Source organism: Oncorhynchus masou, chromosome 6 (genome assembly GCF_036934945.1).
Source record: "Oncorhynchus masou masou isolate Uvic2021 chromosome 6, UVic_Omas_1.1, whole genome shotgun sequence".
Classification (NCBI taxonomy): domain Eukaryota; kingdom Metazoa; phylum Chordata; class Actinopteri; order Salmoniformes; family Salmonidae; genus Oncorhynchus; species Oncorhynchus masou.
In genome coordinates, this window is record NC_088217.1 from 64,087,990 (window position 1) to 64,160,078 (window position 72,089).

General features: G+C 43.5%; 2 protein-coding genes across 5 annotated transcripts; one reads left to right on the forward strand and one right to left on the reverse strand.

The window, feature by feature from the left end:
- The first annotated feature begins 3,105 nt into the window (after window positions 1–3,105).
- On the forward strand, window positions 3,106–4,101 carry LOC135541175 (neurogenic differentiation factor 1-like). Its single transcript, XM_064967286.1, has one exon. The coding sequence runs from the start codon at window positions 3,106–3,108 to the stop codon at window positions 4,099–4,101; it is 996 nt and encodes a 331-aa protein (XP_064823358.1).
- Window positions 4,102–7,414: 3,313 nt separating this feature from the next.
- LOC135542431 (integrin alpha-4-like) lies at window positions 7,415–41,418 on the reverse strand. Of its 4 annotated transcripts, XM_064969366.1 has the most exons (29): window positions 41,327–41,403; window positions 41,086–41,173; window positions 40,828–40,943; window positions 39,539–39,642; window positions 39,161–39,290; window positions 38,873–38,940; window positions 38,645–38,771; window positions 38,216–38,367; window positions 37,541–37,603; window positions 35,362–35,499; window positions 35,009–35,117; window positions 26,951–27,045; window positions 26,367–26,457; window positions 26,111–26,156; window positions 25,785–25,939; window positions 25,322–25,482; window positions 24,050–24,202; window positions 23,071–23,147; window positions 22,467–22,617; window positions 22,110–22,208; window positions 21,843–21,919; window positions 21,438–21,527; window positions 21,252–21,333; window positions 20,962–21,069; window positions 14,682–15,014; window positions 14,355–14,480; window positions 14,169–14,264; window positions 11,492–11,611; window positions 7,415–11,023 (listed from the first exon to the last, which is right to left on the reverse strand). In XM_064969366.1, exons 1-29 carry the CDS (start codon window positions 41,367–41,369, stop codon window positions 10,961–10,963), a joined length of 3,261 nt encoding a protein of 1,086 aa, XP_064825438.1. In that variant the 5' UTR covers window positions 41,370–41,403; the 3' UTR covers window positions 7,415–10,960. The 4 variants fall into 4 exon arrangements, with proteins under 4 accessions (XP_064825438.1, XP_064825439.1, XP_064825437.1 ...); XM_064969367.1 differs by having other exon boundaries at window positions 38,282–38,367; window positions 41,086–41,416; XM_064969365.1 differs by having other exon boundaries at window positions 41,086–41,416.
- Window positions 41,419–72,089: the final 30,671 nt, after the last annotated feature.

Below are 72,089 nucleotides of genomic sequence, written 5' to 3' on the forward strand. Positions count from 1 at the left end.
AGGTGTACCTGTGGATGTATTTCAAGGCCTACCTTCAATCTCAGTGCCTCTTTGCTGGACATCTTGGGAAAATCAAAAGAAAATCAGCCAAGACCTCCAAAAAAATTGTAGACCTCCACAAGTCTGGATCATCCTTGGGTGCAATTTCCAAAAATTTGAAGGTACCACGTTCATCTGTACAAACAATAGTACACAAGTTTAAACACCATGGGACCACATACCACTCAGGAAGGAGACACTTTCTGTCTCCTAGAGATGAACTTACTTTGGTGCAAAAAGTGCAAATCAATCCCACAACAACAGCAAAGGACCTTGTGAAGATGCTGGAGGAAACCAGGTACAAAAGTATATATGTCCACACTATATCGACAGCAAGGAAGAAGCCACTGCTCCAAAACCGCCATAAAAACTCCCCATGTTTTGCAACTACACATGGGGACAAAAATCATACTTTTTGGAGAAATTTCCTTTGGTCTGATGAAACAAAAATAGAACTGTTTGGCCATAATGTTACATTTGGTGGAAAAAGGGGGGCGCTTGCAAGCCAAAGAACACCATCCCAACCTTGAAGCACGAGGGTGGCAGCATCATGTTGTGGGGGTGCTTTGCTGCAGGAGGGACTGGTGCACTTCACAAAATAGATAGCTCATGAGGAAGGAGAATCCCATATAGATTGGGGGCACCATAAGCCACTTTGGGGTCATCCTGTGGTCATCTGCCTCTGGTGTTGTTTCCCAGATGCCAGGATTAGGAACACTGATGCCTTTGTTATGTTCCTACAGGCTCTCTCTAGCTGGTGCAGTCTTTGAATGTAGTTTCAAAGAACGGCTCAAGCGCATTCATTAGCTACCGAGCCAGACAGCTAACGTTAGCTAGCTAACAGTACACTAACTTGAAATGATCCCATATTTTTATTTTAAAAAAGGTTTACGTTCAAACGGCTCTCAAACGAAGTAGTGACCCACGACACACGCCTAATTTCCTGAAACAGGTCACATATACAGTATATGTAGATGACACAGTCCTGTTCTATTCAGTTTATACCACCAGAGAGTGTGAGGAGTCAGTCTCAAAAGGCATCAAGAGGGTAGCAGCTTGGTTTGCTGACAACAAGCTCTCCTTACACCCTCAGAAGACCATGGCAATGCTGTTTGGCAACCCACAAAAGCTGAGATACACAGGCACAAGTATCACAATAACAGACGGACAAAACACTTATGAAGAAGTAAACACCATAACGTACCTGGGGATGTAGTTGGGCCTACACCTAACACTGGACTGAACACGCCAGCCTGGTCACAGGGAAACTACTGTCTGGCTTGACACTCTAAAAACGGCAAGGGACTTCATCTCGAAGGACATTATCCTGACCATTTAGCACCCATGATAAAACTCACCTGGACTACTGTGCCACAGTGTGGCATTCCACCCTACATCATTGCAATAAGACCGGTCTTAACCGGTTACAGCCTATCATCAACAGGGTTGCTCGTATCATGACCAGGCATTCACGGAGGTAAAACGGGTTCCTCTTAATTCTTACCAATTGATACCAATACAGATGAGAGGGGGTGTAACCGAATTGACAGTGTTATATATACAGACAGTGTTATATTCTCCCATCATGTCACATTTTTACACACAGCTCTAAGACCATTCTGACCAAGTTAGTGAAGCGGGAAACACTGCTATATTGTTATTGCGTGTGCGGCTCGAGTGCCCAACCCTCGTTGAGAAGGACTATTGGCTCAGACCTGGCATCTACCGTCTCTCAAGCCACCAGCCAAGGCACGCACGGTTAGAATTGAAAACCCCAATTAAATCCATGTTTAGAGTTGTCTGACCCACTGGCCTACCTCTCTGCGCATTTAGGCCTCAAACTTTCTTGTGAAGGGCACTTTTTAGGGCTACAAGCTTTTTCCCATAGCCTAGAATAGGCTACAGGTGTTGATGAAAATTTAAAGGTATTCTACTACCTGAAATGTCTAATAAAAATAATAGGCCTATATCAATTGCTTAGGCTTTTGGGCTAATCCAACCATCAAATCCAACATTTTCCCAAAATAAATGCACACTGTCACACTAAACGTAACTGTAGGCCTATGACCAACCTAATCTCTCTGCCAAACAAAATGTAGGCCTTTTGTGCTGGCTGAAATGGGTTAAGGTGCATGTGAGGAAGCTTCTTTCATGGCATACACCTGCTAATTGGAAGAGTTCATATATCGGGTGCGGGTGTAAACAGGTCCGTGCAGTCTGACTGGTGACAGATGGTTGTTTTCTTTTCAGCCACGATAGCGGAGGCTCCCAGAGGTCCAGTGAATCTAAATTGGAAACGTCACGTGAAGCTTGAGGCCTTTTGCCCGCGACATGGCATGTGTCGGAGAAAGGGGCGGGCTTTGATCCCACCGTTGTCCATGCATGGATTTTATAAAGTGCATCCATTGGTGCACTATACCATCAGTCAGCCTCAGCATCAATACTATAAAACTGCAGCATCTGAGGTTTGCAGACAGATTGAATCAGGACTTTTCAAAGGTTATGGAACTCTTATAACAACATACTCTGCATTAAAAGGTAATTATTTATAGTTTCAATTAAGAATGTCTCTAGTCTTAACTTTTTCTTGTCTGTAGACTGCTATTTGTGTTGGGTTCAAACATTACTCTGCTGGTGGTTTTTGATGTTGTAACTGGAATTGTATTGCCTATATTCTTCACTTAATAGTACATCGTACTGAGAAGTGGTTATAGGGCTATTCAACATGTGGGTGTTTAGGTAAACTTGTCATATATAGGCCTATTTATGAAAACAATTGTAAAGGCACTTCATTAAGCACAGGGGTGATGTATAAGGATGATAATGATGTAAACTACCAGTGCCTCATTCAGCCTACTATGCCTCATAACATGATTCATTGCCTGCATGGCTATTTGACAGGTATTAATAGTTTAATCTGTCTAAACTCAGATCATTCAGTTACACAATCATACATGGGCGTTAGGATTTCACAGTGCCACACACATTTACCGCGGGTGTCTTTGTATCAGCAGTTTTGAACTGTAGAAGTAACTCTCCTCCTCTGCCCCAACAGAGGACAGCACCATGCCAGTGTCACAGCAGTATGTTTCCAAAAGGACTGAGGGATGCCGCACCACTCAGAACATGGAAACAGTAAATGGTGTGCACAAAACCATGAGTAAGGACGGCGACAATGACGACGAGGATGGATTCAACAGAATGGAAGAGCTTAACGACAATGAGGAGCAGGGGGAAGAAGGAGGGTCGGGGGAAGAAGAGAGCCTTGACGATAGCCCAAAGAGGATTGGGACCAAGATAAAGAAAATGACAAAAACCCGACAGAGGTTTAAGGTCCGGCGCATGAAGGCCAACGCGCGAGAGAGAAACCGTATGCACGGGCTCAATGACGCGCTTGAGAGTTTGCGTAAAGTTGTACCTTGCTACTCGAATACTCAGAAACTCTCCAAAATAGATACATTGAGGTTGGCAAAAAATTACATATGGGCTCTCTCTGAGACCTTGCAATCGGAGGAAAGTCCAGATTTGATGTTGTTCGTGCAGGCTCTATGCCATGGACTGTCCCAGCCCACCACCAATCTAGTGGCAGGATGTTTGCAGCTCAACCCCAGGACGTTTTTACCGGAGCAGGTCCAGGACATCCCGTCTCAGGTGCACCAAACATCGACTGCGTCCTTCTCTTTGCACCCCTCCTACCCTTACCCTAGCCCGCCATATGGTACAATGGACAGCTCCCATATCCACCACTCCAAGCCCCACACTGTCGACAATGCGCTTGAGCCGTTCTTTGAAACTACATTCACAGACTGTACCAGCACCAGCCCCCGGTTCGAGGGACCCATAAGTCCACCGTTGAGCGTGAATGGGAACTTTTCCTACAAGCACGAGTCAACGACAGAGTTCGACAAGAACTATGCCCTTTCGATACAATATGCAACTCAAGGTTTGGCGGGAGTACAATGTCTTCATCCTTTTTATGCAAGCTCATCAAAGCACTTTGATATTCTCAAGGACAACATGATGTCGTTTGAGACTCATCACGAGAGGAAGCTGAACGCTTAGCTCAATGCCATATTGCCAGAAAACATGAAACACCTGAAAAGTCTAACATTTTGTTTGATTACACATGGACAGTGAATGCACTTGTAAATTATGTATGTATTTAATGTATCCGTTACTAATGTTAGTATGACATACAATTATACTGTTTCATTCTTCTCTGCGAACTTCTTGATAGAAAGATCAAATGAGTCTGTATTGCCCAACCCAATCGTATACCAAGACCAATAGTTTGCATTCATCAAATAATTGTTACAACAAACAATAATGGAAATAAAAAAAAATCTATATGAATGACTTTGTTTGTGTATTTCGTTTCTGTATTTCACAACCAATTACTTATCCCTCTTTGTAATGATTGTGCTATCAATGAATGCTATTAATTAGGCTAATCGCTATTTTACCCAAGCATTAACCTGCTAACAAGAACATTGTATGTGCTGTCCAGTGCTTAAATTAGAACATCGAATATTGTAGGCTAACTAACGATAATGCACATCCAGCTTTGTACTGGTACAAAATTAGCAAACATAGACTAACTGCACTGACTGCACTGTTCAAAGGAAAAAAGATGTCAAGTCATCATCATGTCCTTCTCCTTTCAATGAGTCAATACTCTAGCTGCTCTGTAGTTGTTGGATTCTCATACATATTATGATTAGTCAATAATACAGTTATTTCATTTGTCATTAGCCACTGATGTTTGCCTATCAATTTCTCGTAGTCAAAACACAACAGGATACTGAACACAAAAAGACGCAACATGTGGCCTTCCGCCACCATTCAAGCTTCAGACAGTGTCAGTAGACATCATATCATGGATTCAAATATAAATATATTTTTTTACAAATACTTTAGCTGCGCTTGATTGAGCATGCCAGGCATAATGGAATCAATGCAATAGTGCCAAATCCCCACCCATCTGGCAATCCAGGCAGGTTCAATTATAACAAAGTATTTTAAATAAAGCAAATACTATTTGAACCCAAATTATTAGTACTATTAAAGTACTACTCAGCCTAAAACAATCAGCACAAACTGCTGCCAAACGTTTGGTATTGTAGATATGGAGTAGAGCAGTGGCCTAAGGGCACACTACTCTACAATGTCTTGTAAAAAGTGTTATGAAATGTAATGTCATCTAATATATTAAATTGTATATAACTGCCTTAATGTTGCTGGACCCCATGTAGCAGCACATTTGGATTCTTAATAAATACAAATATTACACACTACTATACAGTATAGTAATATATAGTACACCATATGAGTATACTATAAACTCTGCAGCCTTATGTTATGAATGTGTGAATACTATTAGACCTGAACCGAGGACAAATAGATTGATACAGCTATTTTCTGAGATCATTGAGTCCTTCATCCACCTCTGCATTAGAAATGACACTCTTCAGTCTCCATGGTTAATAAGGTGACATCCTTGTTGTCCACATTATTTCCACAACACACAAGGTAGTAGCCTATCCTGTGCTTTTGATTTGAAATGATCAGGTACCTCATAAAAAAATATAAAATTCACACCACATACAGTATATACACATTACAATGTAAACATGAACAGTGACAACCTATTTATGCGTTGGTTCACCTTCACGATACAAAGCCAAGCTTGACAAGGCTAGCTAAGTATTAAGGACCAACAGATTTAGGTGTCATGGGATTAAATGAGGAGAAGACTCTTGACCGGAAAACAACTTCAAGACTATTAACTTCAAAACTAAGTTGTTGTGCGTAAAGAGGGCAACACCATCATGTGAATGAGATCCTGCCCTTATTACTGCAACCCCCACACCCATTAGACAGACTGCTGTAACTATTATACACCGAGAAAGTTACATAATATCTGAATGTTTAAGCAATATCGTATAATGTTATCTTATATTGAATACTATGATAATGTGGAAAGAAAGAGGGATCGAACAAGGAATGCCAGAGTGGAGAGGGCTGCATGACTCCAGTGATACAAACTCTGTCACGACCCCTACATGAAAATGTAATATTTCCAAAATATTCTGTCAATGTTTTCCCAAAAAATATGTCTGCCAATAAAAATGTTTGAGTAAATGTTCCACTCCATGACTTATTACCTGACTATAACAAAATTAACCCTCAACAGGCTGGTAGAGCATGTTTTGACAGTGGATTTAAAAGTGGATATGAAACTAAATTTAACTTGGTCATCTCTCCAAGCTCTCTTTTCAAATACATGTCAAATAAATACAGCCCATCTGTGTGTGTGTGTGTGTGTGTGCATGTTGCCAGTTAGTGTGTCTCTCAGTGATCTACTTTAGGGTCAGCTCTAAAGATTGGATTAACCACTTCTGAGAATGAAGCTATGCTCGGGTGGGGTGCGTTCATGGGTGCTCATTTAACCCCGATTAAGGAGGGTAATCCTGGGGCTTGGAAAAAGTCACTGCATCAGATGGTCAAGGTACATAAAGGCACCAAACAGGAGCAGTGTGCCCAGAATCCCAGTTACGTTCTAGGGATTTACTTTCCAGTCCAAATTTAGCCCGTGATGTCAGTTAAGATTGTCAGACTAATACAGATTAGCCTATTTGAGACAAGCATGTTATGTCTTCCTTGAGTATTCAGACCAGTGAGGACACCCTTGTTTGTTAACTGACCTACAATGTATGCACATACAAAGTAAACAAAAAGTGTTGGCATGGACCAAGCCGATCTATGCGTTCAGACTTCAATTCACTGACCTCAGATACTGTAGATGACATACGGTGGATACATTTAAAAAGAATTGTCCACATTTCCATCCTTCCTAGTCATAAACTGTTCTCTCTGCTACCGCATGGCAAGGGGTACCAGAGCACCAAGTCTATGACCAAAAGGCTTCTTAACAGCTTCTACCCCCAAAGCATAAGACGGCGGAACAAAAGTGCCACCTGGCACTATTTACATTAACCTCCCCCCTCCCCCTTCTCACTTTGTTTTTACACTGCTGCTACTTGCTGTTTATAATCTATGCATAGTTACTTTAAAAATTAGCTCAACTAACCTGTACATTGACTCGGTACTGGTGCTTCCTGTATATAGCCTCATTATTGTTGTGTAATTTCCTTTTAGATTTTTTTGATAACAAATTTTAAAAAAGTGAGATTTTTTTAATTTTTTTTTACTCAACTCTATTTCTTGAACTGCATTGTTGGTTAAGTCCTTGTAAGTAAGCATTTCACGGTAAGGTCTACACCTGTTGTATTCTGTGCATGTGACAAATAACATTTCATTTGAAATAACATCAGTGTCACAGCTGTTGAAGGAAGTGGACCAAGGTGCAGCGTGGTGTCCATACATTTTCTCTTTATTTGGAAAAAAGAAGCAGAACAAGAAAAAAAACATGAAGCTAAAGGCTAAGGCTAAACAAAAGTCAACTTCCCAAAAAGACAGGTGGAAAAAAAGGGCTACCTATGTATGGTTCTCAATCAGAGACAACGCTAGACAGCTGTCCCTGATTGAGAACCCTACCCAGCCAAAACATAGATATACAAATAATAGAATATAGAATACCCACCCCAACTCACACCCTGACCAAACCAAAATAAAGACATAAACAGGATCTCTAAGGTCAGGGCGTGACAATCAGACTTTGGAAATACAAACACACTGCTTGGACATTTCAGTAAGAAGATATTTAATGATCAACATTCATAATGGATGGCAATGAAAATGTTTCTTAAATGAAATGATTGATTATAGTACAGATGACACCTGCAGTATGTGGGTTAATTTTGGGTCAAGTATGGTACTGGTGAGGCATGTATGGTGTTAACCAATGCCACCATATGGCGCCTTGAAGAGTTGCAAATGCATTCAAACCAGTGGTTTCTAGAATAAGCACTTTCCTTACTTGAAATCGGTTCAACTTCAGGTAATTGGTAACATCCTAAAGACAAGTACCATTTAGTGGAAGTGACAAACAGAAGTTGTGCATTTCTAAAATAACTGAGGGTGTCAACCTGTCTTTTTAAAAGTTAAGAAAATAAAACAAGCCACATTTCAGTGCAATAGAGTGCTGAGGTGTGCCGGTGTCATTTTGTAGTACACAAAGCTAAGAAGTGATTTGCTGCCATTTGCCCTCATCCATTTTCCCACAAGATAGCTTTTTTATAGCGATAAAAAGGTCTCTGTAAGACTTAGGCCAACGAATTGCAATACGTTCTTTTTAACCAAATAATATCTTTAAGAGGTTTTTTTATCTTTAAGAGGTTTTTAGTCTTTCTTTTTAGTCAAACATTGATTGACGTCACCTTCTCAGAACAATAGCTAGTCAGTACACCTACATGCTACACAGACTTTATTGTAGCTATCTAAAATAATCACTGTGAAAACATGGGTGAAATTTGATTAGAACCAGGCAGTCAGACTCGGCCTACAAAATGACAACACCTTGTCTCCCTGTACAGGAATAACTAATAATTTACAGCATGGTACAATTTTTTTTTTTTTTTACAAAAACAATACTGCAATTTAGATGGCATGTAGTCTATTGAAATTTAGAATCACATTTGAGACATTTCAAAAACTTGAGTTGCATAGAAAACATAATTGCCTTTCAAAAGCTGAGCATTTTTCTAGTTCCTATATCAAATTTAGTTTGCTTTTGTTCATGTAGGTTAATCTCAAGATGTCTCGTCAAATATAAAGTGCATTTTGTAATTTCCCTCTGAATTCCTATAAATCCACATAAAAAAACATTATTTTAAGTGTGTCTATTTGCCAGTTTCTCATACGACTTCATTATTATTATAATATTTAACGAGGCAAGTCAGCTAAGAACACATTCTTATTTACAGTGACGGCCTACCAGGGAACAGTGGGTTAATGGCAGATTTTTACCTTGTAGGTTTGGGGATTCAATCCTGCAACCTTTCAGCTACTTGCGCACCGCTCTAACCACTAGGCTACCTGCCACCCCCAATACAGTGGCTTGTGAAAGTATTCACCCCGCTTAGCATTTTTCCCATTCTGTTGCCTTACACCCTGGAATTAAAATCGATTTTTCGGGGATTTGTATCATTTCATTTACACAATTCCTATAAATCCACATAAAAAAAATATTTTAAGTGTGTCAATATGCCTACCACTTTGAAGATGCAAAATATGTGTTTATTTTTAAACAAACAAGAAATAAGACAAAAAAAAACTGAAAACTTGAGCATGCATAACTATTCACATCCCATATTCATGGTACCATTTCAAAAGAAACACTTTGAAGTTTGTGGAAATGTGAAAGGAATGTAGGAGAAGATACAGAGAAATGCCATAATGCATCATTCCAGCCCAGGTGCAAATTAGATTATGGCCACGAGATGGCAGCAGTGAATGTGCAACGTTTTAGACTGGTCCAATGAACCATTGTATTTCTGTTCAAAATTGTGTGTCAAGACTGCCCAAAAGTACCTAATTTATTTATAACCTCATGTTAAAAACTGTGCACTCTCCCCAAACAATAGCATGGTATTCTTTCACTGTAATAGCTACTGTAATTGGACAGTGCAGCTAGATTAACAAGAATCTACGCTTTCTGCCAAGATCAGATATGTCTATGATCTGGGAAAGTTTTGTGTTACTTACAACCTCATGCTTATCGCATTAGCTCAACCGTCCCATGGAAGGGACACTGATCCCGACAAAGTTAATGGTGCTCGGTGGGATGTTCAAAGATTCCGATTTTTTTATAACCCAACCCTGATCTGTACTTCTCCACAAATGTGTCCCTGACCTGTTTGGCGAGCTCCTTGGTATTCATAGTGCAGCTTGCTTGGTGGTGCCCCTTGCTTAGTGGTGTTGCAGACTCTGGGGCCTTTCAGAACAGGTGTGTATGTACTGAGATCATGTGACACTTAGATTGCACACAGGTGGACTTTTTTAACTAATTATGTGACTTCTGAAGGTAATTGGTTGCACCAGATCTTATTTAGGGGCTTCATAACAAAGTGGGTGAATACATAGAGTGGGGAGAACAAGTATTTGATACACTGCTGATTTTGCAGGTTTTCCTACTTACAAAGCATGTAGAGGTCTGTAATTTTTTATCATAGGTACACTTCAACTGTGAGAGACTTAACCTAAAACAAAAATCCAGAAAATCACATTGTATGATTAAGTCATTAATTTGCATTTAAACAAAAACATTTTTAAACAAGTTATTAAAAAAATGTCACTTCACCAATTTGGACTACTTTGTGTATGTCCATTACATGAAATCCAAATAAAAATCCATTAAAATTACAGGATGTAATGGGACAAAATAGTAACAACGCCAAGGGGGTGAATACCTTTGCAAGACACTGTACAGTGGGTCAATCAATCCTCAGTCACTGATTAAAGGGGAAGTTCATTATTTTAAAACTTAAAGGTCACAAACAGTCAAAATCATGTTTTTCATCAGATTGGATGATATTTGGATGAAACCAGATCATAGTACGATGACTAAAGACTGAAAAATTACTGTTGCTGGTACATCAATAACGTTTGACCATAAGGTTACTGGCTTCATCCAAAAGCTAAGGCTTTGTGTGACACCACATAAAGCCGGTCATTTTTATACACCAATGGTAATATCTTATACTCTTACCTAATTTAAATATGTACTGCCTTGTAGCCATCATTGCATAAGGCGTGTTCGCAGAAGGGTGTGGTTTACATAGCTAGCTAGCTAGTTAGTCTACTGGTGCCAAAATGTGACTGCAGGGTGTCAGAAAATATAATTAATTTTAGATGATTAGACTACTTTCAGGTTGAGGAACCATCTAACATTATGTTGTACTGAATTTCCCCTTTAACTTTGACATTGTGTCATATATTTGATATGAATCAATGTCAGTCCTCAGCAGTCCCAGCTGAGCCTTTGTATATTCTCCATCTTGTATTCACGCTTAAAGAAGCCACTCTGTGAACAAAGTCCTTGATTTAGTACACAATTAAAACAGACATGCACAGTTCTAATTATTAACAATTAACACTTGTTGAATGTTACTTAGTTTCAATATACTGATATTTTTTAATTTAAATGTTACCTTTATTTAACTAGGCAAGTCAGTTAAGAACAAATTCTTATTTACAATGACGGCCTAGGAACATTTATGTTGTATAGTCTTAAAGACCGTAGATGAAAAGCAGCAGTCGCTTAGTCTAACATAATACACATTCACAAGATGCTTAGCAATTACATAAAGAACCAGTAAGACCCAGAAAATGAACCAGTAAGAACCAGGAAATGTACCAGTAAGAACCAGGAAATGTACCAGTTAGAACCAGTAATTAACCAGTAAGAAGCAATAAATGAACCAGTAAGAACCAGGAAATTAACCAGTAAGAACCAGGAAATCAACTAGTTACTAAGAACTAGGATATGTACCTTCCACATGCAGATGACCAGCAAGGCAAGGATGAAGAGGCCTAGTAAGAGACTGGCCACGATGATGGACAGCTCAATGACTCGTTTCAGTTTGTGGCTATGATGGGCCTCCAGGACAACCTGGAGAACATTGATCCAATTATGTAAGTGATAAACAACAATGCCGTGGATGTTATTCCTAGTGTTCCATGAAATTAGTGCTTTTTGAAATTAGTGTCTATTTTAAGTAGAAATGTAAGTTAAATGTACAGTGCCTTGCAAAGGTATTCACCCCCTTGACATTTTTCCTATTTTGTTCCATTACAACCTGCACTTTAAATTGATTTTAATTTGGATTTCAAGTAATGGACATACAGAAAACAGTCCAAAGTGGTTAAGTGAAATGAAAAAAATTACTTGTTTCAAAAAAGTTAAAAAAAGTCAATGGAAAAGTGGTGCTATGAAGCTCTAAATAAGATCTGGTGCAACCAATTACCTTCAGAAGACACATGATTTCTTTAAAAAAAAGTCCACCTGTGTGCAATCTCAGTGTCACATGCTCTGATAAAATGCTATGATAAATGCTATGATGATAAAACACTATGTCTGGCACAAACCCAACACCACTCATCACCCCGAGAATACCATCCCCGATGTTTTTCATCGGCTGGGACTGGGAAACTCGTTTGAATTGAAGGAATGATGGATGGGGCTAAATACAGGGAAATTCTTGAGATAAACCTGTTTCAGTTTGAGATGGGGACGGAGGTTCACCTTCCAGCAGGACAATGACCCTAAGCATACTGCTAAAGCAACACTTGAGTGGTTTAAGGGGAAACATTGAAATGTTTTGAAATGGCCTAGTCAAAGCCCAGACCTCAATCCAATTGAGAATCTGTGGTATGTGTCACGCCCTGACCTTAGAGAGACATTTTATTTCTCTATTTGGTCTATGTTGTGTTTTCTATGTTTCATTATTTCTATGTTTTGGCCGGGTATGGTTCTCAATTAGGGACAGCTATCTATCGTTGTCTCTGATTGTGAATCATACTTAGGTAGCCCTTTTTCCCTCCTTTCAGTGTGGGTAGTTGACTTTTGTTAGTGGCGCTATAGCACAGTAAGCTCCAAGGTGTTTTCTTCGTTTGTTGGCAACATTTTAAATTAAAGGCAAATGTATGCTCACCACGCTGCACTTTGGTCTACTTCTTTCAACGGACGTGACAGTATGACTTAAAGATTGCTGTACACCAGCGGAACCCATCCAACTTGAAGGAGCTAGATGTGCCAAGCTTATAGAAACATACGCCAAGAGATTTGCCGCTGTAATTTCTGCAAAAGGTGTTTCTACAAGGTATTGACTTGGGGGGGAGAGGGGTGAATAGTTATGCACACTCAAGTTTTCTGTTTTTTTGTCTTATTTCTTGTTTGTTTCGCAATAAAAAATATTTTCATCTTCAGTGGTAGACATGTTCAGTAAATCAAATGGTACAAACCCCCCAAAAATGTATTTTAATTCCAGGGTGTAAGGCAACAAAATAGGAACAATGCAAAGGGGGGTGAATACTTTCGCAATCCACTGTATATTGAATTAAAATACTGTAATATTCAATAATGTGCCCTTTAATATAGACCACATGGAGAGTTCAATTAATCAGATTTTTTAATATGAGGAAAGAATTGCTAGTGGCAAAATTAAGTATTCTGACATGTCCCTCTGAGCACCCTCTGTGACTTCCAGGCAGATTGGAACACAATTAATCCCAACATTTCTCCAAATTGTCACCATCATTGTAAAGCCTTAGATATTGTGTTGCTGTCATGTCTTGTTATGTCTGTTCCTGTCCTTTCTCTTCACTCTCTCTCTCTGCTGGTCTTTTTAAGTTACCTTCTCTGTCTCTCATTCTTCAGCTGTTCTACATCTCCTCTAACTAGCTCATTCACTCTTTCACACCTGTTCTCTCTTCCCCCTCTGATTAGGTCTCTATTTCTTTCTCTGTTCCTGCTACTTTCAGTGTCTGATTCTTGTTTGTGTTTTTTGATGCCAGAAGCAAGCTGTCGTCTCGTTTGCTTCCACCTTGTCCTGTCCTGTCGAAGTCTGCCTGGCAGGTGCATCCTGCACTATACTAACGTTCTTTTTGTTCCGCTGACAACGTTGGAAGAGGATTTATGCCATTCCTGTTTTTCATTAAAGAACTCTGTTTTCTGTTAAAACCGCTTTTGGGTCTTCACTCAAGTTCATAACAGTTGCTTTAATAAAGTTAGGGTTAGGGTTAGGGTTAGAAGAAGAAGATTATTATTATTAATTTCATGTGATTAGTGATTAATTTTAAGGTAAAAAAAACAACCTGTCCCTCATTTTAACCTCTTGAGATTGGAAAACATGTTAAACATGTGCTCTTTATGACAGAATGCTAAAATCAGGTGAAGTCACACATTTCAAAAGGCACCAAATTGGTAGAACGTCCAAAATACCTTGAAGATAACAGGCTAATGTATGTACAGTATTGTACTGTACCAACCCTAGCCTAGCGAAGCTTCCGATCTCCTGCAATTGGGTTTACCCTATTGGAGCAGTGGTTAGCAAGTTTGCCTATGGTCTGGGAGACCTGGGTTTGACACCCACAAGGGACATTTCACAGTTGCCATTTACTCAGTAGCGTTGGGGATTCTCATGAAAATGATGAAGTGTTTGACTTACCACTGTGATGTGGTCTTCTTTTAAGAACCAAATAAATGGGTCCTTCTTGGGTGATATGACAGCAGTGGTCTCTAACAGCATGACACTATGTCTTCCCTTGGAGAGAGAACACGGGGAAATGTCACCACAATACTTATTCATTTATGTAAAAACCTATACAATTAGTATACACTGCACAGTCCTTACCGGTGAGATGTCTAAAACTCCCGAATTCATTTCGACCTCCATTTCAATGGTGACATCTTTCCCAATGTCCATGTCTCCAAGATCACACACCGCGTACAGACACAGAGCATCCTCTTTCATACAATACTGGACAAAAAGACAATGTCCTTACAATTGTTCATAGTTTTGCTCATCAATGGCCCAGCTCTGATTTGAAATATGTACACAGATAAATCTACATTTGTCCCATTGACATGAATAGATGTTTTCAACATACTCTATGTTTGAGTTTCAGCATTCTGGTCACAAAGTGGCTTCCAAGCAAAGCATTGTAACAAACGTACTTACCATATGTCTTCTACTGCTTTTCGAGAAGAAGAAGAAGAATTCATTCAAGGGATTGGAGTCAGGCAGATCACACTCATCCTCAATAACAGTGGTCCAGTTTCTCACATTGGCCCAATATGATATACTAGTCCAATTGGTGTCAGTGGTACTGGAAATATTAGTCCAATAAGGGTGTGTGGTGCTGGACCTATTCGTCAAATAGCTGTCAGTGGTAGTTGTCACATTTAACCAAACACTGTCAATGGTACTGGCTCTCTGGCTTCCATACATGTTGCCATGTGTACTGCTGGTCCCATCAGTGGAGTTTCGAATGTAACACCACCCAGAAGATGACTGTATGTGAGAGACAAAGTAATGTGAACACCAGGATAAGTCAATTCTATACATAAGAGACATGGATCATGTTCATTAGGATAAAGCAGGGGTCTTTAACCTTTCTTGCACAGGGACCCCCACCTAGGCAAATCAGCAACATAGGGACCCCCATCATCTGTTAGCAAAACAAATTCCTCACATCTTTTCTTATCATCAGGTGAATGATACTGGCAAGGAGAAGTAATCGACATTTAAAAATGAATTGATTTGGTAGACAGTTTTTCATTATTATGACCTCCCTACACAGTGCCGCCCCGCTCATTAGGCAGAATTAGGCAACTGCCTATGGTGGCAGATTGACTAGGGTGGCATTTTCTGAGTTACACTGGCCAAAACGCACCAACAACAACACAGTAAACATCACATAATTCTGTCCCAAAAATATTTCTCAACCACTGGCATATGAGCTTTTTAGGCGAGCGCTGATGTTGTCCTGTGATAAATAGTGCCCACTGTACTAAGCAGGTGCTTGCGGAAGTGGATTGCGAAAGTTTTCACCCCCTTGGCATTTTTCCTATTTTGTTGCCCTACAACCTGGAATTGAATTTTTTAATTTTTTTTTTTTGGGGGGGGGGGGATTGTATCATTTGGGTTGTTTCATTTGATTTACACAACATCCATACCACTTTGAAAATGTAAAATATATTTGATTGTGAAGCAAATAGGGAATAAGACAAAAAAAATGAAAAATTGAGCATGCATAACTATTCACCCCCCCAAAGTCAATACTTTGTAGAGCCCCTTTTGCAGCAATTACAGCTGCAAGTCTCTTGGGGTATGTTTCTATAAGCTTGGCACATCTAGCCACTGGGATTTTTCCCCATTCTTCAAGGCAAAACTGCTCCAGCTCCTTCAAGTTGGATGGGTTCCGCTGGTGTACAGCAATCTTTAAGTCATTGACGTCTGGGCTTTGACTAGGCCATTCCAAGACATTTAAATGTTCCCCTTAAACCACTCAAGTGTTGCTTTATCAGTATGCTTGGGGTCATTGTCCTGCTGGAAGGTGAACCTCCATCCCAGTCTCAAATCTCTGGAAGAATTTCCCTGTATATAGCACCATGATTATTCCTTCAATTCTGACCAGTTTCCCAGTCCCTGACGATGGAAAACATCCCACAGCATGATGCTGCCACCACCATGCTTCACTGTGGGGATGCTATTCTTGGGGTGATGAGAGGTGTTGTGTTTGTGCCAGACATTGTGCTTTCCTTGATGTCCAAAAAGCTCAATTTGAGTCTCATCAGACCAGACTACCTTCTTCCATATGTTTGGGGAGTCACCCTTTGGCAAACACCAGACATGTTTGCTTATTTTTATCTTTAAGCAAAGTCTTTTTTCACTCCACTCTTTTGTAGAGCCCAGCTCTGTGTAGTGTACGGCTTAAAGTGGTCCTATGGACAGATACTCCAATCTGTGAAGCTTCACAGCTTCTTTAGGGTTATCTTTTGTCTCTTTGTTGCCTCTCTGATTAATTCCCTCCTTGCCTGGTCTGTGAGGTTTGGTGAGCGGCCCTCTCTTGGCAGGTATGTTGTGATGCCATATTCTTTCCATTTTTTTAATAATGGATTTAATGGTGCTCAGTGGGATGTTCAAAGTTTCAGATATATTTTTTTAACCTAACCCTGATCTGAACTTTTCCACAAATTTGTCCCTGAACTGTTTGGAGAGCTCCTTGGTATTCATGGTGCCACTTGCTTGGTGGTGCCCCTTGCTTAGTTGTGTTGCAGACTCTGGGGACTTTAAGAACAGGTGCATATATACTGAGATCATGTGACACTTAGATTGCACACAGGTGGACTTTATTTAAATGACTTCTGAAGATAATTGGTTGCACCAGATCTTATTTAGGGGCTTCATAGCAAAGGGGTGAATACATATGCACACACCACTTTTCCATTTAAATGTTTTTTTAAACAAGTTTTTTTTTCATTTCACTTAACCAATTTGGACTTTTTTGTGTTTGTTGTGATGTTTTCTTCAGTGGGATGTGAGTTTTTATTAGTCAGTGTGGCAAAGTAATGTTATTGATCTGTCAGTTTCCCTAGATAATTCCATACTTTACACTGACAAAGTAATAAACAGCTCTAATATTTCAGGCTTCACTGTCATGGTGCACAGTTGAGGTCTGCGCCAGACCGATTTCTTTATCCTGCTCCTTTCTGCACCTGCAGTTTTTCATACCACACCCTGCCCGCACCAGCTTGCTTTCTGTAAGACTCCCGCCCGCTTCCGCAAGAACTGGTCTCAAACCCAACTGCATTCCAGTAGTGTTATTTTAGGCTTATGTGACACACACAGCTCACTTGCCAGCCATGGTCCCGGGCAATATGAAATGTGCAAAAATAACATTACCTGAGATTCTCTCAGAGCCTAATATGAGGGCCATCTTTGTTACTGGGCTCGATCAGCCAATATGCTAGATGTAGTTTGAAGAGAGCAGAGTTGGAGAGACTTTCACTTTCTCTTGAGATATGTTTATAGCCTACCTTTTAGGAGTGGGAAGATTTTCAGACAGAGAAATATGGGTGATCAATATTTAGGAATTTCTAGGCAATGTAGTAAACTATAGCCTAATCATAGGCCTATTTAGGAAGTACATTTCATTGGAAAGATAACTGCCCCGTGCTTCTCTGCCCACACATAGGCTAAAGCTTACTCTGTTTAATTGAGACCACACGAGCACCTGGCTACTGAACTTGAAGCACCCAGAATGATGACAGCAACACTTGACAGCTACGTTTTGAATAGGCCTTTAGGATATAGCCTACCTTTAATTCCCACCCACTTCTAAAACCAAAGTGGCCCCCTGACTTTAGGAAAATAAAATGTGAACACAAATCATGTGGCCGATATAGCATATGATAGAAAGATTATGTGGCCTTTTCTGTAGCCTACAGGCTGGATTTAAAATGTATGACAATGTAATGAGATGGAAACTTTTCACATCATGCGGGTTTTTTCATGAAATAGCCTAACCTATATAGTGCCCAATCTAATAAATAATGCACTGACATGTCAACAAACAACTTATCGTAAAAAAAGGACAGGTCAATGAAAAATTGACAATCAGGCTACTCACAACTACTGTTCAGGAGTTTCATCCCTTGGTCAAAAATGACATGATCAGTGGTTTCAAGTTTGTAACCGTCAATGTTTCACGAATTGATCATAGACAAAACGAAAATACTTCTGCATTTCCCGCTGTGTAAACACATTGCAAATAGGCTCTGGATAACTCCGCCGGATATAGTTGGGTAGCTGATATTCAGAGCTTAAATAGCCAAATTGATTAGTTACAGGAATCAGGACTAATAAAGCCAATGCAATGGCCTGTTTTACAAATGGTTGGCCTACCACATGGATCGGCGTTCATAAAATTCCATTGTGCTCTGACATGGAAGGCTGCACCCCAATAAGCACGGACCAACGCCGACGTCTTTTGGACATCATTTTGTCCAGACTGGTCGTCTCTTTTCAGTGTGTTTTACAAACGGTAAACCTACCACATAGATGGGCATTCCTAAAATTACATTTCAGGCAACACTGTAGGCTATATGCCAGTAAGCACGGACCGATGCTGATGCCTTTTTGGATGTCTTTCTTTGGTCCTGTCTGGACTGGATGTCTTTTATTTTTCTGCTGTCCGGACCGACCTTGAGTTCGAAGTCCACGGATATTTGGTCCAGTCCAGACCAAATCTGAACCAATCATAGACTTCTATGTTTGGTTCAGATTTTGTCTAGTCTGGACCAGCCTTGATTTGGCCTAAACATAAATATCTATGAATGAGGTATTTTCAACTGTCCTTCAAAACTAAAAAATTGACCTGATTTCAACTTCTGGAAAAAAAAGCATTTTCACCTTTCATTCAGAACTTAAATCGAACATCTGGAAAATCGAACATCTGGAAATTCGAACACCTGAAACACCATTATAGCCACATCCATCTGATAGGGAGCCTATCACACAAGTTCAGTATTTACTGAAGTAATCCAATGCAAGGTTATTTATGTAAAAAGAAAACTAGGTTGGGTAGAAGTTATTATTTTACAGCATGATACAATATTTGTATTATACTGTATCTTATGAATGACAGACCATATGACGTCCCGGAGCTACAAGGGGGCTAAAGGGGGCTTAGCCCCCTCAGTTCAAACTTTATCCCCCTCAGTTTTAGTTTTTATGTCCCAATATGAAAATTCTTCAAAAAAGTTCAAATGATTGTGACAGTTTGGCGCCCAAAAATCTGTATCTCTCAGCTGCATTGTGTCAGCACCATGGACAGGGGCCACTGTTGTGTGTATGTAGGCAGCCTGGTCTCATAGACTCGACGTAAATCTTACAAGAAGATTTCAAGGAGAATGGAATGATCGATTACTCATGAAGATTCAAAGAGTTGCAACTCTTTTGAAAATGTAAGATTGAAAGAATCCACCTGGTTGTTTAAAAAAAAATCAAAATCTTGCTTTAGTGTGTGGGGCCTGTCGATGGTGCAGACAGAGCAATAATATTTTGTGCCTTTGAACCTGTCATTTCCTGGTCAAAAGCATATTTTTGTACGTGTATTGTTGTATAGTGTGATATATGAGGAATTCAATATAATTCCAATGCAAGAACCCAATAGCTACATCTTGGTATGTTCCATCATTCTATTATGGATTTCTTGGTAGCCTATTGATTGTCATTGCTGTAAATGGAACTGTACGTATTGGACACATTTATGGTAGGCTGAAATCACTTAATGGATTACATGGGTCAAATTTGATTCACAAAAGTGTATTGTGCCATATCACAACGTGTTGCTGAATTTTTTATTTATTTTTTATTTTACCTTAATTTTACTAGGCAAGCCAGTTAAGAACAAATTCTTATTTTCAATGACGGCCTAGGAACAGTGGGTTAACTGCCTGTTCAGGGGCAGAATGACAGAACGACAAAAAAAACCCACTGTTCCTAGGCCATCATTGAAAATAAGAATTTGTTCTTAACTGACTTGCCTAGTAAAATAAAAATAATTCAGCAACACGTTGTGATATGGCACAATACATTTTTGTGAATCAAATTTGACCCATGTACTCCATTAAGTGATTTCAGCCTACCATAAACCTACCATAGCCTATGTTGTCAGCTCGGGGTTTTGAACTTGCAACCTTCCGGTTACTAGTCCAACGCTCGAACCACTAGGCTACCCTGCCTCCCCAACTCTTGAGCGAACTGCATGCTTTTCAATGTTTGAAGCGAGCCTGCATAGGCCTATTTATTTGGCAATAAAGCTGTGCATGGCTGCATCATAACGTAGTAGTCTGTAGGCTATGTTTTGAGTATTTGGATCTCCATTCGAGCCTCAATATAGATTGTGTCATGCCTTCATCGATCAGATATTTTGTTTACTAGGCCTACTTGGTACCTCGGTTGTATTCTGTTCACATTCGCAGTCGTGCCTGTATTCTAAGCCAAACTGCTATTCAGTGTTTTTGTTTGTATGCATGAATAACTAGGCTACTACCTTCAGCATTTAGTTTGCATTATTTTGGTAAGACAGCTGTGTGTATGGCTGCATTCACATAGGCTGTTTGCAATAGGGTAATTGCTCATCTAAATAGCATTGCTGAAGGGTCTGTCCATTGTGCGGATCCAGCGCAGCAGAGATATTGAACAGATTTGAAAAGCACGGAGTCTCTGCATTTTAACGTTATGTTTATTAAGGCATAACGTTTTTAGATAAACAGAATTCAATATAATTCCAATGCAAGAACCCCCAAAAATGTTGCCGCCTGGGCAATTTCAACTTCCCCCTTAGTCGCTTTATCCTGGCGCCAGGTCTTCCATATGACTGTCTTCATCTGTGCAATTATGTTCTGATTCAGTGTTCCCATAACATTAACTGAGAAACGCAAGCACATACCTGTATGTCCAAAATGTTGAGCAGTCTGTATGGATACGGTGCTAAAGCTTTGGGGATATCAATTTCCACTCTTGTGCCGTGAGATATGCTTGGACCAACATTGACAGCCTGAGTGCGATATTAAAAGATAGATGTCTAGGTATGAATAATAATACCATAAAGCGCCCAAAACTTTACATTAGAACCCTAGCCAGAATTCATGGCAATTACATTTTTCTAACAATCCTGTTAACAAACGGAATTCTCACCTGGCTGTGCTGTTATTATAGAAACACATTTAACAACAATACCTTGAAAGTGTATTTGAACCTCTCAGCGGAGCAGTGTGGCTCCTCAAAGTCCCCAAACACAAACTCTGTTTGGGATACAAAACTACAGCCAAAGGGATACAGACAATTACAAATGCATTGATAAATCAGTGTTTATAAAGTAGTATGCTAGAATATTGTACATAATAGAGTGATACCATGTCTTACCCGTGGATGTTTAGATTCACTCCATATCTCAACAGCAGAGTCAGATTAACAATATTGTCATGGAGAAGATCTTCATTTTCTAAATTCTCCCTGTATAGAGAGAGACATGTTCAGGTGTAATGTTTTAGGAGGGACTGAGTTATTCAATATAAATTATATAAATTATATATATATATATGTATGTATACAATGAGTGTACAAAACATTAAGAACACCTGCTCTTTGGAACTCAATATACAGAAGGTGTTACTTATGTTTTGTACACCAAAAGAAGTAAATAACACAACAACAAAAAATGGTTTAAGATTCAAAACAGCCACCTTTGTTGATTTTTTTCATTATCAAGCGGGAACGCAAGTGAAAACAGGACAGTGTCAAAAAAGAAAATAGACAGTAAATGTTTACCGGGTTGCATTGATTATAATGTTCAGGTCACCAGGTTCACTGTCAGCACTGACATCCAGCAGAAAGCTGATATTAACCTTAGAGGGGAAGATATAGAAACAATAATGTCATTTTTGAAAATCACTGTTTTTAGAATGTTTATACATTTGATGATGTCACCGGGCAGAATTTTTTAACTGTACATTTTTTTTTTGAAATGCGCTGTTTTCACATATGTTAACACAGATAATGAAAGTGAAGTGGAGGAGTTGCCCTTTAAGTATATACTTTGGCTAAGGTGTTGAAAAACAAATTTCCCACGCTGCAATCTAGCCCGACACTTGTCTTCTCTTCCTCAGCAATTTTACAGCTCACGTATTTTTCCTCCTGCAACCACATGTGCAACATCCGGTTAGACCCATTCAGTTTGCAATATGCCCCAAGTGCATGAGTCAAGAGCTGTTTGTGTCATCATCATCATCATTTTGCTCTGTACTGAAAGGGAGCTTAAAAACTTGACTGCTGACATACACAATTTTAGGGTTTGTATCAATAGTGTACTAATGAACAAAATACTAAGTTTGACAGTAGATAAAACATCTGTGGTAGGTGTAAGGTTGTGTTAGCAACTAGCCATGCTCCTACAGCGTCCAACACTTTGATGAAGTAGAGATTGCTGGGGTATCTCAGGTGAAGCATGGGGAGGAAGGCAGCGTCGCCAGCATTGGACAGCGTAACATTCAGTAGAATGGTCTTCCCCTCCCCCAGGGCAACGTATGGCATGTCTCTATGTGTCCTGAGAAGGAGTGAGAGAGAGAGAAAGAGAGAGTTATAAAGTGAGATAAAAAAATAAATATAGTCAAAGTTGTTACAAGTAGACCTCAAGAGTCCAGCTGTGGTTTTGTCTGAATGAGTAACAGTTACTAGCACATACAGTAAAGAGCCATCAAGACATGTAGAGTGTGACAAACCTCATGGCTCTGATTGAAAGATGCAAGGCAGAGATGGGAGAAGAGGAAAGGAGAGTGATACACACGCACACACCCACATATATAACATATATAACATAATATATAACCTACTACCATTTTCATGCACTCATTATCAATAGGTAGCCCACATTTCCCTGTATTCACAGCATGAAATGACTTACAATCTTGGTCTTCAGATTTAATTCACAGAGTGAAATGAAACAAGTAAATTCAAGAGTAAAGATTAAGATAGATGATCTGAGGGAGAAGGAGTTCACCTCGGTAACAGCAGCTGTGCAGACACTTGCAGATTGGTGGAACAGTTGGCCCTGGCACAGTACCTGGTGAATACAGTCTGTGGGAGGCTGTTACCTTTAGTGAGTTAATTACCTACTTCCTTTTCAGGTGCAAAGCACAATGCAAGAAACACTACTAAAAATTCCAGAAATGTACATGTTATAAATGTGTTTAAAATAAAATAATCACACAATTTTTGTGAGGAGTGCCTTTTTAGTTCCTATATACATTTACAGTCTATTGGCAAGTCAGTTAAGAATAAATTCTTATTTACATTGATGGTCTACTGGAGAACAGTGGGTTAACTACCTTGTTCAGGGGCAGAACAACAGATTTTTACCTTGTCAGCTCAGGATTTGATCCAGCAACCGTTAGATCACTGGCCCAACACTCTAACCACTAGGCTACCTGCCACCCTAATGTTCCACATACTATGGAACATGTTAGAATTGCCAATGGAATATGTTAATCTTGTGTGAAATTTCCTGTAGAGAAACCTGAAAACCCACCCAAATATGCTGTACCAGTGCCATATCATGTCCATCTTGGAACTATCAGGATACTAAACGATAAACCATGCATTAACTACACACCGCACTGTACAATAATATAGCATACCACTGGATGGCCCTGTTCGAATATTTAGAAAATGCATTCCTCCTCCCATCCTTTAAGTATAGTCCTTATCTAAATTGACCCATTGTCAAGTCTCGCTCTCCTTACCTACTGTTGTAACCAGGACAACATTTTCACAGGAAAACCCATTTCCCTTTCAAACCAATGGAGAAAACTACTCAATTCACCCACAATCTTTGACAATGGGTCAATTGGGTGACAATCCTGCTTTCCCCTATCCAATCGCATCTTATCTTCGATTATGTCAAGGAAACAGAATTGAGGAATGGTGGATTTAAAAGTTTTTGAACAGGGCCCCAGTCTTTGATCTCCACCTCAACCTACCTTGTTGGTCAGCAAGTTGCTGTACTCCTCTCCCCTCTGGAGCATAGGCCTGAGAGGGGGAAAGCTCTTGGAGTTACCCCTCACCACATTGTGCTCTCCCAGCTCATACTGCAGCTCAAAGTGGATGGGGGTGAAGATGTCCCGAATGTCTCTCTGGAAAGGGGAAGAAGGGGAAGGAAGAAGACTGTACTGTACTGTAGCAAAATGCACCACTATTTTCAGGTGGATTGCAGTTAAGTAATGGGTAAACTGCTTATTCTCTTTGGCATACTATGGAGCAACATTTTTTCTCATGTAAAAAATTACAGATGCCTAAAATACTATAAAACTAACTTGAAACATTTATTTAACATTGTAATAATGTGACATACATGGATGCACACAATACAAATGTGAGTTACAGTATTTGGAACTTGCATCAAATAATATGCCTTCCCTTCTATTTGAAATTGTATTGATATTATTTGACACGTACATACTATGGGTGAAAGTTCATTGCACATGGTTTCACTGTGCTGGTTCAAATTTTGGTTTTCAAGAAGGAAGCTGTGGTATGTTCAAGACCTGAGTATCATGACCCCTCCGATGCACAGAGACCACCAGAAGCCTATTTTAGGAGAACCTGTTTTGTTCTCGTTTAGCATCAGCCTTTCAACATCCTTAACATACTATATGTTATACACCACATGTTGTCAACATCACCTCCAATTCTACAGACACACCACACACACACACACACACACACACACACACACACACACACACACACACACACACACACACACACACACACACACACACACACACACACACACACACACACACACACACACACACACACACACACACACACATTCTGACTAGCAGATGTAGGCCTACTTCACTTAAAATAAAATACTTTCACACATACTTGATATCAATAGCTTGCATCTTTGACAAAATCACATCTACTGAAGTAGAACATCAATAGATAAAACAGGTTCTATCTATCTTAGCCTATGCGCTCTGACATTGCTCATCCATATATGTATATATTCTTATTCCATTCCTTTACTTAGATTTGTGTGTATTAGGTATTTGTTTTGGAATTATTAGATATTACCTGTTAGATATTGCTGCAACGTCGGAACTAGAAGCACAAGCATTTTGACCAATACAATTTGATTTGATTTGAGAACCTCTCTGGGGCAGAGATCACCTGACTACCCCTATCCATCTAACTCTCTCCCCCCATTCCCTGCCCTTGTCCCCTCCATCCTCCAGTCCCCTCACCCTCAGAAAGGCCAGGTGGGTAACACAGGTCATGTGGCCATGCCTGGTCTTGATGCTGCCTGCTGTGGCATTTGATAACTCTGTGCCATTGGTGTTGAAGAAGAATCTGGACTGGAGACCCTCTATGTGCTTGACATCAGCCGTCAGGTTGTACAGTATTTCTGCATGTGGGACACAGATATGGGATAATCCTTTCAGAGCACCACTGAGAGTTCAATAACAGTTACATTACCTAGATATGTGGTATAAAATATTTTTACAATTGTTTTTAAGAAATGCTAAACAAACAATAAGCTACAAAACCAATAAACCACATTTGTATGACAGAGATATTCTAAACCAATAGAAAAAAGTGCCATGTAGCATTGTTTGAACAACATGGCACAAATAAGCTATGGAAATGTTAAGGCTAATGTGTGGTGTGGTGTGGTGTGTTAGGGTGGAGTGGGGTGTGGTGGCTAACCGACGAGCCCAGAGACACGTTTCGCGTGCAACTGGAAGCACACAGAGGTTTTGAGGCAAACGGCAGGCTGGCCGTTCTCTGTACACAGGGCATGGGTGCGGTTCACACTAGGAGGAAGAAGTATCGTCGCCTCCACCACAACAACCGCCCGTGTCCTACCACCCGAAGACGGAAAGACATAACACAAACACACATACGCACACGCACACAAAATGCAGACATGCACACACACACACAATATGAAGGTGAATCTAAAAAAAATATTATATTCTTCAGACTCTCAGGTCCAGATTGTTTAACTGTGTCTTCTGTCTCTGTTACTGTACCTCAGAACAACAGCAGAGTCGGACAGAAAGGCTCCCACGGCCACATCTGTGGACAGATATTGGGAAAGGTCATGTTACCTTACTACCAGTTACACTAATCTTTAACAGTATATGAATATTAAATCTGAATTAAAAAGTAGCGTGGTTTGTTTGACAGAAAAAAAATGTAGGCTATATTAATATGAATGAATAGCTTAAAGAGAGATAGACAGAGGAAGGAACGAAGGAAGGGGTTGTTGGGGGATCAGTTTCTTACCTGGGTAACCGTTTCCATCAACATCAATGCCCCCAGACACAGACTGGCCAAACATCTTGAAAGCACTACCCAAGGCAGACCCAGCAATCCTCTGTTTAAATGGGAAGAATGAATACCATATTCATTGGAAATATCTAAGCACCATTATCATTGCTTCCTCCATTATACATTGTCTCGTCACCAATAGTGGTGGACTCATACTGGATGTGTGATTGAACAAACCAACAAGCTTCACAGTTGTACTGTAACACACAAGCTGAGTTAAAAAAACATGTTTTAGGGAATTCAGTCAGAACTGATATTTCCAGCAGTTCAACTCCTCTTAGAAAAAAGCGTTATTTGGCTGTCCCCATACGGGAACCCTTTTTGGTTCCACGTAGAACTATTTGGGATTCCATGTAGAACCCTCTGTGAAAAGAGTTCGACCTGGAACCAAAAGGGTTCTCCTGCGAGGACAGCCGATGGAACCATTTTAGGTTCCAGATAGCACCGTTTTTTAAAGAGAGTGTGGGGACAGGCGCACGCACAAACACACATACACACTCATTCCCATGCACACGCACTAACACCGTTTGGGGACTTACTTGAGAAAAGTATTGTTCAAGTCCCGTCTTCCTCCCATTGTAGATATAAATAGCACCATGTAGGTCATCCTCTTGTGGTGCCCCAACTGCAACATCTGCAAAGCAGTTAGGCAGTCTCTATTCATTTTAATCTATTCTCAAATGTTGAGATTCTGTCACTGGCCAAACTAGCCTAATAATTTGACTTTTGTGTTTCACTCTGCAGCTGTGTTAATATTATAATTTGATTAATAAGAGGTACAATTTTCCATACTCATTGAAAACCATTCAATGGTTAATCCCTTTTTGGACCCAAATCGGTGCAGCCAGCTGGTTTCTCCAAGTATCGCGCCAACAGAAACAAACATCTTTCTGGTAAGAAGAGGGGCGGGGGCGTATGCCTTATGGCTAACGAGACGTGGTGTGATCACAAAAACATACAGGAACTCAAATCCTTCTGTTCACCTGATTTAGAATTCCTCACAATCAAATGTCGACCGCATTATCTATCAAGGAAATTCTCTTTGATTATAATCACAGCCGTATATATTCCCCCCCAAGCAGACACATCGATGGCTCTGAACGAACTTTATTTGACTCTTTGCAAACTGGAATCCATACATCCTGAGGCTGCATTCATTGTAGCCGGGGATTTTAACAAGGCTAATCTGAAAACAAGACTCCCTAAATTGTATTAGCATATCGATTGCGCAACCAGGGCTGGCAAAACCTTGGATCATTGCTATTCTAACTTCCGCGACGCATATAAGGCCCTGCCCCGACCTCCTTTCGGAAAGGCTGACCACGACTCCATTTTTTTGATCCCTGCCTACAGACAGAAACTAAAACAAGAAGCTCCCACGCTGAGGTCTGTCCAATGCTGGTCCGACCAATCTGATTCCACACTCCAAGACTGCTTCCATCACGTGGACTGGGATATGTTTCGTATTGCGTCAGACAACAACATTGACGAATACGCAGATTCGGTGTGCGAGTTCATTAGAACGTGCGTTGAAGATGTCGTTCCCATAGCAACGATTAAAACATTCCCAAACTGTCAGGATTTGGCCAGGGTTGTTCCGGGTTTTGGTCAGTAGATGTCCCCATTGTGCTTTTTGTCCCTATGTTTTTCCCTTGATCCCCATTATTATTTGCACCTGTGTCTCGTTTCCCCTGATTGTATTTAAACCCTTTGTTTCCCTCAGTTCTGTGCTCTGTGTTTGTATGTTAGCACCCTGCCCTAGTGTTCTGTGTGCTCTTGTCGGTTCCGGGTGAAGTTCTTGTGGTATTCTGTTTTTTGTTTTTGTTTATTTTTGGTGAGTTTCTTTTGAGGTCTTTTTGTGTTTTTCCTACCACCTTTTGGATTTGCCATTTTTTGTATTTTAGGATTTTTTCTTTATTAAATACACCGTCTTAAGTACTGCTGTGTCTGCCTCATCTTCTGGGTTCTGCTGTCTATTCGTGGCTCAGTTGGTTAAGTGACTGTTTCTCACTCCGGAGACCCAGGTTCGAAACCGGGTCCTGACAGAAACACAGAGCCAAAAATGAACCCAGAGGCAGCCAGTTCCCAGGACCTTTTGCCACGCTGTCCCACCACCAGGAGACTGTCCAACGCCACAAAGCCGCCCTGGTTCAGCAAGAGGCCTTAATGGCTAGACATTCTCATCTTCTGTCGGAGATGCTGACTTCCATTAAGCAAATATCTGATCGACTTACCCCGGCAACAGTTTCCGTCCCAGTACCTCAGGTTCACGTACCCATGGCAGTTAACCCCCTGGCTGAACCTCGTCTTCCACCTCCCCAACGGTTCTCAGGTGATCCAAGTGCTTGTAAAGGCTTTCTCACTCAATGTTCTCTCTCCTTTGAGCTGCAACCCTCGTCGTTTCCCACCGACCGGTCTAAGATCGCATATATCATCACCCTGCTGTCGGAAAAAGCCCTGGCCTGGGCTACTGCTGTGTGGGATGCCCATAGTTCCTGCTGTGCCAGCTACTCTGCCTTTGCTGAGGAATTCAAACGAGTGTTTCAAGGCCCAAGCAGTGGTTCTGACTCAGCCAAACAGCTCCTGACTCTCCATCAAGGTTGGCGCAGCGTGACGGACTATGCCATCCAGTTCCGCACGGTGGCAGCAGCGAGTGGCTGGAACAACGAGGCGCTCACGGTGTGCTTTCTGAAAGGCCTTTCCGACACTATCCAAGATGAACTGGCCACTCGGGAACCACCGGACAATCTCGAGTCCCTGATCAAGTTGGCCTCACGCATTGACCAGCGTCTGAGAGAGAGAGAACTCAACCGTAGACCTCTAGCCCCTATCAGTCCCAGCTCCGAGTCCCCACCTTTATCATCGCTGGCTCCACCGGAACCCATGCAGATTGGACGCATCTCCCAGGCTGAGAGAGACCGCCGGATGAGGAGCGACGCTGTCTATATTGCGGCAAACCGGGCCATTTCCGTTCCACGTGTCCCGGGCTCCAGGGAAACGCTCTGTCCCGTACAGACCGGGGGGAACTGTAACGGGAAACATAACCTCCTCCCATCCGTCCAACTCCCGTCTGCTCATTCCAGTCACCCTCTCCTGGGACAACCACAAGCTTCACCTTCAAGCCTTGGTAGACTCTGGAGCCGCAGGTAACTTCATGGATGGTGTCTGGGCAAAGGAGAATGGCGTTCCCTCTGAACCTCTAAGTGACCCCATGAGGGTTACTACATTGGATGGAAGCCCTTTGGGATCTGGACTTGTCACTCATGTCACTACCTCCTTGAGACTTTCAGTTTCACAACACCAGGAATTGATGAACTTTCATTTGATCTCCTGTTCCGAGTTCCCTCTCGTCCTTGGATACCCCTGGCTTCACAGCCATAACCCTCACATCGACTGGTCTGTGGGCACTATCAAGCAGTGGGGTCCTACGTGCCAAGCTACTTGAATTTTCCAGAATTCCCCGAGTTCTACTCCCGAGTCTTTAGAATCCATCGACCTGACCCGAGTTCCCGAGTGTTACCATGACCTCAAACTGGTGTTTAGCAAACAGAGGGCCACCATGCTACCACCCCATAGATCTTACGATTGCCCCATCGACCTGTTTCCGGGCACTTGCCCCCCAGGGGTCGGATCTTTTCCCTATCTCCACCCGAACGAGCTGCTATGGATACCTACATCAAGGACTCTCTGGAAGCAGGCCTCATGCGTCCATCAACCTCCCCGGCGGCAGCAGGGTTTTCTTTGTGGCCAAGAAAGATGGTGGATTACGTCCTTGCATCGACTACCGGGGACTCAATGACATAACCGTCCGTAACCGTTACCCGCTACCCCTTATGGCCACAGCCTTCGAGCTGCTCCAGGAAGCAGTTGTTTTCACTAAGCTTGACCTGCGGAACGCATACCATCTTGTGCGGATCAGACCTGGTGACGAGTGGAAGACCGCTTTCAACACGCCTACTGGTCACTATGAATACTTGGTGATGCCCTTCGGCCTGACCAACGCCCCAGCGGTGTTCCAAGCGCTCATAAACGATGTGCTTAGGGATATGCTTAACATATTTGTGTTCGTTTACTTGGATGACATCCTCATCTTTTCGAGCTCCCTTCAAGAACACACTAAGCATGTCAGACAAGTACTCAAACGCCTCCTGGACAGCCATCTGTACATTAAGCCGGAAAAATGTGAATTCCATTCATCCCGAGTACAATTCCTGGGATTTGTAGTGGAACCCGGTCGAGTCCAAATGGACCCTAGGAAGGTAGGGGCGGTAGCGGATTGGCCCACCCCAAATCCGTTAAGGATGTTCAGCGTTTCCTGGGCTTCACAAACTTTTACCGCAAGTTCATCAAGAACTTCAGTTTGGTGGCAGCTCCTCTCTCAGCTTTAACCAAAGGTGGCAATGCAAGGTTTTTGTGGGGAAGAGAAGCTAAGACGGCCTTCCAAGGACTCAAGCAGCGCGTCCTCTCTGCTCCCATCCTGATACTACCGACTACGGATGAACCATTTGTGGTGGAGGTAGACGCATCAGAGGTTGGTGTTGGAGCTGTCCTGTCTCAGAGGGGTGAAGACAAGAAGCTTCATCCGTGCGCTTTCTTCTCACACCGGCTTACCCCGACTGAGAGGAACTACGATGTGGGGGATCGTGAACTCCTAGCGGTTAAGATGGCATTGAAGGAATGGAGACACTGGCTCGAGGGGGCTTCTCACCCGTTTCAAGTGCTTACGGACCACAAAAATCTGGAGTATATCCAGCAGGCGAAGCGATTGAACTCTAGACAAGCTAGATGGTCTCTTTTCTTCAATCGATTCCAGTTTATCCTCACCTATCGGCCCGGGTCGAAGAATCTCAAACCGGATGCCCTGTCCCGAGTCTACGCTCCTGCCATTCGAGATGACACGGACATGCCTGTCCTTCCTGCTGCTAAGATTGTGGCTCCGATCTCGTGGCAAGTTGAGGATACCGTGAGACGTGCTCAAGCTAGCGAACCGGACCCTAAAGGAGGCCCTGCCAATCGGTTGTTTGTCCCCAAGGCAGTGAGGACTCAGGTCCTTCTGTGGGGGCACTCCTCTCGCCTCACCTGTCATCCGGGCGTAGGTCGCACCTTGGAGTTCATCCAGCGTAAGTTCTGGTGGCCTACCATAAGAGAAGACGTTGCCACTTTCGTCAATGCCTGCCCCGTGTGCTGCCAGGGCAAATCTTCTCACCTCCGCCCTCAAGGGCTCCTTCACCCTTTACCTGTTCCCCACAGACCCTGGTCCCATATCTCATTGGACTTTATTACTGGACTTCCTCCATCCCATGGCAATACTACTATCCTAGTCATAATCGACAGGTTTTCTAAGGCGGCCAGGTTCGTCCCTCTGACTAAGTTACCTTCTGCCAAGGAAACGGCTGAGTTGGTAATTAATCATGTGTTCCGAGTCTTCGGCATTCCTCAAGATGTGGTTTCTGACAGAGGTCCCCAGTTCGCCTCAAGGTTTTGGAAGGCCTTCTGCCAACTCATGGGGGCTTCTGCCAGTCTATCTTCAGGGTGCCATCCGGAGTCCAACGGCCAAACAGAGAGGATGAATCAAGAGCTGGAAACCACTCTCCGATGTATGACTCGTGACAACCCGTCCACATGGTCATCCTTTATTGTTTGGGCCGAATACGCGCACAACACCTTGCGCTCCTCCTCCACTGGTATGTCCCCGCACGAGTGTCAGTTTGGCTATGCTCCTCCATTGTTCCCGGACCAGGAGGCAGAAGTCAGAGTGCCTTCAGCCTTGAGGTTCGTCAGACGCTGTCGGCTTATGTGGAGGAAGACCCGTCTTAATCTGATGCGTTCCTCACAGAGGTATCAACAACAAGCCAACAGACGTCGCCGTCCCGGGCCTACCCTGCGCCCCGGCCAGAGAGTCTGGCTTTCCACAAGAGACTTACCTCTACGGGTGGAGTCTCGCAAGCTGTCCCAAAAATACATCGGTCCCTTCAAGGTTGCCAGGAGAGTTAACCCAGTTTCTTATCGCCTACACTTACCCAGATCCCTTAAGATTAATCCCACATTTCATGTGTCATTGTTAAAACCTGTTGTTTTTCTCCCCTTGTCCCGGCAGACAGACCTCCCCCTCCGCCTCGTGTCATTGGAGGCCAGCCGGCTTATACCGTCCACCGGATACTGGATTCCCGCCGGGTGCAGCGGTCCTGGCAGTATCTGGTGGACTGGGAAGGCTACGGTCCTGAGGAGCGCTCCTGGGTTCCTGCCAAAGACATCCTGGACCCTGACCTCATTCGTCAGTTCAGGGTCCTCCACCCTGAGAGAGCTGGTAGGAACGTCAGGAGCCGTTCCTAGGGGGATTCTGTCAGGATTTGGCCAGGGTTGTTCCGGGTTTTGGTCAGTAGATGTCCCCATTGTGCTTTTTGTCCCTATGTTTTTCCCTTGATCCCCATTATTATTTGCACCTGTGTCTCGTTTCCCCTGATTGTATTTAAACCCTTTGTTTCCCTCAGTTCTGTGCTCTGTGTTTGTATGTTAGCACCCTGCCCTAGTGTTCTGTGTGCTCTTGTCGATTCCGGGTGAAGTTCTTGTGGTATTCTGTTTTTTGTTTTTGTTTATTTTTGGTGAGTTTCTTTTGAGGTCTTTTTGTGTTTTTCCTACCACCTTTTGGATTTGCCATTTTTTGTATTTTAGGATTTTTTCTTTATTAAATACACCGTCTTAAGTACTGCTGTGTCTGCCTCATCTTCTGTGTTCTGCTGTCTATTCGTGGCTCAGTTGGTTAAGTGACTGTTTCTCACTCCGGAGACCCAGGTTCGAAACCGGGTCCTGACACAAACCAGAAACCGTGGATTGATGGCAGCATTCGCGTGAAACTGAAAGCGCGAACCACTGCTTTTAATCAGGGCAAGGTGACCGGAAACATGACCGAATACAAACAGTGTAGCTATTCCCTCCGCAAGGCAATCAAACAAGCTAAGCGTCAGTATAGAGACAAAGTAGAATCTCAATTCAACGGCTCAGACACAAGAGGTATGTGGCAGGGTCTACAGTCAATCACGGATTACAAAAAGAAAACCAGCCTCGTCACGGACCAGGATGTCTTGCTCCCAGGCAGACTAAATAACTTTTTTGCCCGCTTTGAGGACAATACAGTGCCACTGACACGGCCTGCAACCAAAACATGCGGCCTCTCCTTCACTGCAGCCGAGGTGAGTAAAACATTTAAACGTGTTAACCCTCGCAAGGCTGCAAGCCCAGATAGCATCCCCAGGCGCGCCCTCAGAGCATGCGCAGACCAGCTGGCTGGTGTGTTTACGGTCATATTCAATCAATCCCTATCCCAATCTGCTGTTCCCACATGCTTCAAGAGGGCCACCACTGTTCCTGTCCCCAAGAAAGCTAAGGTAACTGAGCTAAACGATTACTGCCCCGTAGCACTCACTTCCGTCATCATGAAGTGCTTTGAGAGACTAGTCAAGGACCATATAACCTCCACCCTACCTGACACCCTAGACCCACTCCAATTTGCTTACCGCCCAAATAGGTCCACAGACGATGCAATCTCAACCACACTGCACACTGCCCTAACCCATCTGGACAAGAGGAATACCTATGTGAGAATGCTGTTCATCGACTACAGCTCGGCATTTAACACCATAGTACACTCCAAGCTCGTCATCAAGCTCGAGACCTCTTCAACCTCTTCAACCTCAGGAGGCTGAAGAAATTCGGCTTGTCACCAAAAGCACTCACAAACTTCTACAGATGCACAATCGAGAGCATCCTGGCAGGCTGTATCTCCGCCTGGTATGGCAACTGCTCCGCCCACAACCGTAAGCCTCTCCAGAGGGTAGTGAGGTCTGCACAACGCATCACCGGGGGCAAACTACTTGCCCTCCAGGACACCTACACCACCCGATGTTACAGGAAGGCCATAAAGATCATCAAGGACAACAACCACCCGAGCCACTGCTTGTTCACCCCGCTATCATCCAGAAGGCGAGGTCAGTACAGGTGCATCAAAGCTGGGACCAAGAGAATGAAAAACAGCTTCTATCTCAAGGCCATCAGACTGTTAAACAGCCACCACCAAGATTGAGTAGCTGCTGCCAACACACTGACTCAACTCCAGCCACTTTAATAATGGGAATTGATGGGAAATGATGCAAAATATATCACTAGCCACTTTAAACAATGCTACCTAATATAATGTTTACATACCCAACATTATTAATCTCATATGTATACGTATATACTGTACTCTATATCATCTACTGCATCTTTATGCAATACATGTATCACTAGCCACTTTAACTATGCCACTTTGTTTACATACTCATCTCATATGTATATACTGTACTCAATACCATCTACTGTATCTTGCCTATGCTGCTCTGTACCATCACTCATTCATATATCTGTATGTACATATTCTTTATCCCCTTACACTTGTGTGTATAAGACAGTAGTTTTGGAATTGTTAGTTAGATTACTTGTTGGTTATTACTGCATTGTCTGAACTGGAAGCACAAGCATTTCACTACACTCGCATTAACATCTGCTAACCATGTGTATGTGACAAATAAAATTTGATTTGATTACATATATACATTTACCTGGATAGCCATCATCATCAATATCTCCAAGACTTGTGATACTTTCCCCAAACCGGGCTGCATATGAATCTCTCCCTGCTAATGTAAACTCCATCTCCTTCATGTTAGCCTGAGGAAGGGGGTAAAAATAGCTTTTTGGAAATTGAAATTTCAACAGCATTGTGTCTAGATACCAATTGGAAATTGGAGGAAAACCGCAATCCTCCAACCAGGATTTCTGGAAAACCTAAGAATTTAGGGAAAATTACCAGAATTTTTAAACCCAATTGCTGTGAGAAAGTACAAAGGTGTAAATTAGATCTACCAGCCCTCCACCATACAGTAACTTGTCTAGGGGATGACATTTTGCGCACCTGTCCCTGGTTCATGTAGATGTACACACGGCCCTCCTCCCTCACAGCGCTGAACATTGGAGCTCCCACCAGCAGGTCAGACAGGCCATCAGTGTTCAGGTCCACCGCACACACAGTGGCCCCAAAATAGGAACCCAGCTGTGAAAAGGATGCAAAAGAAAAAAACATATATTGGGCCGGTTTCCAAGAAAGAGATGAAGCCTGTATTAGACTAAAAAGCATTTTCAATGGCGACTCTCGAATGGAAGTGATTTTTAGTCCAGCACTAGTCCTAATCTGTGTTTGGGAAACTGCACCCTTGTGGAACAAACCCAAAGATTTATGAAAGATATTAAGTCTTTAAAGCCTTATGAATGGATAAGGTAACCCAATGGTAGTTCAATACGCTCTGCACATCAGAGAGGATCCATTGGATAATGTCAATGTTGTGATTGATGCCAAAACTTCCCCTTCAGAAAATTATCAAATGCGTTGAGACGGACCATTTCAACGAAACATAAGATCACCAAAATATAGACAAAATATCATCCAGCGTAGCCATAACATGACAAAACATAATCACCCTATGTACAGTTGAAGTCGGAAGTTTACGTACACTTAGGTTGGAGTCATTAAAACTCATTTTCAACCACTCCACAAATGTCTTGTTAACAAATTATAGTTTTGGCAAGTCGGTTAGGAGTTCTATCTACTTTGAGCATGACACAAGTAATTTTTCCAACAATTGTTTACAGACAGATTATTTCACTTATAATTCACTGTATCACAATTCCAGTGGTTCAGAAGTTTACATACACGAAGTCGAGTGTGCCTTTAAACAGCTTGGAAAATTCCAGAAAATGATGTAATGGCTTTAGAAGCTTCTGATAGGATAATTAACATCACTTGAGTCAATTGGAGGTTTACCTGTGGATTTATTTCAAGGCCTACCTTAAACTCAGTGCCTCTTTGCTTGTCATCATGGGAAAATCAAAAGAAATCAGCCAAGACCTCAGAAAAAAATATTGTAGACAACCACAAGTCTGGTTCATCATTGGGAGCAATTTCCAAATGCCTGAAGGTACCACGTTCATTTGTACAAACAATAGTACGCAAGTATAAACACCATGGGACCACGCAGCGGTCTAACCGCTCAGGAAGAAGACTCCTAGAGATGAACGTACTTTGGTGAAATCAATCCCAGAACAACAGCAAAGGACCTTGTGAAGATGCTGGAGGAATCAGGTAGAAAATTATCTATATCCACAGTAAAATGAGTCCTATATCGACATAACCTCAAAGGCCGACCAGCAAGGAAGAAGCCACTGCTCCAAAACTGCCATATAAAAAAGCCAGACTACGGCTTGCAAATACACATGGGGACAAAGATGGTCTGATGAAACAAAAATAGAACTGTTTGGCCATAATGACCATCGTTATGTTTAGAGGAAAAAGGGGGAGGCTTGCAAGTTGAAGAGCACCATCCCAACCGTGACGCACGAGGGTGGCAGCATCATGTTGTGGGGGTACTTTGCTGCAGGAGGGACTGGTGCACTTCACAAAATAGATGGCATCATGAGGATAGAAAATTATGTGGATATATTGAAGCAACATCTCAAGACATCAGTCAGAAAGTTTAAGCTTGGTTGCAAATGGGTCTTCCAAATGGACAATGACCCCAAGTATACTTCCAAAGTTGTGGTCAAAATGGCATAAGGACAACAAAGTCAAGGTATTGGAGTGCTCATCACAAAGCCCTGACCTCAATCCTACAGAAAATGCGAGGGCAGAACTGAAAAAGCGTGCGAGCAAGGAGGCCTACAAACCTGACTCAGTTACACCAGCTCTGTCAGGAGGATTGGGCCAAACTTATTGTGGGGAGCTTGTGGAAGGCTACCATAAATGTTTGACCCAAATTAAACAATTTAATGGCAATGTTACCAAATACTAATTGAGTGTATGTAAACCTCTGACCCACTGAGAATGTGATGAAAGAAATAAAAGCTGAAATAAATCATTATATCTACTGTTATTCTGACATTTTACATTCTTGAAATAAAGTGGTGATCCAAACACAGGGCATTTTTCTAGGATTAAATGTCAGGAATTGTGAAAAACTGAGTTTAAATGTATTTGGCTAAGGTATATGTAAACTTCCGACTTCAACTGTAGACAAAACATGGTAATGACCCTCCCTCACCTTTTGACCTTTAACCTCAGAGATGATGCTCAGTGTGCTGGACTCTATGCTAAAGATGTAGGCCTGGGGAAGAGATGGAGAGGGACGGTCAATTACATTTGGAGACTGCACTGATGCTGAGGCATGAATGAATGTGTCAGAAAGGGATTGTTTTTTTTGTCCATTCTTATAGCAATGGTTATGTGGCCCTCAAGATCAGGGTTCAATAACTTTTGGCCAAAAGGCCCATTTATGATTTGTGAGCATGTCCTGTAGGAAAGTTCTTGAGAAAAAATCATTTGAATGATCAGACACTGAGCTATAACAAAACACCCTCAGAAATCACACATTACCCTGTCTGAAAACGATTATAAGACATATTTCACTTCTCTGTTCCTTAATCACTGATCTGACATGACAAATTTAGAGAAGGATATGCAATAGCACGGGGCTGCCCAACCCTATTCCTTGAGATCTACTGTCCTGTAGGTTTTCAGTCCAATCCTAATTTAGCATATCTGATTCAGCTAGTTTGGGTCTTGTTGATCAGCTAATTAGTATAATCAGGTGTGTTAAATTAGGGTTGGACTGAACCCACAGGACAATAGATCTCCACAGAGGTGGGTTGGGCAGTCATCTCTGGTCAGTGATTACTTCAAGGATGGGAGGAAGGAAGGAATAATGCATTTTAAGGACCTGACTGTATCTCTGTTTTTCTGTAGATGACAATGGGTTGGAAAGGGATGCACTGTTAACTCTTACTCTTCCAGTCTGCCCGTACTGGGGGGCTCCACCCACTACCTCAGTGGAGTTTGGGTGCAGGAAGTGGCCAGCGCTGACTGAGTACCCTAAAACAAGAGAGAGACACTGCATCAGTTTCACTGCTTACATACATACACAATGGATTCTTCTAACCTGTCAGGAGATGAGTGTGATGTTCATGTGAAAGAAAAGAGCATGGGAGTTTAGGGCTAGGACTAGGAGAGAGAGACAGAAAGGAAAGTATGGTCACCCTACACTGTACATGCATTGAAAGTCAGACACTTTGAGATGATAGAAAGCCAAGATATGAATATAACTATTGTAAAGGTAATTAATGTATGTTCACTTCCCTAATTCACTTACCCAAATAACTTCCATAGAGGACAACGTTATCATCCAAGTAGGCAGAAGTGACCTGACTGGATATGTTGTGGACAAAAACAGACCCAGTCCAATACAAGGTTCCAGGGGCTCCCATTACTATGAGGTCCTGTTTAGCATAACAGTACACACCAATGTAACTAATCTCAATTTAACGTGCAATATTAGAGTGATAATTTGCAATAAATCAGAATTCTATTTCAAGCATACCCCAATAAGGACATTTGAAATCCCTGCTTGACATGATGCAAAGTCATTGCCAAAATTATTTTCGTGATCTATTTAAAAACAAAAGAAATGTGTAAGGACAACAATGGTTGATACAAACTATTCATAGTGGAGGATAAAAAAACACTAGAGATGGTATATAAGCTCAGCAACATTAAACAAGGCGATGCACAATTACTAAACCATGTTCTTTAATTAATTCATTAATTCATTCATACAGGAAGACAATATTCCCGGACAGTCATGTTGAGTGATGCAATATGGCCATACCTCTGTAGCATGGAATCAAAGGACTTGATTGATTCAAGTCAGACTCCAATTTGTAGCATACGCCATGTGGCAACTTATTTAGATCTTCTTTTTTGGTGAAGTAGACATTTTTCCAACGATGTCCACAGGCCTGAAATGTCAAATGAAATACTCAAATTAACATATAATGGTGGTTTAAATTTCAATACCGAGGTGTGTCTTTACTCAATGTAACAAGTCTAGTCAAGACTGAAATGAAACCCAACCCACAGAGACAGAAACTGTGCAAAAGTTTAAATTGTACACATCAAAAAGGAATCTCTCTCTCTCGTTCTCTCTCTCTGTTTCTCTCTCACTCGAACACACACTCAAACACACACACACACACACTAGACATACCAACACAAGTCCATCCTGCTGCCGCCTGGAAATGCTCACACCAAGCCACTGGTTTTCAACCTCAGCAGAACAGTGTCTGCCACAGGGCATGTCAAGCATTACACCTACATGGAGAAATTAAACAACAACAGCAACACGTGTCATCAACCCAGGACGAGCATGAGTTTATTAGGAAATCAACCATGCAACAAACTCGCTCCTGGCAACTGCAAATTAGGTAGTTAAAGGGGAAACCCTGAGTATTTAAGTATCTGAAGACTGCTTCTAGTGCAGACTGGGTGTTACGAATAAATAATAAAGTATTACATTTGCTTAGCCTTTTTATTACAGAAAGAATCTCAAATCATGAAAAAAGCCAAACAAACACAAACAAATGCGATTTAGTTTACAAATGTAGTTTATTACATTATGTTGGGCTACATCTCAGACTTAACTTTGATCATGATCTTAACGCCAAAAGATCCAAACCTCTTGACGAGGTCACTAGGTGTTGGGTTAAGGTCACTACATTAACCCTTCCTTCCAGAGATCATGTTCCCATGCTCAAGTGTACATGCCAATGGCCTCTCGGGCACAATCCCACTTCTGACACCAATGTAGCAAATTTGGAGGTTAGCCCTGACCGTGACTCAAACTCGGGTCCAGCAACTGTCAAGCCAACACCTTAACCTTTACGTCAAGAGGTCCGAACATCTCGATGAGGCCGCTAGGTGTTGGGTTATGGTTGCTACAATATTTTAGCAGAATCTATTTTCCTCAATCTACATTGAAATGACTAAAACCAAATAAAAAAATAGGGTAGAAATGTAAATGGACCTACATTTATATAGTTTTTTTCACTTTGTCCAGCTTACTAACAATCACCAAAGTGAAAGCAAGACAATCAGGGAGCATTGAAAATAAAATTAAAACAAATGATAGAGGACTATTTTTTGCAAGTTTTGAAAGCAAGGAAATATAACACATTTTTAGTGCAGCCCTCTGGACTTTAGTAAAGACCAAAAATGGCAAAATGAGTTTCACATCTCTGGTGCAAAAGGACACTGGGGGGGACACGGAAGCTGCTGATATTGTGGAGATCTTAGTACAACACCTACAGTAATAACCGCATAAAGAGGTTGACTGACAGAAGAAGATCCCAGGGTTTGAATCCCAATAAGGCTGTCCCTAAAATATGAGATGAATGATGAAAAAGCTGTACATGAGGTATGTAAAGATTGTTGATGCAGTAAATCTACAATAACATGGATTAAGTATAACCACAGTTAATAATTGATTAATATACTAACCGAGTTGAATCTGTTCACAGTCCATTTTGTCTGTAATTTTGCACTTGTAGATTGCTCCAGGATTCCTGACAGCCTGGTTGAACCTTGAATTTGCAACTGGTGCGCCAACTATTACCCTATAACAGACAGAATTTGACAGTCATAAATGTGTAGAACATAATGGGAAGATTAAAAACAATTTCAGACTAAAATAAACATTCCCTTCTGTTGCTCACTCAATAATTTACATTTGAATCGCATAAAAATTTCAACACGCACCATGTCTGTTGCTGATGCTTGTGTAGCAACACAGAATATCCAAAAAATGTTCCATTCGGACCACTGAGTGGAATAGCGTGCGGTATGTCTAAATTGTACGAATCGGCATGACGTAAGAGAAAGCAAAACAACATGTTTAGTCCTATGCTGTGTAAGCCTAGCCCGTATGTAGTCATTTTTTATAAATGTAGCAGCGTTCCAAAGATAAAAAAATTAACCGAATGTTAGCTTGCTCAAACACCTGTGGGGGCTTTCGTCCCCTGCTGCTCCATCTTCGGATACATGGTAATAGTGCGGTATGAGGAGGATATCCTAACAAAACGTAGTAGGCAGAAAGTTTGACAGAAAGTAAGGTGGAGTCATCACAACACAGAGGCCACCCTCACTTCCCCAACTTGGCGTGCTGGAGCATTGTAACAATAGCCTGTCAATGCGCTACTACGGTTAATTTTTAAGTCTCCATTAACCCGCACAGCTTTTTTAAATGTTTTTATCTCAAACGACACAATTGTAAAAAATGTTAATTCATGTTGTGACTGAGCCTGAAACAAGGCAACATTACGCTGTCAACGAAATAAGTATGTTTTGTTTGAGTACATGAGCTTGTTTGGAAATGAGAAGGCAAATTAAAAATATGGGAATTGTAATGTCTCTGTCATTTATCCCTGGAAGTGACTAAATGAATTGCGTGTTTGATACACCAGCATCCTGTTTAATTGCTATTCATATGATTTCGATGACATCCGGATCAGGTATCTGGACAGGCCTATTCTCACAAAAATCCTTATTTAAATCAGGTCAAAGGCAAAAACACAGAAATTGTCCACAATACAGCCCGGATCTTAACTTGTTCACTCTTTTGTCGCAAAGAATTGTTCTCTTTCTCTCTATGCAGAGCAGAGCTTGCTAATAAAATGATATTCTCTCTCGCTCGCTCAAACGCAAGGACTGAAATACATCTGTACACACCAACAACTGTTCTTTTATATAGCTTAATAACACAACATATATATTGATCTCCACTAGGCTAAGACATACTAGTCAGTGTACCCTAAGGTTACAAATTAACAAAACAAATGAGTTAATTTGTGAACTGGGGTGTTCTAATGGTTAGGGTCACTGCCTTCAGCCCGCACATATAGGTCTACAGTGTTGGTGTGGGTTCGATTCTGGCCCATGCACTTCTGGCACAAATAACTCAATACCCCGATTGAGGTGATGTCGTTACACATTTCATATATGTATTGTCCAGGTTTAATTTACTCCTGATCTTAGGAAATAAATAGGAAACAAATAAAAACAGTCAGTAGGCTCCACCAATCAATCAATCAAATTTATTTATATAGCCCTTCGTACATCAGCTGATATCTCAAAGTGCTGTACAGAAACCCAGCCTAAAACCCCAAACAGCAAGCAATGCAGGTGTAGAAGCACAGTGGTTAGGAAAAACTCCCTAGAAAGGCCAAAACCTAGGAAGAAACCTAGAGAGGAACCAGGCTATGTGGGGTGGCCAGTCCTCTTCTGGCTGTGCCGGGTGGAGATTATAACAGAACATGGCCAAGATGTTCAAATGTTCATAAATGACCAGCATGGTCGAATAATAATAATAAGGCAGAACAGTTGAAACTGGAGCAGCAGCACGGCCAGGTGGACTGGGGACAGCAAGGAGCCATCATGTCAGGTAGTCCTGGGGCATGGTCCTAGGGCTCAGGTCCTCCGACAGAGAGAAAGAAAGAGAATTTAGAGAGAGCATATGTGGGGTGGCCAGTCCTCTTCTGGCTGTGCCGGGTGGAGATTATAACAGAACATGGCCAAGACCAACATTAGTTTCCATTCATACAGAGTGTTTGATCAATTGCCGTAGTAGATTTGCTGTGGTAAACAAGGAAATAATTTATTTCCATTGTACTGAATGCTTGTCAATTAGATAGTCATTTTTTTAATAAGCAAAGGATGATTTAAGTTTTTGCAATGACAGTGCCAACCACAGGGCAAACATATCTTGAAAGACGTTGGTTGCAAGCATCTTTTAGGGAGCAATAATGTAAGGGTTGTGGAACTGGTGGCAGTGAAGTCAGACGCAGGAGAGCAGAAATAGGTAATAGCCGGAGCAGTTTAATTTCAAAACCAACGGCAATAAAAAAATGACCTACATGGGTACAAAACCTGACGCGCACCAGTAACATAGTGCACAAGCACTTACAAACAAACAATTCCACACAAGGACATGGGGGGGGGGGGACAGAGGGTTAAATACACAACACTTAATGAGGGAATTGGAAACCATGTGTAGGAAAACAAGACAATACAAATGGAAAATTAAAGTGGATCGATGATGGCTAGAAGTCCGGTGATGCCGACCGCTGAACACCACCCGAACCAGGAGAGGAAACGACTTCGGTGGAAGTCGTGACAAATAATGAGGTGACCAATAATGATTGCAATAGATCAGCTGTGAGGGTGAATTTAGCTCGTATTGGTGGTTTAATGAGACATCAGCTGGCGATAATAAGGATGCTGCCTTTTGGGGCAGAATTTTTAGCCAGGATGCAAAAAGTCGGAAGTTTACATACACTTAGGTTGGAATCATTAAAACTAATTTTTCAACCACTCCACAAATTTCTTGTTAACTAACTATAGTTTTGTCAAGTCAGTTAGGACATCTACTTTGTGCATGACACAAGTAATTGTTCCAACAATTGTTCACAGACAGATTATTTCACTGTATCACAATTCCAGTGGGTCAAACGTGTCAGGACCCGTTTACGAACCTGGGTCTCCGGAGTGAGAAACAGTCACTTAACCAACTGAGCCACGAATAGTCAGCAGAACCCAGAAGATGAGGCAGACACAGCAGTACTTAAGACGGTGTATTTAATAAAGTAAAAAGGAGAAGTCCTTCAATACAAAAATGGCAAATCCAAAAGGTGGTAGGAATAGCACAAAAAAAGCCTCAAGAGATACTCAAAAACAAAAACAGAATTCCACAAGAGCATCCACCGGAATCGACAAGAATACACAGAACACTAGGGCTGGGTGCTAACATACAAACACAGAGCACAGAACTGAGGGAAACTAAGGGTTTAAATACAATCAGGGAAAAACGAGGCACAGGTGCAAATAATAATGGGGAACAAGGGAAAAAACATGAGGTCAAAAAGCACAATGGGGGCATCTAGTGACCAAAACCCGGAACAACCCTGGCCAAATCCTGACAGAATCCCCCTAGGAACGGCTCCTGACGTTCCTACCAGCTCTCTCAGGGTGGAGGGCCCTGAACTGACGAATGAGGTCAGGGTCCAGGATGTCTTTGGCAGGAACCCAGGAGCGCTCCTCGGGACCGTAGCCTTCCCAGTCCACCAGATACTGCCAGGACCGCTGCACCCGGCGGGAATCCAGTATCCGATGGACGGTATAAGCCGGCTGGCCTCCAATGACACGAGGCGGAGGGGGAGGTCTGTCTGCCGGGACAAGGGGAGAAAAAACAACAGGTTTTAACAATGAAATGTGAAATGTGGGATTAATCTTAAGGGATCTGGGTAAGTGTAGGCGATAAGAAACTGGGTTAACTCTCCTGGCAACCTTGAAGGGACCGATGTATTTTTGGGACAGCTTGCGAGACTCCACCCGTAGAGGTAAGTCTCTTGTGGAGAGCCAGACTCTCTGGCCGGGGCGCAGGGTAGGCCCGGGACGGCGACGTCTGTTGGCTTGTTGTTGGTACCTCTGTGAGGAACGCATAAGATTAAGACGGGTCTTCCTCCACATAAGCCGACAGCGTCTGACGAACTTCAAGGCTGAAGGCACTCTGACTTCTGCCTCCTGGTCCGGGAACAATGGAGGAGCATAGCCAAACTGACACTCGTGCGGGGACATACCAGTGGAGGAGGAGCGCAAGATGTTGTGCGCGTATTCGGCCCAAACAATAAAGGATGACCATGTGGACGGGTTGTCACGAGTCATACATCGAAGAGTGGTTTCCAGCTCTTGATTCATCCTCTCTGTTTGGCCGTTGGACTCCGGATGGTACCCTGAAGATAGACTGGCAGAAGCCCCCATGAGTTGGCAGAAGGCCTTCCAAAACCTTGAGGCGAACTGGGGACCTCTGTCAGAAACCATATCTTGAGGAATGCCGAAGACTCGGAACACATGATTAATTACCAACTCAGCCGTTTCCTTGGCAGAAGGTAACTTAGTCAGAGGGACGAACCTGGCCGCCTTTGAAAACCTGTCGATTATGACTAGGATAGTAGTATTGCCATGGGATGGAGGAAGTCCAGTAATAAAGTCCAATGAGATATGGGACCAGGGTCTGTGGGGAACAGGTAAAGGGTGAAGGAGTCCTTGAGGGCGGAGGTGAGAAGATTTGCCCTGGCAGCACACGGGACAGGCATTGACAAAAGTGGCAACGTCTTCTCTTATGGTAGGCCACCAGAACTTACGCTGGATGAACTCCAAGGTGCGACCTACGCCCGGATGACAGGTGAGGCGAGAGGAGTGCCCCCACAGAAGGACCTGAGTCCTCCCTGCCTTGGGGACAAACAACCGATTGGCAGGACCTCCTTTCGGGTCCGGTTCGCTAGCTTGAGCACGTCTCACGGTATCCTCAACTTGCCACGAGATCGGAGCCACAATCTTAGCAGCAGGAAGGACAGGCATGTCCGTGTCATCTCGAATGGCAGGAGCGTAGACTCGGGACAGGGCATCCGGTTTGAGATTCTTCGACCCGGGCCGATAGGTGAGGATAAACTGGAATCGATTGAAGAAAAGAGACCATCTAGCTTGTCTAGAGTTCAACCGCTTCGCCTGCTGGATATACTCCAGATTTTTGTGGTCCGTAAGCACTTGAAACGGGTGAGAAGCCCCCTCGAGCCAGTGTCTCCATTCCTTCAATGCCATCTCAACCGCTAGGAGTTCATGATCCCCCACATCGTAGTTCCTCTCAGTCGGGGTAAGCCGGCGTGAGAAGAAAGCGCACGGATGAAGCTTCTTGTCTTCACCCCTCTGAGACAGGACAGCTCCAACACCAACCTCTGATGCGTCTACCTCCACCACAAATGGTTCATCCGTAGTCGGTAGTATCAGGATGGGAGCAGAGAGAACGCGCTGCTTGAGTCCTTGGAAGGCCGTCTCAGCTTCTCTTCCCCACAAAAACCTTGCATTGCCACCCTTGGTTAAAGCTGAGAGAGGGGCTGCCACCAAGCTGAAGTTCTTGATGAACTTGCGGTAAAAGTTTGTGAAGCCCAGGAAACGCTGAACTTCCTTAACGGATTTGGGGGTGGGCCAATCCGCTACCGCCCCTACCTTCCTGGGGTCCATTTGGACTCGACCGGGTTCCACTACAAATCCCAGGAATTGTACTCCTGATGAATGGAATTCACATTTTTCCGGCTTAACGTACAGATGGCTGTCTAGGAGGCGTTTGAGTACTTGTCTGACATGCTTAGTGTGTTCTTGAAGGGAGCTCGAAAAGATGAGGATGTCATCCAAGTAAACGAACACAAATATGTTAAGCATATCCCTAAGCACATCGTTTATGAGTGCTTGGAACACCGCTGGGGCGTTGGTCAGGCCGAAGGGCATCACCAAGTATTCATAGTGACCAGTAGGCGTGTTGAAAGCGGTCTTCCACTCGTCACCAGGTCTGATCCGCACAAGATGGTATGCGTTCCGCAGGTCAAGCTTAGTGAAAACAACTGCTTCCTGGAGCAGCTCGAAGGCTGTGGCCATAAGGGGTAGCGGGTAACGGTTACGGACGGTTATGGCATTGAGTCCCCGGTAGTCGATGCAAGGACGTACTCCACCGTCTTTCTTGGCCACAAAGAAAAACCCTGCTCCCGCCGGGGAGGTGGATGGACGCATGAGGCCTGCTTCCAGAGCGTCCTTGATGTAGGTATCCATAGCAGCTCGTTCGGGTGGAGATAGGGAAAAGATCCGACCCCTGGGGGGGCAAGTGCCCGGAAACAGGTCGATGGGGCAATCGTAAGATCTATGGGGTGGTAGCATGGTGGCCCTCTGTTTGCTAAACACCAGTTTGAGGTCATGGTAACACTCGGGAACTCGGGTCAGGTCGATGGATTCTAAAGACTCGGGAGTAGAACTCGGGAATTCTGGAAAATACAAGTAGCTTGGCACGTAGGACCCCACTGCTTGATAGTGCCCACAGACCAGTCGATGTGAGGGTTATGGCTGTGAAGCCAGGGGTATCCAAGGACGAGAGGGAACTCGGAACAGGAGATCAAATGAAAGTTCATCAATTCCTGGTGTTGTGAAACTGAAAGTCGCAAGGAGGTAGTGACATGAGTGACAAGTCCAGATCCCAAAGGGCTTCCATCCAATGTAGTGACCCTCATGGGTTCACTTAGAGGTTCAGAGGGAACGCCATTCTCCTTCGCCCAGACACCATCCATGAAGTTACCTGCGGCTCCAGAGTCTACCAAGGCTTGAAGGTGAAGCTTGTGGTTGTCCCAGGAGAGGGTGACTGGAATGAGCAGACGGGAGTTGGACGGATGGGAGGAGGTTATGTTTCCCGTTACAGTTCCCCCGGTCTGTACGGGACAGAGCGTTTCCCTGGAGCCCGGGACACGTGGAACGGAAATGGCCCGGTTTGCCGCAATATAGACAGCGTCGCTCCCTCATCCGGCGGTCTCTCTCAGCCTGGGAGATGCGTCCAATCTGCATGGGTTCCGATGGAGCCAGCGAGGATAAAGGTGGGGACTCGGAGCTGGGATTGATAGGGGCTAGAGGTCTACGGTTGAGTTCTCTCTCTCTCAGACGCTGGTCAATGCGTGAGGCCAACTTGATCAGGGACTCGAGATTGTCCGGTGGTTCCCGAGTGGCCAGTTCATCTTGGATAGTGTCGGAAAGGCCTTTCAGAAAGCACACCGTGAGCGCCTCGTTGTTCCAGCCACTTGCTGCTGCCACCGTGCGGAACTGGATGGCATAGTCCGTCACGCTGCGCCAACCTTGGTGGAGAGTCAGGAGCTGTTTGGCTGAGTCAGAACCACTGCTTGGGCCTTGAAACACTCGTTTGAATTCCTCAGCAAAGGCAGAGTAGCTGGCACAGCAGGAACTATGGGCATCCCACACAGCAGTAGCCCAGGCCAGGGCTTTTTCCGACAGCAGGGTGATGATATAAGCGATCTTAGACCGGTCGGTGGGAAACGACGAGGGTTGTAGCTCAAAGGAGAGAGAACATTGGGTGAGAAACCCTTTACAAGCACTTGGATCACCTGAGAACCGTTGGGGAGGTGGAAGACGAGGTTCAGCCAGGTGGTTAACTGCCATGGGTACGTGAATCTGAGGTACTGGGACGGGAACTGTTGCCGGGGTAAGACGATCAGATATTTGCTTAATGGAAGTCAGCATCTCCGACAGAAGATGAGAATGTCTAGCCATTAAGGCCTCTTGCTGAACCAGGGCGTCTTCGTGGCGTTGGACAGTCTCCTGGTGGTGGGACAGCATGGCAAAAAGGTCCTGGGAACTGGCTGCCTCTGGGTACATTTTTGGCTCTGTGTTTCTGTCAGGACCCGGTTACGAACCTGGGTCTCCGGAGTGAGAAACAGTCACTTAACCAACTGAGCCACGAATAGTCAGCAGAACCCAGAAGATGAGGCAGACACAGCAGTACTTAAGACGGTGTATTTAATAAAGTAAAAAGGAGAAGGAGAAGTGAGGAATTTAAAGCTTTGTCGCAAATGGGTCTTCAAAATGGACAATGACCCCCAAGGATACTTCTGAAGTTGTGGCAAAATGGTTTATGGACAACAAAGTCAATGTATTGCAGTGCCAATCACAAAGCCCTGACCTCAATCCCAAAGAAGATTTGTGGGCAGAACTGAAAAAGCGTGCGCAAGCAAGGAGGCCTACAAACTTGAATCAGTTACACCAGCTCTGTCAGGAGGAATGGGCTGAATTGCACCCAATTTATTGTGGGAAGCTTGTGGAAGGCTACTCGAAACATTTGACCCAAGTTGTTCAACTTAAAGGCAATGCTACCAAATACTAATTGAGTGTATGCAAACTTCTGACTCACTGGGAATATGACTGAAATGGGTCGGAAGATCAGTTCATTGTGTGGAACTTCCACAAGAACCTGGAAAATCTCTGCACCGCCAAAGCATCTCAATTCCAGGTACGCTATAGCCCCGCGGCTACACCCTCGCACCCCAAGACCATCCTTCCAACCAAATCAAATCAAATGTATTACTCACATACACATTGTTAGCAGATATAAATGCAAGTGTAGCGAAATGCTTGTGCTTCTAATTCCGACCATGCAGTCGCCTCCTTTGAATGCAGTCGCCTCCTTTGAATTCCATGCTGTCACAGTTACCAGCCCTTTCAAGCTTAACATTCTTATCATTTATCGCCCTCCAGGTTCCCTCGGAGAGTTCATCAATGAGCTTGATGCCTTGATAAGCTCCTTTCCTGAGGACGGCTCACCTCTCACAGTCCTGGGCGACTTTAACCTCCCCACGTCTACCTTTGACTCATTCCTCTCTGCCTCCTTCTTTCCACTCCTCTCCTCTTTTGACCTCACCCTCTCACCTTCCCCCCCTACTCACAAGGCAGGCAATACGCTCGACCTCATCTTTACTAGATGCTGTTCTTCCACTAACCTCACTGCAACTCCCCTCCAAGTCTCCGACCACTACCTTGTATCCTTTTCCCTCTCGCTCTCATCCAACACTTCCCACACTGCCCCTACTCGGATGGTATCGCGCCGTCCCAACCTTCGCTCTCTCTCCCCCGCTACTCTTTCCTCTTCCATCCTTTCATCTCTTCCCTCTGCTCATACCTTCTCCAACCTTTCTCCTGACTCTGCCTCCTCAACCCTCCTCTCTTCCCTTTCTGCATCCTTTGACTCTCTATGTCCCCTATCCTCCAGGCCGGCTCGGTCCTCCCCTCCCGCTCCGTGGCTCGATGACTCATTGCGAGCTCACAGAACAGAGCTCCGGGCAGCCGAGCGGAAATGGAGGAAAACTCGCCTCCCTGCGGACCTGGCATCCTTTCACTCCCTCCTCTCTACATTTTCCTCCTCTGTCTCTGCTGCTAAAGCCACTTTCTACCACTCTAAATTCCAAGCATCTGCCTCTAACCCTAGGAAGCTCTTTGCCACCTTCTCCTCCCTTCTGAATCCTCCTCCCCCTCCCCCCTCCTCCCTCTCTGCAGATGACTTCGTCAACCATTTTGAAAAGAAGGTCGACGACATCCGATCCTCGTTTGCTAAGTCAAACGACACCGCTGGTTCTGCTCACACTGCCCTACCCTGTGCTCTGACCTCTTTCTCCCCTCTCTCTCCAGATGAAATCTCGCTTCTTGTGACGGCCGGCCGCCCAACAACCTGCCCGCTCGACCCTATCCCCTCCTCTCTCCTCCAGACCATTTCCGGGGACCTTCTCCCTTACCTCACCTCGCTCATCAACTCATCCCTGACCGCTGGCTACGTCCCTTCCGTCTTCAAGAGAGCGAGAGTTGCACCCCTTCTGAAGAAACCTACACTCGATCCCTCCGATGTCAACAACTACAGACCAGTATCCCTTCTTTCTTTTCTCTCCAAAACTCTTGAACGTGCCGTCCTTGGCCAGCTCTCCCTCTATCTCTCTCAGAATGACCTTCTTGATCCAAATCAGTCAGGTTTCAAGACTAGTCATTCAACTGAGACTGCTCTTCTCTGCATCACGGAGGCGCTCCGCACTGCTAAAGCTAACTCTCTCTCCTCTGCTCTCATCCTTCTAGACCTATCGGCTGCCTTCGATACTGTGAACCATCAGATCCTCCTCTCCACCCTCTCCGAGTTGGGCATCTCCGGCGCGGCCCACGCTTGATTGCGTCCTACCTGACAGGTCGCTCCTACCAGGTGGCGTGGCGAGAATCTGTCTCCTCGCCACGCGCTCTCACCACTGGTGTCCCCCAGGGCTCTGTTCTAGGCCCTCTCCTATTCTCGCTATACACCAAGTCACTTGGCTCTGTCATAACCTCACATGGTCTCTCCTATCATTGCTATGCAGACGACACACAATTAATCTTCTCCTTTCCCCTTCTGATGACCAGGTGGCGAATCGCATCTCTGCATGTCTGGCAGACATATCAGTGTGGATGACGGATCACCACCTCAAGCTGAACCTCGGCAAGACGGAGCTGCTCTTCCTCCCGGGGAAGGACTGCCCGTTCCATGACCTCGCCATCACGGTTGACAACTCCATTGTGTCCTCCTCCCAGAGCGCTAAGAACCTTGGCGTGATCCTGGACAACACCCTGTCGTTCTCAACCAACATCATGGCGGTGGCCCGTTCCTGTAGGTTCATGCTCTACAACATCCGCAGAGTACGACCCTGCCTCACACAGGAAGCGGCGCAGGTCCTAATCCAGGCACTTGTCATCTCCCGTCTGGATTACTGCAACTCGCTGTTGGCTGGGCTCCCTGCCTGTGCCATTAAACCCCTACAACTCATCCAGAACGCCGCAGCCCGTCTGGTGTTCAACCTTCCCAAGTTCTCTCACGTCACCCCGCTCCTCCGCTCTCTCCACTGGCTTCCAGTTGAAGCTCGCATCCGCTACAAGACCATGGTGCTTGCCTACGGAGCTGTGAGGGGAACGGCACCGCAGTACCTCCAGGCTCTGATCAGGCCCTACACCCAAGCAAGGGCACTGCGTTCATCCACCTCTGGCCTGCTCGCCTCCCTACCATTGAGGAAGTACAGTTCCCGCTCAGCCCAGTCAAAACTGTTCGCTGCTCTGGCCCCCCAATGGTGGAACAAACTCCCTCACGACGCCAGGACAGCGGAGTCAATCACCACCTTCCGGAGACACCTGAAACCCCACCTCTTCAAGGAATACCTAGGATAGGATAAGTAATCCTTCTCACCCCCCCCCCCCTTAATGACTTAGATGCACTATTGTAAAGTGGCTGTTCCACTGGATGTCAGAAGGTGAATTCACCAATTTGTAAGTCGCTCTGGATAAGAGCGTCTGCTAAATGACTTAAATGTAAATGTAAATGTATATAATCTAACAATTTCACCACAACTTCCTTATACACACAATTGTAAAGGAATGAACACGAAAATGTACATGTACAAATGTATTAATGAGTGATGGCCAAACGGTATAAGCAAGATGCAGTAGATGGTATAGAGTACAGTATATACATATCAGATGAGTAATATATGGTGTGTAAACATTATATTAGTGGCTAGTGATAAATGTCACATCAAATTTTCCATTAATAAAGTGGCTGGAGTTGAGTCAGTATGTTGGCAGCAGCCACTCAATGTTAGTGATGGCTATTTAACAGTCTGATGGCCTTGAGATAGAAGCTGTTTTTCAGTCTCTCGGTCCCCACTTTGATGCACCTGTACTGACCTCACCTTCTGAATGATAGCGGGGTGAACAGGTAGTGGCTCGGGTGGGTGTATTCCTTGATGATCTTTTTGGCCTTCCTGTGACATCGGGTGGTGTAGGTGTCCTGGATGGCAGGTAGTTTGCACCCGGTGATGCGTTGTGTAGACCTCACTACCCTCTGGACAGCCTTCCGGTTATGGGCGGAGCAGCTGCCGTACCAGGCGGTGATATAGCTCACAGGATGCTCTCAATTGTGGATCTGTAAAAGTTTGTGAGTGTTTTTGGTGACAAGCTGAATTTCCTCAGCCTCCTGAGGTTGAAGAGGCACTGCTGCCTCTTCTTCACCACGCTGTCTGTTTGTGTGGACCATTTCAGTTTGTCCGTGATATGTATGCCGAGGAACTTACAACTCTCCACCCTCTCCACTACTGTCCCGCCAATGTAGATAGGGGGCTGATCCTTCTGCTGTTTCCTGAAGTCCACAATCATCTCCTTTGTTTTGTTGACGTTGAGTGTGAGGTTATTTTCCTGACACCACACTCCGGGGGCCCTCACCTCCTCCTTGTAGGCCATCTTGTCGTTGTTGGTAATCAAGCCTACCACTCTAGTGTCGTCTGCAAACATGATGATTGAGTTGGAGGCGTGCATAGCCACGCAGTCATGGGTGAATAGAAACACGGGTGCTTCCTGTTTTAGTTTCTGTCTATAGGCTGGGAGCAACAAAATGGAGTCGTGGTCAGCCTTTCCGAAGGGAGGGCGGGGGAAGGCCTTATATGCGTCGCGGAAGTTAGAATAACAGTGGTCTAGGGTTTTTCCAGCTCTGGTAGCACAATCAATATGCTGATAGAATTTAGGGAGTCTTGTTTTCAGATTAGCCTTGTTAAAATCCCCAGCTACAATGAATGCAGCCTCAGGATGTGGTTTCCAGTTTACATAGAGTCCAATGAAGTTATTTTAGGGCCGTCGATGTGTCTGCTTGGGGGAAATATACAAGACTGTGATTATGATCGAAGATTGGTAGATAATGCGGTCGGCATTTGATTGTGAGGAATTCTAAGTCAGGTGAACAAAAGGACTTGCTTTCCTGTATGTTGTTATGATCACACCACGTCTCGTTAATCATAAGGCATACAACCCTGCCCTTCTTCTTACCAGGGGGATGCTTGTTTCTGTCGGCGCTATGCGTGAAGAAACCAGGTGGCTGTACCGACTCAGATAGCGTGTCTCGAGTGAGCCATGTTTCCGTGAAACAAAGAACGTTACAGTCTCGGATGTCCTCGTGTCTGGCGACGACACTCAGCTGGGGAATAGGGATGCAGGTCCGTGAGGCGCAGCGTTCCCAGCCCATATAACCTGATGACGCTGTCTTCGGTCCTGGAGTGGGCCCACTCCTCCAGGCATGGCTTCCACTGTATGACCCTGGCTTTTGTGCGACAACCCTTATGGTGGCCTACCATGGTCCCGGATGTCTCCACGCTTGTCGCCACCTGTACGGTCTGTACGCAGAACAAGACCCCCGGGCAAGCTCAGGCTGGTCTTCTTCAACTACTGCTTGTCCCTCTCCATGCCTGGTCTTACATATCCCTGGTCTTCGTCAGGGGTCTTCCACCGTCTGATGGCAACACTACAGCCATCCTGACTGTAGTGGACCGGTTTTCCAAAGCCACCCACTTCATTCCTCTCCCTAAGCTACCCTCTGCCAAAGAGACGGCCCAGTTCATGGTGCCACAAATCTTCCGGATCCATGAACTCCCGATGGACATGGTCTCTGACCGGGGTCCTCAGTTCTCCTTCTGTAAGGCGTTCTGCACACTCATTGGTTCATCAGCCAGCCTGTCCTCCGTGTTCCACCCCCAGTCCAACGGCCAGTCGGAGCACACTAACTAAGACTTGGAAACGACTCTTCGCTGCCTGGTCTGGCCAACCCCACCACCTGGAACCTGCAACTAGTGTGGGTCGAATATGCTCACAACACCCTTCCTTGCTCTGCCACAGGTCTCTCGCCCTTTGAGTGTCCCTGGGCTATCAGCCACCACTCTTTCCTGATCAAGAAGAAGAGGTCGGCATACCTTCGGCCCAGATGTTTTTCCGCCGCTGTCGTTATGGCTGATGAGGATCTCCATATTGCAAATGTAAGGTCCTTACTAGACGTTGTTATTAAAATAGGCCGATGACCTTAGGTCGTCCTCCAGGGCCTTGTCTTCAGGGAAGTCATCAAATAAAGTATCTCTGACATTTGGTATCCGCGTTACAATTTTTGACATTTTGAACAATTCCACAAGATGGAGACTGGCTGCTTATAGCAAATGGACAAAACATCAACAAACGGACATGGCCATTTCTCGTGAATGGAAAAGACTTCGAAGACGAAATTTGGTGAGCACAGGTTTGGCCAAATGTACTTTTAGCCCAGAAACAAGATGGCATTGAGGCCTCAATGTGAGTTAATGCCCATTTCAATGGTCATTTTCTGGGATAAAGGTCAACAACGGTAATACAGCGCGAATTAGACTGCTTCATGTCATAGAACCAGCCATTTATCTATTGTAATTTATGAGGTATCATACAAAGTCCATTTGGTGATGGTTAAATAAATGTGTTTTTATTTCTCCAAAAAAAGTTATAGACCCAGTTGCGGCGTGTTAAGGCGAATCTTTTAAGGCGGGTTTCGGAGCTCTACGTGATTTCTGTGATTTTCTGTACTCAAACACACACACACACATTGATTCAGCAACCGTAAGGCTCTCCAGAGGGTAGTGAGGTCTGCACAACGCATCACCGAGGGCAAACTACCTGCCCTCCAGGACACCTATACCACCCGATGTCACAGGAAGGCCATAAAGATCATCAAGGACAACAACCACTGAGCCACTGCCTGTTCACCCCGCTATCATCCAGAAGGTGAGGTCAGTACAGGTGCATCAAAGCAGGGACCGAGAGACTGAAAAACAGCTTCTATCTCAAGGCCATCAGACTGTTAAACAGCAACCACTAACATTGAGTGGCTGCTGCCAACATACTGACTCAACTCCAGCTCACTTTAAAAATGGAAATTTATGTAAATAATGTTTCACTAGCCACTTTTAACCTCTTGAAACTCCCCATCCCGGATCCGGGATTGTGACTAAGCCTCAGGCTCATTAGCATAACGCAACGTTAACGATTTCTGAAAATCGCAAATAAAATTAAAATAATGCGTTTGCTCTCAAGCTTAGCCTTTTCTTAACAACACTGTCATCTCAGATTTTCAAAATATGCTTTTGAACCATAGAAATTGACTAATTTGTGTAAGAGTATGCAAAGCTAGCATAGCATTTTGTGTAGCATGTAGCACGCAACATTTTCACAAAAGCCAGATAACCAAATAAATAAAATCATTTACCTTTGAAGAGCTTCTGATGTTTTCAATGAGGAGACTCCCAGCCACATACCAAATGCGCAGTGTTTCCTGAAAGCGTCTGTGTGTAGGAGAAATCGTTCCGTTTTCTACATTGCGCCTGGCTACCGAAACTAACCGAAAATGCAGTCACCTACAACGTGAAACTTTTTCCGGATTAACTACATAATATCGACCGAAACATGGCAAACGTTGTTTGGAATCAATCCTCAAGGTGTTTTTTCACATATCTCTTCATTGACATGCAGTTCTTGGAAGCTTGCTTCTCTGTCTGTGCCCCATGGAAAAATACTGGCAGGTGACTTTTGCGCACCAATTTCGGCGCAGGACACCGGGCGGACACGTGGTAAATGTGGTCTCTTATGGTCAATCTTCCAACGATCTGCCTACAAATACGTCACAATGCTGCAGACACCTTGGGGAAACGACAGAAAGGGCAGACTCATTCCTCTTGCGTTCACAGCCATATAAGGAGATCATGAAAGACAGAGCCTCAAAAATCCTTGTCATTTCCTGGATGCCAAGTCATCTTGGTTTTGCCTGAAGCTCACGTTAAAGGGCACGCACAGAGAAGATATTTGTATTTCTGGACACGTCAGAGTGTTTTCTTTCGAACAGTAGCAATTATATGCATAGTCGAGCATCTTTTTGTGACAAAATATCTTGTTTAAAACGGGAACGTTTTTCTTCCAAAAATGAAATAGCGCCACCATAAGTGTAAGAGGTTTTAACAATGCCACTTAATATAATGTTTACATACCCTACATTACTCATCTCATATGTATATATGTACTGTACTCTGTCATCTCTATCATCTTCTGCATATTTATGTAATACTGATAAGGAAATTTGTTTTAATAAATTATTAGAATGTTACAGTCCTGCAACCATAGGTCTGATGCCAAACGTAAAACACAAAACAATTACAACCACTACAAAACAAAGAACGTAACGAAAACCAAAACAGCCTATACCGGTGTAAATAAACACAGAACAAGGACATCAGGACACTAAGGACAATCACTCACGACATACTCAAAGAATATGGCTGCCTAAATATGGTTCCCAATCAGAGACAACGATAAACACCTGCCTCTGATTGAGAACCACTTCAGACAGCCATAGACTTAACAAGAACACCCCACTAAGCTACAATCCCAATACAAACACACCACATACAAAAACCCATGCCACACCCTGGCCTGACCAAATAAATGAAGACAAACACAAAATACTTCGACCAGGGCGTGACACCGGGGAGACTATGGCTGGGACACTGAGAATTTCCCAGTCCCAGGTCTCTCCCTATCTTAGGGGAGGGTAGGAAGACACTATTCTCACGTACTCCCCTAGGCTCTATTGGCGGGCAGATTTGATGGTTGGTGTGGAAGTACGTGTGTCACTATAAAATGAAGGTCCTGTACTGTATACAAGGGAACGTTCCGTGAATAAACATTTAACTTTGGTAGACTGGGCCTCAGTCTGTTCTCCTTTCTATCAGTATCTTACAAATCCTGATATAACAGACTAAGGGTAATTTAATTGGTATATGAACAGTAGAATTCTCCTGACAAATACATGTACCACTAGCCACTTTAAACTATGCGACATTGTTTACATACCCTACATTACTCATCTCATATGTATATACTGTACTCGATACCATCTACTGCATCTTGCCTATGCCGTTCTGTACCGTCATTCATTCATATCTTTATGTACATATTCTTTATCCCTTTACACCTGTGTGTATAAGGTAGTAGTTGTGGAATTGTTAGGTTAGATTACTCGTTGGTTATTACTGCATTGTCAGAACTAGAAGCGCAAGCATTTCGCTACACTCGCATTAACATCTGCTAACCATGTGTATGTGACAAATAAAATTTGATTTGAAGCATTGCATTTGTCTAAAACTTTGCACATCTAATGGCCGAACATCTAATGGCCGATATCTAAATTGTGCCTAACCTGGAATAATACATGATGGCCTTTATCTTGCATTTCAAAGATGGAAATAAATGCATGTTTTATTTCTTTGTATTATCTTTTTCCAGATCTAATGTGTTAAATTATCCTACATTAATTTCACATTTCCACAAACTTCAAAGCGTTTCCTTTCAAATGGTATCAAGAATATGCATAGCCTTGCTTCAGGTCCTGAGCTACAGGCAGTTAGATTTGGGTATGTCATTTTAGGAGAACACAAGAAAAAGGTCATTTTTCTGTGTCGATATTTTTTCTATAACAGCCTCAGAACGATTTTATTTGAAATGGCAAGACAATCTTTCATGGCTGTGGGGTGACAGTTCCTTACATGGGATGCACCCTTCATCCTGTATCCTGTTGAACGAGAACTGTGACCTCACTCAGACAAAGCAGGGGCCAATGGACAGCACAAATGCTATGATTTTGTAATATTTTATTTTGCATGATGCTCTGTGCTCCTCATCGGCAGCAGTACCTTGATCCTGGGTATGCAGAATCTTCGGTTCTAACAATTGTCTTGTCCAGAGGCAAGGGCCAACCCCAGCCTGAGACACGGGCCAGGGATGATGACAAGCCTGGAGCACTGGAAGAGGAGTCTCTAGTCTAAAGTCACAGGATGGGAGAGGGTGGGGGAGGGATTCTAAGTTTCCTTGGAATATGTATGCTGCAGTGGAGGCTGATGAGGGGAGGATGACTCATAATATTGGCTGGAATCAGTCAATGAATAGCATTAATCACTTTGAAACCCCATTTCATGTGTTTGATACCATTTAATTGACTCCATTCCAGCCATTATTATGAGCCGTCCTCCCCTCGGCAGCCTCCACTGGTATGGAGGAACTGTGGAATAAGTCTGTTCATATCCAAGTTCATACAAAAGCCATGACTGAAGTGAAATGAGTTGTCTTGGGGGGATGATTTAATGTGGGTGTGTCATGTTCTGACCTTTATTTCCTTTGTTTTGTATTAATTATTTAGTATGGTCAGGGCGTGAGTTGGGGTGGGCAGTCTATGTTTGATTTTCTATGATTTGGGGATTTCTATGTTTCGGCCTAGTATGGTTCTCAATCAGAGGCAGGTGTCATTAGTTGTCTCTGATTGAGAATCATACTTAGGTAGCCTGGGTTGCACTGTTTGTTTGTGGGTGATTGTCTATGTTGATTGCTTGTTTCAGCACAGTTCGCATTAGCTGCACGGTTGTTATTTAGTTTATTGTTTTTGTATAGTGTTTCAGTGTTCAGTGTTTTCTTTATTAAAATTAATGATGAACACCTACCACGCCGCATTTTGGTGCTCCGATCCTTCTCGCCTCTCCTCTTCAGATGAAGATGAGGATCACCGTGACGGGGTGTCTCTTGTGTGTGTTCGCACATGGCATGCGTTTGTACACTCACTCTGCCAAAACAGTGAACAGTTACAGTCACTTTTCTAAATAACTTCGAACAGTCTAACCAGGTCATGTGTCTTGAGGTTGCCAAGGCAAGCCAACTTCTTTCGCCATTTAGCTTCAGCCAGGTGGTATGTGACCTTGGCCACGTTAGTTTGACATTGGATAGCCTTTCTCTGGGGCTAGTTAGGGACCGTCAATAAATTACACAATGTAAATTGGACAATATTTTCATGTTGCTCATCTTTAAATGCTTCAATATTTGTACATGAATTCTACAATTTACAGTTGGTGTGAGTGCTGTCAGCTTTGGGCATGTGGGCATGATTGAAATAAACCCAACCCAAGGAAAACTGTTACTGTACAATTCACTCCGTGACACTTCTTTCCTATCAACTCACAAATATTAGTTTTGGACGAGACAGACTATATGACAAAAAAATGATCCTATTTAAACTTTGTAGTCAATTCTGTAGTGCTCAGCGATTTAACCAAAATTTCAGTAATTTTTCATTTTTTTAAACATCTAAATTAAATCAAAGTACATTTTATTGGTCACATACACATGTTTAGCAGATGTTATTGTGGTGTCGCAAAATGCTTGTTAAATTGAAGTGGGTCTAGGTGTCAGGTAAGGTAGAAGTTATATGATCCTTGACTAGTCTCTCAAAGCACTTCATGATGACAGAAGTGAGTGCTACAGGGTGATAGTGATTTAGTTCAGTTACCTTTGTTTCTTGGGTAAAGGAACAATGGTGGAAATCTTGAAGCATGTGGGGACAGCAGATTGTGATAGGGAGATGGAATATGTCTGTAAACAATCTAGCCAGCTGGTCTGCACAGGCTAGGGATGCCATTTGGGCCGGCAGCCCTGCAAGGGATAACATGCTTAAATGTCTCACATTGGCCACCGAGAAGGAGAGGTTACAGTCCCTGATAGCTGGCAGTGTTATCCTCAAAGCAGTCGAGAAAGGTGTTTAGCTTACCTGGAAGCAAGATGTCAGTGTCTGCGATGTGGCTGGTCGACCCTGACAGATGCGTTTGTAATGTTCATCCTCTTCGTCTGAAGATGGATCAGCCCAAGATGCGGCGTGGTAAGTGTCCATATTGTTTTTAATAACAAAAACACTGAACACTATGAAATACAAAAACAATAATCGAATACGTGAAATGACAAAACCGAAACAGTACCGTATGGTGAAAAACACAGACACGGAAACAAACACCCACAAACAAACAGTGAAACCCGGGCTAACTAAGTTTAATTCTCAATCAGTTACAACTAATGACACCTGCCTCTAATTGAGAACCATACTAGGCCGAAACATAGAAAATCCCCAAATCATAGAAAAACAAACAGACTGCCCACCCCAACTCACTCCCTGACCATAATAAATGACGACAAAACAAAGGAAATAAAGGTCAGAACGTGACACGTCTTGTGTCTGAGCCGTTGAATTGTGACTCCACTTTGTCTCTGTACTGACGTTTTGCTTGTCTTTTTGCATTAGAGGTTTTAATAGTCACAGTGGGTACAACATCTCCTACACATTTCCTGAAAAACAAATATCTGAGTCACCATATCTGTGCATTCATCAATATTATTCTCAGAGGCTACCCAGAACATTTCCCAGTCCACATAATCAAAACAATATTGAGGCATGCATTCCAATTGGTCAGACCAGCGTTGAATAGTCCTTAGCATGGGTATTTCCTGTTTGAGTTTCTGCCTATAGGAAGGGAGGACCAAAATGGAGTCGTGATCAGACTTGCCGAAAGGAGGATAGGAGAGGGCCTAGTAGGCAAATCGAAGAGTTGAGTAGCAGTAGTCCAATGTTTTCTCAGAGCGAGTGCTACAGTCAATGTGTTGGTAGAACGTCGGTAGAGTTTTCCTCAGATTAGCTTTTTTTAAATCCCCTGCTGCAATAAATGCGGCCTCAGGATATGTGGTTTCCAGTTTGCATAAAGTCCAGTGTAGTTCTTTGAGTGCCGTCGTAGTATAGTCTTGTGGGGGAATATACACGGATGTGACTATAACCAAAGAGAATTCTCTTGGGGGGTAATACGGTCGGCATTTGATTGTGAGGTATTCTAGGTCGGGTGAACAAAAGAACTTGAGTTTCTGTATGTTATCATGAAACATACATCCCCACCCTTCTTCTTTCCGGAGATCTTTATTCCTGTCTGTTTAATGAATTGAGAACCCCACTGGTTGTACGGATTCAGACAGTATTTCCAGAGATACTCTTGTTTCACTGAAACATGGTTATGTTGCAATCCCAGATGTCTCTCTGGAAGGAGATCCTAGCCCTGAGCTCATCAACTTTATTATCCTGAGACTGAACATTAGTGAGTAATATACTCGGAAGTGGTGGACTAGGACTAGGAATACCTTTCCTCCTTGGTTCAGGATCAAATTCAGGAAAGTCGTATTCCTGGTCGTAATGCCTGTAATGCTGATGATTTACCGCCGCTCTGATATCCAAATGTTCTTTCCAGTTACATCTAATAACACCCAAAAATCTGGGCTAATAACGTAACAAATGACATGTAAAAAAACTAAACATTTACATTTTTTTAGGAGCTAGAAGCACGGCTGCCCTATCTTTCAACGCCATTATTAACTATTTGAAATCCAATTATTTATTTTTTGCTCAATATTTATTTTTTGCTCACATTGCTCTGCAGTTTCTCTAGAGATAAATCAGTTCATATGCCGCGACAGTGCGAAGTAATAGGGTGTTGTAGTTTCCAACAGGCCAATGTTCTACCTTATTATCATGTTTTATGAGGTAAACTAACTACAATGACCATAATCCATTGTGCTGCTAAACTTCTCAGGTCTGTGTTTCTTTTACTCCTGCTATTTAAGAGACTAAGTAATGCGTGATCAAGAGAGGATGCATAGAGAGCAGTTTCTTAATGAGGTACCTTCACCTGAAAATACATGATCTAAGTGATTGATAGTTGGTATTCAGCAGTCATAAAACTATGACTTATTTACTTTTAAGAACTACTAAAATAGTGATTTTGTCAGAAAGTAGAAGCGGCAGCTCTATATAGATGATATGATGATTTGGGTGATGACTTGGAATAAGCTATTTTCAAAATGAGATGTTGCTTTTTAGGGGCATTCGCTCTTTAAGTGCCTGTGCCTTTGCTGTCTTTGTCAAACAGTTACCAGCCTATAAGAAGTGAAACTTCTTCAGCTTCAAATTAGGATCATCTTCCAGAACCTTGCCCACAGCTGTTTCCTCCCACTCAATCACTACAGGCAGATAAATGGTGATATGCCAGAGGAAGCTTTGAATAAAGCAGTAGCCTACAGAGTAATATGAATCTACAGTGCCTTGCGAAAGTATTCGGCCCCCTTGAACTTTGCAACCTTTTGCCACATTTCTGGCTTCAAACATAAAGATATAAAACTGTATTTTTTGTGAAGAATCAACAACAAGTGGGACACAATCATGAAGTGGAACGACATTTATTGGAAATTTCAAACTTTTTTAACAAATCAAAAACTGAAAAATTGGGCGTGCAAAATTATTCAGCCCCCTTAAGTTAATACTTTGTAGCACCACCTTTTGCTGCGATTACAGCTGTAAGTCGCTTGGGGTATGTCTATATCAGTTTTGCACATCGAGAGACTGAAATTTTTTCCCATTCCTCCTTGCAAAACAGCTCGAGCTCAGTGAGGTTGGATGGAGAGCTTTTGTGAACAGCAGTTTTCAGTTCTTTCCACAGATTACAGACTCCTGTAAGAACAGGAGTTCACTGATCCTGGTGAGGATTACACAGAGTTTCTCCCTCCCCATATTGACTGACACCATTCAATTTGCACTCAGCTTGCATTTTTCTTTACAAAATAATTTACTTTATTTTTTAACCTTTACGTTAAGACATATTGAGACAGTTGAATTTGGAAGTTTACATACACCTTAGCCAACAGATTTAAACTCTGTTTTTCACAATTCCTGACATTTAATCCTAGTAAAAATTCCCTGTCTTAGGTCAGTTAGGATCACCACTTCATTTTAAGAATGTGAAACGTCAGAATAATGGTAGAGAGAATGATATATTTCAGATGGAATTTATTTCATCACATTCCCAGTGGATCAGTAGTTTACATACACTCAATTAGTATTTGGTAGCATTGCCTTTAAATTGTTTAACTTGAGTCAAACGTTTCGGGTAGCCTTCCACAAGCTTCCCACAATAAGTTGGATGAATTTTGTCCCATTCCTCCTGACAGAGCTGGTGTAACTGAGTGAGGTTTGTTGACCTCCTTGATCGCGCACACTTTTTCAATTCTGTCCACAAATTTTCCACAGGATGGAGGTCAAAGCGCTGTGATGGCCACTCCAATACCTTGACTTTCTTGTCCTTATTCCATTTTACCACAACTTTGGAAGTACGCTTGGGGTCATTGTCCATTTGGAAGACCCATTTGCGACCAAGCTTTGACTTCCTGACTCATGTCTTGAGATTTTTCTTCAGTATAGCTACATCATTGTCCCTCCTCATGATGCCATCTATATTGTGAGTGCCACAGTCCCTACTGCAGCAAAGCACCCCAACTGCATGATGCTGCCACCCCTGTGCTTCACGGTTGGGATGGTGTTCTTCGGCTTGCATGCCTCACCCCATTTTTTCCTCCAAACATTACAATGGTCATTATGCCCTAACAGTTCGGTTTCATCAGACCAGAGGACATTTCTCCAAAAAGTATGATCTTTGTCCCCATGTGCAGTTGCAAACCGTAGTCTGGATATTTTTGTGGCGGTTTTGGAGCAGTGACTTCTTCCTTGCTGGGCAACCTTTCAAGTTATCTCAATATAGGACTCATTTTACTGTGGATATAGATAATTTTGTACCTGTTACCTCCAGCAACTTCACAAGGTCATTTGCTATTGTTCTGGGATTGATTTGCACACCAAAGTACGTTCATCTCTAAGGGACAGAAAGAGTCTCCTTCCTGAGCGGTATGATGGCTGCGTGGTCCCATGATGCTTGGTGTTTATATGGTGTTTATACTTGAGTACTATTGTTTGTACAGATGAAAGTGGCGCCTTCAGGCATTTGTAAATTTCTCTCAAGGATGAACCAGACTTGTGTAGGTCTACACCTTTTTTTCTGAGTTCTTGGCTGATTTCTTTTGATTTTCCCATGATGTCAAGCAAAGAGGCACTGAGTTTGAAGGTAGGCCTTGAAATACATCCATGGGTACACCTCCTATTTACTCAAATTATGTCAATTAGCCTATCAGAAGCTTCTAAAGCCATGACATAATTTTCTGGAATTTTAAAAGCTGTTTAAAAGCAGTGTATGTAACTTCTAACCCAATGGAATTGTGATACAGTGAAATATAAGTGAAATAATCTATTTGTAAACAATTGTTGGAAAAATTACTTGTGTCAATCACAAAGTAGATGTCCTATCCAACTTGCCAAAACTATAGTTTGTTAACAAGACATTTGTGGAGTGGTTGAAAAATGACTCCAACCTAAGTGTATGTAAACCTCCGACTTCAACTGTAGGTGTCTTTTACAAACGCGCCCTGTATAATTTTTTTAAATTTTATTTTATTTTATTTATTTCACCTTTATTTAACCAGGTAGGCTAGTTGAGAACAAGTTCTCATTTGCAACTGCGACCTGGCCAAGATAAAGCATAGCAGTGTGAACAGACAACACAGAGTTACACATGGAGTAAACAATTAACAAGTCAATAACACAGTAGAAAAAAAAGGGAGTCTGTATACATTGTGTGCAAAAGGCATGAGGAGGTAGGCGAATAATTACAATTTTGCAGATTAACACTGGAGTGATAAATGATCAGATGGTCATGTACAGGTAGAGATATTGGTGTGCAAAAGAGCAGAAAAGTAAATAAATAAAAACAGTATGGGGATGAGGTAGGTGAAAATGGGTGGGCTATTTACCAATAGACTATGTACAGCTGCAGCGATCGGTTAGCTGCTCAGATAGCAGATGTTTGAAGTTGGTGAGGGAGATAAAAGTCTCCAACTTCAGGGATTTTTGCAATTCGTTCCAGTCACAGGGTACTGGAACGAAAGGCGGCCAAATGAGGTGTTGGCTTTAGGGATGATCAGTGAGATACACCTGCTGGAGCGCGTGCTACGGATGGGTGTTGCCATCGTGACCAGTGAACTGAGATAAGGCGGAGCTTTACCTAGCATGGACTTGTAGATAACCGGGAGCCAGTGGGTCTGGCGACGAATATGTAGCGAGGGCCAGCCGACTAGAGCATACAAGTCGCAGTGGTGGGTGGTATAAGGTGCTTTAGTGACAAAACGGATGGCACTGTGATAAACTGCAGGGCACTGCGTTCATCCACCTCTGGCCTGCTCGCCTCCCTACCACTGAGGAAGTACAGTTCCCGCTCAGCCCAGTCAAAACTGTTCGCTGCTCTGGCCCCCCAATGGTGGAACAAACACCCTCACGACGCCAGGACAGCGGAGTCAATCACCACCTTCCGGAGACACCTGAAACCCCACCTCTTCAAGGAATACCTAGGATAGGATAAAGCAATCCTTCTCACCCCCCCCCCCCCCTTAAATGATTTAGATGCACTATTGTAAAGTGGCTGTTCCACTGATGTCAGAAGGTGAATTCACCAATTTGTAAGTCGCTCTGGATAAGAGCGTCTGCTAAATGACTTAAATGTAATGTAAATGTAAATGCATCCAGTTTGCTGAGTAGAGTGTTGGAAGCAATTTTGTAGATGACATCGCCGAAGTCGAGGATCGGTAGGATAGTCAGTTTTACTAGGGTAAGTTTGGCGGCATGAGTGAAGGAGGCTTTGTTGCGGAATAGAAAGCAGACTCTTGATTTGATTTTCGATTGGAGATGTTTGATATGAGTCTGGAAGGAGAGTTTACAGTCTAGCCAGACACCTAGGTACTTATAGATGTCCACATATTCAAGGGCGGAACCATCCAGGGTGGTGATGCTAGTCGGGCATGCGGGTGCAGGCAGCGATCGGTTGAAAAGCATGCATTTGGTTTTACTAGCGTTTAAGAGCAGTTGGAGGCCACGGAAGGAGTGTTGTATGGCATTGAAGCTCGTTTGGAGGTTAGATAGCACAGTGTCCAAGGACGGGCCGGAAGTATATAGAATGGTGTCGTCTGCGTAGCGGTGGATTAGGGAATCGCCCGCAGCAAGAGCACCATCATTGATATATACAGAGAAAAGAGTCAGCCCGAGAATTGAACCCTGTGGCACCCCCATAGAGACTGCCAGAGGACCGGACAGCATGCCCTCCGATTTGACACACTGATCTCTGTCTGCAAAGTAATTGGTGAACCAGGCAAGGCAGTCATCCGAAAAACCGAGGCTACTGAGTCTGCCGATAAGGATATGGTGATTGACAGAGTCGAAAGCCTTGGCAAGGTCGATGAAGACGGCTGCACAGTACTGTCTTTTATCGATGGTGGTTAAGATATCGTTTAGTTACTTGAGTGTGGCTGAGGTGCACCCGTGACCGGCTCGGAAACCAGATTGCACAGCGGAGAAGGTATGGTGGGATTCGAGATGGTCAGTGACCTGTTTGTTGACTTGGCATTCGAAGACCTTAGATAGGCAGGACAGGGTGGATATAGGTCTGTAACAGTTTGGGTCCAGGGTGTCTCCCCCTTTGATGAGGGGGATGACTGCGGCAGCTTTCCAATCCTTGGGGATCTCAGACGATATGAAAGAGAGGTTGAACAGGCTGGTAATAGGGGTTGCGACAATGGCGGCGGATAAAACATAAATATACACATTATACACCAAATTAAACCCTGTGTATTCTGCTTCAGGAAACTCCTGTTCACAAAGTTCTCTCTGTTTCCCCATGGTAAGCAGTGCTGGTTTATCTCAACGGAGGTTGTTGGCACCTCAATTGGGGAGAACGGGCTCATGGTTATGACTGGAGCAAATTTTATGGAATGGTATTTACACATGGTTTCCAGGCGTTTGATGCCATTCCATTTGCGCCGTTCTGGCCATTATTATCAGCCGTTCTCCCCTTAGCAGCCTCCTGTGATATATACACTACCGTTAAAAATTGTGGGGTCACTTATAAATGTCCTTGTTTTTGAAAGAAAAGTAAAAACGTTGTCCATTAAAATAACATCAAATTGATCAGGAATACAGTGTAGACATTGTTAATGTTTTAAATGACTATTGTAGCTGGAACTGCAGAATTTTTATGGATTGTCTACATAAGAGTAACCATCACACCTGTGTTCCAATGGCACGTTGTGTGAGCTAATCCAAGTTTATAATTTTCAAACGCTAATTGATCATTTGAAAACAGTTTTGCAATTATGTTAGCACAGCTGAAAACTGTTGTCCTGATTAAAGAAGCAATAAAACTGGCCTTCTTTAGACTAGTTGAGTATCTGGAGCATCAGCATTTGTGACGTTAAGTCATGAAGGTCAGTCAAAAAAGTGCAGTCGCAAAAACCATCAAGCGCAATGATGAACCTGGCTCTCATAAGGACTGCCAGAGGCAATGGAGACCCAGAGTTACTTCTGCTGCAGAGGATAAGTTCATTAGAGTCAACTGTGCTTCAGATTGCAGCCCAAATAATTGCTTCAGAGTTGAAGTAACAGACACATCTCAACATCAACTGTTCAGAGGAGACTTTGAATCAGGCCTTCATGGTTGAATTGCTGCAAAGAAACCACTACTAAAGGACACCAACTATAAGAAGAGACTTGCTTGGACCAAGAAACACGACCAATGGACATTAGACCAGTGGAAATCTGTCCTTTGGTCTGATGAATCCACATTTGAGATTTTTGGTTCCAACCACTGTGTCTTTGTGATTCCCTCTGCTGCATGTGTGGTTCCCACCGTGAAGCATGGAGGAGAAGGTGTGATGGTTTGGGGGTGCTGGTGACACTGACAGTGATTTATTAGAATTCCAGACACACTTAACCAGCATGGCTACCACAGCATTCTGCAACAGTACACCATCCCATCTGGTTTGCATTTAGTTGGACTATCATTTGGACTATCAACAGGACAATAACCCAACACAGCTCCAGGCTGTGGAAGGGCTATTTGACCAAGAAGGATAGTGATGGAGTGCTGCATCAGATGACCTGGCCTCCACAATCCCTTGACCTCAGCATAATTGAGATGGTTTGGGATGAATTAGAGCGCAGCGTGATGGAAAAACATCCTTCAAGACTGTTGGAAAAGCATTCCAGGTGAAGTTGGTTGAGAGAATGCCAAGAGTGTGCAAAGCTGTCATCCATTGCGAAGGATAGCTATTTGAAGAATCTCAAGTATTAAATATATTTTGATTTGTTTCTAACTTTTTTGGTTACTACATGATTCCATATCAAATCAAATCAAATTTTATTTGTCACATACACATGGTTAGCAGATGTTAATGCGAGTGTAGCGAAATGCTTGTGCTTCTAGTTCCGACAATGCAGTAATAACCAACAAGTAATCTAACTAACAATTCCTAAACTACTGTCTTATACACAGTGTAAGGGGATAAAGAATATGTACATAAGGATATATGAATGAGTGATGGTACAGAGCAGCATAGGCAAGATACAGTAGATGGTATCGAGTACAGTATATACATATGAGATGAGTATGTAAACAAAGTGGCATAGTTAAAGTGGCTAGTGATATATGTATTACATAAGGATGCAGTCGATGATATAGAGTACAGTATATACGTATGCATATGAGATGAATAATGTAGGGTAAGTAACATCATATAAGGTAGCATTGTTTAAAGTGGCTAGTGATATATTTACATAATTTCCCATCAATTCCCATTATTAAAGTGGCTGGAGTTGAGTCAGTGTCAGTGTGTTGGCAGCAGCCACTCAATGTTAGTGGTGGCTGTTTAACAGTCTGATGGCCTTGAGATAGAAGCTGTTTTTCAGTCTCTCGGTCCCAGCTTTGATGCACCTGTACTGACCTCGCCTTCTGGATGATAGTGGGGTGAACAAGCAGTGGCTCGGGTGGTTGATGTCCTTGATGATCTTTATGGCCTTCCTGTAACATCGGGTGGTGTAGGTGTCCTGGAGGGCAGGTAGTTTGCCCCCGGTGATGCGTTGTGCAGACCTCACTACCCTCTGGAGAGCCTTACGGTTGAGGGCGGAGCAGTTGCTGTACCAGGCGGTGATACAGCCCGCCAGGATGCTCTCGATTTTGCATCTGTAGAAGTTTGTGAGTGCTTTTGGTGACAAGCCAAATTTCTTCAGCCTCCTGAGGTTGAAGAGGCGCTGCTGCGCTTTCTTCACGATGCTGTCTGTATGAGTGGACCAATTCAGTTTGTCTGTGATGTGTATGCCAAGGAACTTAAAACTTACTACACACTCCACTACTGTTCCATCGATGTGGATAGGGGGGTGTTCCCTCTGCTGTTTCCTGAAGTCCACAATCATCTCCTTAGTTTTGTTGACGTTGAGTGTGAGGTTATTTTCCTGACACCACACTCCGAGGGCCCTCACCTCCTCCCTGTAGGCCGTCTCGTCGTTGTTGGTAATCAAGCCTACCACTGTTGTGTCGTCCGCAAACTTGATGATTGAGTTGGAGGCGTGCATGGCCACGCAGTCGTGGGTGAACAGGGAGTACAGGAGAGGGCTCAGAACGCACCCTTGTGGGGCCCTAGTGTTGAGGATCAGCAGGGAGGAGATGTTGTTACCTACCCTCACCACCTGGGGGCGGCCCGTCAGGAAGTCCAGTACCCAGTTGCACAGGGCGGGGTCGAGACCCAGGGTCTCGAGCTTGATGACGAGCTTGGAGGGTACTATGGTGTTGAATGCCGAGCTGTAGTTGATGAACAGCATTCTCACATAGGTATTCCTCTTGTCCAGATGGGTTAGGGCAGTGTGCAGTGTGGTTGAGATTGCATCGTCTGTGGACCTATTTGGGGCGGTAAGCAAATTGGAGTGGGTCTAGGGTGTCAGGTAGGGTGGAGGTGATATGGTCCTTGACTAGTCTCTCAAAGCACTTCATGATGACGGAAGTGAGTGCTACGGGGCGGTAGTCGTTTAACTCAGTTACCTTAGCTTTCTTGGGAACAGGAACAATGGTGGCCTTCTTGAAGCATGTGGGAACAGCAGACTGGTATAGGGATTGATTGAATATGTCCGTAAACACACCAGCCAGCTGGTCTGCGCATGCTCTGAGGGAGGGCGCGGCTGGGGATGCCATCTGGGCCTGCAGCCTTGCGAGGGTTAACACGTTTAAATGTTTTACTCACCTCGGCTGCAGTGAAGGAGAGACCGCATTTTCCTTTGCAGGCCGTGTCAGTGGCACTGTATTGTCCTCAAAGCGGGCAAAAAAGTTATTTAGTCTGCCTGGGAGCAAGACATCCTGGTCCGTGACGAGGCTGGATTTCCTCCTGTAGTCCATGATTGACTGTAGACCCTGCCACATGCCTCTTGTGTCTGAGCCGTTGAATTGAGATTCTACTTTGTCTCTGTACTGACGCTTAGCTTGTTTGATAGCCTTACGGAGGGAATAGCTGCACTGTTTGTATTCAGTCATGTTACCAGACACCTTGCCCTGATTGAAAGCAGTGGTTCGCGCTTTCAGTTTCACGCGAATGCTGCCATCAATCCACGGTTTCTGGTTAGGGAATGTTTTAATCGTTGCTATGGGAACGACATCTTCAACGCACGTTCTAATGAACTCGCACACCAAATCAGCGTATTCGTCAATGTTGTTATCTGACGCAATACGAAACATGTCACAGTCCACGTGATGGAAGCCGTCTTGGAGTGTGGAGTCAGCTTTGTCGGACCAGCGTTGGACAGACCTCAGCGTGGGAGCTTCTTTTTTTATTTTTTGTCTATAGGCAGGTATCAGCAAAATGGAGTCGTGGTCAGCTTTTCCGAAAGGGGGGCGGGGCAGGGCCTTATATGCGTCCCGGAAGTTAGAGTAACAGTGATCCAAGGTTTTTCCACCCCTGGTTGCGCAATCAATATGCTGATAAATTTAGGGAGTCTTGTTTTCAGATTAGCCTTGTTAAAATCCCCAGCAACAATGAATGCAGCCTCCGGATAAATGGTTTCCAGTTTGCAAAGAGTTAAATAAAGTTTGTTCAGAGCCATCGATGTGTCTGCTTGGGGGGGATATATACGGCTGTGATTATAATCGAAGAGAATTCTCTTGGTAGATAATACGGTCTACATTTGATTGTGAGGAATTCTAAATCAGGTGAACAGAAGGATTTGAGTTCCTGTATGTTTCTTTCATCGCACCATGCCTCGTTAGCCATAAGGCATACACCCCCACCCCTCTTCTTACCAGAAAGGTGTTTGTTTCTGTCGGCGCGATGCGTGGAGAAACCCGTTGGCTGCACCGCTTCGGATAGCGTCTCTCCAGTGAGCCATGTTTCCGTGAAGCACAGAACGTTACAGTCTCTGATGTCCCTCTGGAATGCTACCCTTGCTCGGATTTCATCAACCTTGTTGTCAAGAGACTGGACATTGGCAAGAAGAATGCTAGGAAGTGGGGCACGATGTGCCCGTCTCCGTAGTCTGACCAGAAGACCGCCTCGTTTCCCTCTTTTTCGGAGTCGTTTTTTTTGGGTCGCTGCATGCGATCCATTCCGTAAGGCAGAACACAGGATCCGCATCGCGAAAAACATATTCTTGGTCGTACTGATGGTGAGTTGACGCTGATCTTATATACAGTAGTTCTTCTCGACTGTATGTAATGAAACCTAAGATGACCTGGGGTACTAATGTAAGAAATAACACGTAAAAAAAAAAACTGCATAGTTTCCTAGGAACGCTAAGCGAGGCGGCCATCTCTGTCGGCGCAACTTCATAGTTTTGATGTCTTCACTATTATTCTACAATGTAGAAAATAGTACAAATAAAGAAAAACCCTTGAATGAGT

What these genes read in the sequence shown, in the direction of transcription:
- LOC135541175 (XM_064967286.1), top strand. Translation starts at nt 3,106, where the DNA reads ATGCCAGTGTCACAGCAGTATGTTTCCAAAAGGACTGAGGGATGCCGC.
- LOC135542431 (XM_064969365.1), bottom strand. Translation starts at nt 41,261, where the DNA reads ATGACTACATACGGGCTAGGCTTACACAGCATAGGACTAAACATGTTG. An exon ending in CTGTGAACAGATTCAACTCG is followed by an intron (nt 39,643 to 40,827) that starts GTTAGTATATTA and finishes TTCTCCATGTAG; the next exon opens with GTGTAATGCTTGACATGCCC. An exon ending in ACGTGTCTCTGGGCTCGTCG is followed by an intron (nt 25,483 to 25,784) that starts GTTAGCCACCAC and finishes TCCCACATGCAG; the next exon opens with AAATACTGTACAACCTGACG.